General features: G+C 34.6%; 4 protein-coding genes and 1 pseudogene across 5 annotated transcripts; 2 read left to right on the forward strand and 3 right to left on the reverse strand.

Moving 5' to 3' along the window:
* The first annotated feature begins 2,072 nt into the window (after window positions 1–2,072).
* On the forward strand, window positions 2,073–4,839 carry LOC145603712 (UPF0603 protein At1g54780, chloroplastic-like). Its single transcript, XM_081659671.1, has 3 exons — window positions 2,073–2,619; window positions 4,007–4,199; window positions 4,488–4,839. The coding sequence occupies exons 1-3, from the start codon at window positions 2,194–2,196 to the stop codon at window positions 4,733–4,735; spliced, it is 867 nt and encodes a 288-aa protein (XP_081515797.1). The 5' UTR covers window positions 2,073–2,193; the 3' UTR covers window positions 4,736–4,839.
* A 177-nt stretch (window positions 4,840–5,016) lies between these two features.
* LOC145603711 (GDSL esterase/lipase At1g54790-like) lies at window positions 5,017–6,814 on the reverse strand. Its single transcript, XM_081659670.1, has 5 exons — window positions 6,445–6,814; window positions 6,132–6,329; window positions 5,847–6,019; window positions 5,457–5,727; window positions 5,017–5,377 (listed from the first exon to the last, which is right to left on the reverse strand). Exons 1-5 carry the CDS (start codon window positions 6,677–6,679, stop codon window positions 5,109–5,111), a joined length of 1,146 nt encoding a protein of 381 aa, XP_081515796.1. The 5' UTR covers window positions 6,680–6,814; the 3' UTR covers window positions 5,017–5,108.
* A 1,283-nt stretch (window positions 6,815–8,097) lies between these two features.
* Window positions 8,098–14,369, reverse strand: LOC145605782 (kinesin-like protein KIN-1). The gene is made up of 16 exons (XM_081661846.1): window positions 14,256–14,369; window positions 14,060–14,162; window positions 13,511–13,554; window positions 12,842–12,871; window positions 12,635–12,757; window positions 12,498–12,523; window positions 12,277–12,358; window positions 11,833–11,874; window positions 11,723–11,756; window positions 11,545–11,620; window positions 11,257–11,476; window positions 11,081–11,172; window positions 10,413–10,527; window positions 10,110–10,286; window positions 8,585–8,716; window positions 8,098–8,441 (listed from the first exon to the last, which is right to left on the reverse strand). Exons 1-15 carry the CDS (start codon window positions 14,367–14,369, stop codon window positions 8,612–8,614), a joined length of 1,383 nt encoding a protein of 460 aa, XP_081517972.1. The 3' UTR covers window positions 8,098–8,441; window positions 8,585–8,611.
* A 3,388-nt stretch (window positions 14,370–17,757) lies between these two features.
* Window positions 17,758–40,238, forward strand: LOC145603592 (branched-chain-amino-acid aminotransferase-like protein 1; annotated as a pseudogene). Its single transcript, XR_014104880.1, has 32 exons — window positions 17,758–17,941; window positions 18,067–18,136; window positions 19,232–19,360; window positions 19,462–19,525; window positions 19,639–19,714; window positions 20,146–20,230; window positions 21,520–21,576; window positions 22,391–22,511; window positions 22,764–22,765; window positions 23,444–23,514; window positions 25,086–25,225; window positions 25,292–25,507; window positions 27,073–27,140; window positions 27,671–27,769; window positions 27,892–27,963; window positions 28,920–29,012; window positions 29,190–29,327; window positions 29,995–30,053; window positions 30,628–30,730; window positions 31,196–31,384; window positions 31,517–31,617; window positions 32,366–32,420; window positions 32,525–32,611; window positions 32,994–33,045; window positions 33,657–33,742; window positions 34,613–34,666; window positions 34,887–34,970; window positions 35,614–35,685; window positions 36,980–37,060; window positions 38,474–38,509; window positions 38,595–38,738; window positions 39,910–40,238. The product of XR_014104880.1 is annotated as a branched-chain-amino-acid aminotransferase-like protein 1 (transcript).
* Window positions 40,239–40,998: 760 nt separating this feature from the next.
* Window positions 40,999–43,698, reverse strand: LOC145605733 (glycosyltransferase BC10-like). The gene is made up of 2 exons (XM_081661802.1): window positions 43,078–43,698; window positions 40,999–41,802 (listed from the first exon to the last, which is right to left on the reverse strand). The coding sequence occupies exons 1-2, from the start codon at window positions 43,642–43,644 to the stop codon at window positions 41,158–41,160; spliced, it is 1,212 nt and encodes a 403-aa protein (XP_081517928.1). The 5' UTR covers window positions 43,645–43,698; the 3' UTR covers window positions 40,999–41,157.
* Between the last annotated feature and the right edge of the window lie 28,391 nt (window positions 43,699–72,089).

Genomic DNA, 72,089 nt, shown 5'->3' on the forward strand with positions numbered 1-72,089 from the left:
TTTTCGAAATACTAGGGCATAATTCGGTCTCTTTATGGCTATTTGAGCATAATTAAATCGCATTTAATCGATTCCAAAAGTTTAATCACATTAAAATAATAATCGAACCATAATTAAATTAATTTCTCCCTCTTAATTGATTATAAAATTAACGTGGACATCAAATAATCGTATTATTATGATCTAGCGCGTTAATGCAAGAGGCTAACTGATACCACTGTAGGGTTCTATAGGTACTACGCAGCGGATATAACATATATGAATCATATTCAATAAAGTACCTAATCCCAAGAATCGCATGCATAACACACAAGACACATAATCATACCTTTGAAGTGTGAATTCCACGAAACTATTCGACAGGCAAATCAGGGAGAGAATAGAGCCCCAAGTGTTGCTCCTCTACTTAGTCCACGAGATTCGAACGAGCCGTCCACCAATACTAGATTGGTCGAGTGATTGAGGAAAACCGCGATCACCACCTTTTCGGACAACCGACCACCGCACGAACCACCACCACCACGAGACACCACCGTGCGCCGGGAGGAGGAGAGAGGGAGTATGAGAGGGGGTTGGTTTCGTGTTTGCTAATTAGGGTTTGATCTAATGATCAGTTAATTCCATTACTTGCAAACCTAGGCACCTAGTCTATTTATAATCTCATCATAATTAGACTAGGGCACGAAGCCCAATAGCCTCTCAAAGCCCCTACATGGCCGGCCACCTAGAGTGATGAGGCCCATGATGGGCCTCGTCCTCTAATGCTCGATCTAGCCCCTTTGTGTGACCTTATAGGATCCGTCCAATCGGGCTTTGGCCTATTTTACTAGTCCAAAGATCGTAAGTACCTCTAGCTATGGCAAAACGACGACCCAAATGTCCGGACTTAATTATCTCCATAATTTGATCCAATTATATATCTAGTAATTGCACACGACGAAGACATAACTCCTTCAGTAAGTGCTTCCCATCAAAAAAAAAAAAAAAAAAAAAACAAAAAAAACAAAACAAAAAACAAAAGACAAAAGAGAGAGAGAAGTGCTTAACCATGTAAGGAAGGGAGGTTAAATTTGGGTAAACATGTCGGATTTAGGTAAGATTTTGGTGGCCCTCAAAAAAAAAAAAAAAAAAAAAAAGGTAAGATTTTGATGTAGTAAAATTAAGGGAAGTAACATAAATGCGATAAATGAACGGATCAATTTTTCCTCCCTTCTTATTATGGAGTATGAGGGTATTGAGTAAGCGTTATCCGTTTAAAATTAGAGAGATTTTGGAGGAGTTCGCCCCAGTCAATCAGGCTGATTGATGAATCGTTGTAAATCAGCCCTTTTTGTGGGCCAATTTTGCAATTTAAAACACTTTTTATTTATGACTGGCGAACCACCATCATCTCCGTCTACTCCCTGTCATCTGGCCAATCAACCACGAACCACCATAATCATCTCCGAAAGGTCCTCTTCGCGTCCCTCTTCTTCCTCCTTCCTCAACTACCACTCCAACGTCGTTTCATGGCGATAACAAAACGACACCCTAGTAGCAAAAGGGTGTAAATTAGGGTCATATCAAACCCTAAGGGAGTAAGGGGTAGCATCTTCTTCGTGGAAGCAACTTTAACTACCTTAGGTGGTGATGGTGCAGTGAGCTCTAATGGAGGAGGAAAAAAGGAAAAAGCCTATGATTGGCTTTTCAGGAAATTTCCAAACGAAATACAAACTTGCCCCCAAATAAATACATGAAATGTCTTATATGCCCCTTGATTTTCTCATTTTGGAGGGAAGGTGACTCTATCTTTTTTCATCCTATGTTCAATTCACTTTAGGGGTGGCAATTAATGGATTTAACTGTCACAAGGGCAAAGTTTAGAAACCTCTAATGTCATTAATGTTACTTCATACTATATTAATTAATTTCGTAACTAATTCAAAATACTCCATAAAAAAAATTACTCTATAAACTATTGCACACAAATATACACAAGTGCCCCTCTCACATCCTCATGGGTCCATAGACGTTTATCTTGTGGCTACTTCGAATCAAACAGTTCAAAATCAAGAAAAATGCAAACCACTCATAATTCTTGAAGCCATCATTCTCCAAACCAACACAGGAAAAAAAATCTCTGCTTTTATCCAATTATCCTTCATCACTTCTTCCATGAACTTTCTCTCTCTAAAACTATAACCCCTCTTTCAAATGGAAACCATTCTCTCTCCTCCCACATTTTCTCCATTTCTCAACCCAAAACCTTCATCTTCAAAACCCAGATCACTTTCATTACCCTTAACAAAACCCATAATTTGTTCCCTCAAAAAACCCAATTCTTTACCTCAAAAATCATCATCTTTTACAGTACCCAATCACTGGTTTTCACCCATTCAACATGGATTAGCAGCTCTTGCTCTGTCTTTAGCCCTTAATTTCACCCCCATTTTGCCAATTTCTGGTGTTAATGCTTCTGAATTTGATGTTTTGAATGAAGGTCCACCAAAAGAATCATATGTTGTTGATGATGCAGGTGTTCTTAGCCGTGTTACCAAGTCTGATCTCAAGAGATTGTTGTCTGATTTAGAGTCTAGGAAGAATTTCCGTGTCAATTTCATCACTGTTCGCAAATTAACTGTAAGTTTCACTTGATCACATGTTTTATCAGTCTTTGAATTTGATTCCTTGCTTAGGATGTCATAAGGGGTGCTAATCGAGCGAGTTGAGACCGAGCTTGGGTCAGCTCATTACACTTGCATTCGAATTCAGAACCGAATCATTGGCTTTTTTCGAGTTTAAATTTTACAGCTCAACTTGCCATATAGCTCAACTTGTGCTTGGGAATTTGGGAATCATCACAAATTTGATGATGTTAGTGTTTAAAATGAAGTCCAAATGAAGGTTGTTAAAGTTAGTGCTTTTGAGGGTCATGAATTTATAGTGTTGAATATTATGTGCATCATTCTGGTACAGTTATGGCTTACTTGTTAAAAAGATTAAATGAATGGTAGAATTTGTGTGTAATATACGTGGAGCTCATGCACAATGATCATGGTATTGCATCCTACTACCAAGCTTGTGTCACATGGGATAGTGTAATTATAGCATGTTAGTTGTTACAGACTCGAGGTGAGTATGGGTGGTGATAGAATTCTATGATGAGTATGACCTTGTGATGCATTGCTTTGGATAGCTGAGGTGAAATGATGTAAAGGATTACATAGAAACCCATTACCATAAGCTAGGTATAAACCTAATGAAGTTTCAACAAAGATGAGAGCAAAATTACAGATTTGTGTTTAGCCCCCTAGAATGAGAGAAACAAGTTGCAATCCATGAATCAAGAGAGGGCATTGAACTATCTTGCTCACATTCTAGTTTCTAGCTCTAATTGACTCTAACGGTGTGTTTTAATTGAAGGAAATGGAGGGAAAAGAAGAGAAGGGAAATGGAGAGATGGGGTATTTCTCGTTTGGATAACAAATGAGGAAGGAAGGGAATTGGAGGGGAGAGAAATGGAGGGATTAAATTGTAGAAAATTGATCCCTCCAACAATGGAGAGATTTGGAAGGAAAACTCACCATTCTTTCCTCCCTTCCCTTTCCCTCCCCTTCTCTTCTCCTCCCTCCCCTTCTTTTCCTTCCCCTATCTTTATCCAAACGCACTGTAAGGCTCTAACTCCTGTAGATATCCAATGATCTAAAACTTGGCTAGAGTTTTCGATCATTAATTCCCTTAGTTCTTAGTGAGATATTGCAGGTAAATATGTTGCTGATCCCTCTTGGCCTGGACAGATAAGACTAGGTAATTGTCTTATGCAAAGTACAATGTAGACATTAAGGTCTTTTAGTTGGGAGATGTCAGTGTGTGAATTCAGATACGAAATTCATAATAATTTTCATTTATCCTGCGGTCCTGCCAGTAAAGAGTCTAGAGACCATTAATCTTTGATTTGAATTTGTAAAACATCTGTGGTGTACGAGAGCCAACATTAATTAGTGAGTTTGCTACTGTTGGCTTCCAGAGCAAAGCTGATGCTTTTGAATACGCTGACCAAATTTTGGAGAAATGGTACCCAACTGTTGAAGATGGTGACAACAAAGGAATTGTTGTGCTTGTCACTAGCCAAAAGGAAGGGGCAGTTACTGGCGGACCTTCATTTGTCAAGGCTGTTGGAGAGAATATCCTTGATGCAACCGTGTCAGAGAATCTTCCTGGTAAAGAACCTTCATTTTTTCTGTCTCGTGTCCTTTCTTTTGGTTCTAGGGGGTTAAATGGAGTTCATTCATCATTTTGATGCTACTCACGCTTTATTTAAATTATCTTTACAAAAGATCAATTTAATTCTGCACAGTTCATGAGAAAATCCTAGTAATAAGAAAGTTTAAATGTGTTTTTGGATGCAAAGTTAAAAGGTTTATAATGTTTAAACTAAGTTTTGTATATCTTGAGTTTTACTATAATTGTTAAGGTGAAGTATTGATGATGGAAAAATGTACTTACAGTATTAGCAACTGAAGAGAAATACAATGAAGCCATTTACAGCAGTGCCAAGCGGCTAGTGGCTGCTATTGATGGTCTTCCAGACCCTGGTGGCCCATCATTTAAGGACAACAAAAGAGAGTCAAACTTTAAGTCCAAGGAGGAGACAGATGAAAAACGAGGGCAATTCAGCCTTGTGGTTGGAGGTCTGTTGGTCATTGCGTTTGTTGTCCCTATGGCACAATACTACGCATATGTTTCCAAAAAATAGTGGTGTTTAAATTATGTCCAAGGTAACCTCAAATATTTTTTAAAATTTTTGTAATGTTTTTGTACAAACACATAATTGAATAAACAAAATTGTTTGACCATGTAGACTATTGATTGATGAGGCCCTTCTAATAAGGGCTATGAGAAAAAAAAAAAAAATTAATATGATGAGAATGCGATATTAATTTTTGTTCTTTATGTAATGCCTAAACAGCAATTAAATCCTGCTCTCCTCAATAAGGATATCACTTGTAAAATGAATCATTGTAATTTTAAGAGAAATACTTTAGAAACATATATTCAGGAAGAATGAATGGGATTTTACATACTATACTATTTTTGGGCCTAATGTAATGTATACATTATTGTGTGTTTTAGAACTTGAGCTTTAATAGAAAGGGCATTTTGTCAGAGAAAGGTGGATCAGAATATTTTCCAGTGAGTATTTGTGATGCTACATACTGGTTTGCTGCTTCTGTGTAGTGAATTCCATCCCAGTTTATATACTCTGTGCTGTCACTGCATCCTTTAGCAGTAACATTGTTGCCATTTATGACTTTCGTTTGCCCACATGGTACCCTACTGTCGTAATTTAGTGGTGCACCGCCATATCCACAGCAAGCCATGATCGGTTGTTCAAATCCTGCAAATACGGATTTTATTGGAATTTCATGACAAAATGGAATATACAACTGAAATTTAGGGAGAGATTTGAAACTCACCATATCTAGAATAGTTTGAAAGAAGATTAGTCTTTATTGAGTATATATCAACATAGGTGACATTTGTATCTGGATATTGACCCTGCACCTTTTTGCTCAGAGCATGTAGTTGCAGATTGAAGAGTTGAGCTGCTTGGTTGTGTGCACTCACACACCCTAACGCGTCTAGCTTTGATCGATCTGTCCCAAATTTGGCTATGTTCTGAGGCAGGCACCCAAGGGGACCAGTATTGTGAATCCAAAAGAACCTTGCCCCCTCATCATACAATTTCTGGAAAGAAAAACAGAAATTTGAACAACATTAGTTGCTTTAAATGTTTATGGCAGACATTACACACAACTAATGCCAAATTCTAGATTCCAAGTCACTTCTACTCTTCTAGGGCTTACCATCATGCCAGCTTCAAATTCTTGCAAAATGTACGGGATTGAGGCTAGAATTTGATCAAATGACTTTGAATAAAATGCTCCCGCCAAATCGTTCTGGCCTATATCAAACATGTAAAGAGCCTTCTCAAAGGAATCTTGTGCTGGGATATACTTGTCATATTTCCTACCTGTAGCTGTGAGGAACAGGGAAACAAGATCAGAAATTCTCCCATAAACTTTTTTTTTTTCCCTTCATAAGAATTCCAAAACTAGTGTTGTTATCCTGTGGAAGGCTAAAATACATACTTTTGGATATATCTTGAACTCGATCTTTGAATCGGAGGAATTGAGCCACCTGAACTCCAAATGAGAAGGGACTAACTGATGTTGCAGTAGCTGGAAGAATAGTTGATCCTGCGGTAGCAAAATTGCAACCTCTTCTGAAAATAGGTGCACCAATGGATTCTAAATAAGCATTCAGAAAGGGTAGGTCCATATCATCCACTACAATACATCATACAAAACATTAAGGTTAAAAACACAATGGAGAAAACAGAGAAAAACAGAGGATATGTAGAATGAACCAAAAAAAAAAAAAAAAAAAAAAAAAAGATCTTACTGAGAAAATCTATTATCAAACGACCATCACTGTATCTCCCTGATGGTTTCTTGAAGTAAGTCTGTCCATAGGGATCGGAGATCCCCTCGAGGCCTGAAGCCACAAGATCACCTGTATCAGAATTTGAATCACCAAAGTTGAAAACTGCAGGGTAGTTGAAATCAATGGATTCGACATAAGATATTAATATGGATGTTAAGAGGAAAAATTGGATAAATGAGTTCTTGATTGCCATGGCTGGTGCAAGATGAGCTATGTGATTCCATTAGCATTGCCTCAGAACAAACTTTATAAGCTGTTAGTTAGAAGACAATAAAGAGTGAGAAACTAAAGGGAAAAGATAAGAGTTGGTTGGTGACAATCTTGGGCAAACAAAAGCTTGCTTTGAATCATAGTAATCCAACAGAATTGGCCTGCCTATTTTTCCTGATGCCCAAATATGCCCTTGGTGTGATCATTTGGTATAATGGTAAAAAGTCATTATGCTGAAATTTAGCTCATTAGTGCACTAATACCATTTTTTTAAATCCAACTTTAAAGTCACACGGTCTTTTAATATATTTTCTAATAAAGTGGCAATACTACTATTATAAAATCTGTTAGCTTTTAATACATTGAGAGATAATCTTCATATCAACGAAGAAATTATATTTGGGGTGGTTATTCATCATCTAATTATTAATTTCCGCCCTAAATAAGCACTAATGTCGCCTTATTCTCCATACAAATCGTCACCTTATGGTCCGTAAACTTATCTATGTCGAATACGTGAAATAATTTACCTCTCATAAAACACAACCTCTTATCTATTTTTTGAAGCTTCATTGAGATGTGACAAAAAGTTCCTTCAACCAATACCAAGCACAAGTTTAATAGAGCGGTTCTCATGTACAAACAAATTAATATCTAATGTCCTTAAGCTGAGCCAAAAATATACAAGTATAGGTCATAATAGGAGATCCTAGAGTCTTAGACTAACTCAATAATACTCCATTTGTTCCTGCACAATAATTTTATATGATTTTACACGTTAATTTCGTAGAGCATATGTATAAGATACGAGAAGTACATATTACTCGTATAATTAAAGAGTGGAACAAGTAAAGTATGATAAATAACATTATGATGTAAAAAGTGGGGCATGTGCTAAGAAATTATAAGGGGAAGATAACTAAATAAATTGGTAAGACTTTACAATATAGGAAACTAAGGAAAGTGATGCAATTATCAAAAAACAGATATTGCATGCAATTATTTTAAAAGGAAAGGAGTAAATCATAAACTACGCTATTTGCTTGGATATTATAAAATAGATAATCCAACTTTCACAATTTACCATTAAATAATTTCTACAACAAAGACAGGGAAAGAAGCACCACCACTTGAACTCCTAGTACAAATTCAATTTTGTTTCTCTATATTACGAATTAACTCAATACTTGTTAGTTTGGATTAGTCTTTTGTTATATAAATCTAATGAATGATTTAGGACTTAACTTGGAGGGGCAATTTAGTTATCATGTGGAGTCAAATGGTAATGAAGGTGGGGCAATAACTATCCATTCCAATATTCTACGAAGCAAACTGTTTTCTTTTTATATATCTTCTACGAATAGCAATATCCAAGCTATCATTTGTGTGGCTGAGACAAACAATATGAATAACATACCTCAAGATATAGTATTCTTTCACTTTACACAAATGTAAACTCCGAAAGCTTAGAATATTGAGTTGAAGACATTTACATGTATATATATGATGTGACTGTGAGTCTGTGAGTGAAATCTTGAGTTCCATAGCATTCCCGTTTTTTGCAATTACAGACTTCGGTCCTGTTAGCTAATAGGGCTTTAATGTATATATACGAGGAACCACATATATGGTGTAGTGCCGGCTGCCCCCCACAATCATTGGAGTATTTATTTATAAAGACAGAAGTATAGAATCGTTGCTGTCTGATGAGGTTGCTGAGCATGTTTAAAGAGGATATTTGACACCTGGATCAGGATATAAAGCAGTTGAATATAATAAAATTGATGAAAAGTATTCAGAAGATATCTAGAGGATTATAGACTTGAAAGTTATAACTAAATGAATTTGCTTCCCTGTTGTACTGATTTAATGAAAAATCTTCACATACCTGTCTGAGTGACAAAACATGGGCATATCACCAAAGAGTGCAGGAGCCGAGGGCATATGATATTCTATCCAAAAAGCTTCTATTTTCTGCAGCTGCTAGCTTGTCCTTGAGAATTTTGTTCTGCTTCAGTAGCTGCTAGGCACATAGCTCATCAAAGGACACACAAAACACAGCTACTGTTCACACTATATTTCAGAAAATAAATAGCATAATGCTGATAAGATGAAAAAATAGCTGGCTTAATAGAGCTAGTTTTTCTTTTTATCAAACTTTTTCATTGCTTATGAGAGCTAGTTAAAAATATAAACAATAGAGGCAGCTATGAAACATGCAGTATGTGTGCATCTGCAGTGTTCAGTGCCATGAATGTCATCTTAACTCCTAAGGATTTCACTACATCCTCCCCCCAGCTTAATATGAAGGATTTACAAGAATTTCGTAAAGGAGATGGATTTATAAAAAATAAGAGATTACAATTTCGTCATAGCTGCTCATGCCCCCTCGTCTTATATATAACGTGTTCGACTTTCTGGTGAACAGGTTATCTGTAATAAAATTCTGCAATTTTATAAGTGCTACCAGGGTGTAAATATTCAGAGAGGTGTCATAAATACTCATCTTTCTCAAGAATGATACTACTTAAGTGTGCTTTCTCCAGTTTCTTATAATAATGATATCAACTCTTCTTTTTTACCTCACATTTAAGTCACCAGGCTTAGATGGCCAAAAATTTGGCTTTCTTAGCAAGAAAGAATGGGTCATCTATAGTGACAATGATATTTGAAAACAAGAATTCCTACCATAGTATCATTCATTAGACTGGGCATTTGTTGCGACCTTATTTCAAAAGTTCAGGTCTCCTGCCATATTTTGTCCATCTGAATGTTTCAAATCTCCATTCTATAATGACTAGTATAGAGGGAGTGCCTAAGGGCTTTTCAAAGACGGTAGATTATTAAATCATTGCAGCAACAAGATTTACTTTCACCTAATCATTTAGTATGCAGCTTTTGAATATAAAGTTGACAAATGCTGCCAACTGCTCCAAGCCTCCAAGAATAGAGCTACTTTTGATTGACTGAGTATAAATTGCTCTACGGGAAGGGTGGGAACTGGGTCTACCCTCTAAACCCGTGCAAAGTAGAAGAATTCAAAATCTAAGTCAAAATATGTAATTTGCTTGTAAGTTGCAACCGTGTCTGAAATCTAAAGAGGGGGGTAATGGAAGTATTTGTAAGCAAAGTGCCTGAAGGGGAACTTGGGAGAAATAAATATCAACTTATCAAGGTTGTGGTCAAGGTTGTGGTAAGAATGTACACAGACTGTACTCTTTGGAAAGTATGGAGATGCACTTCTGCTGCTACTTTTTCTTCTACTCGCAGTCTAGTTCAGCATACTTAAGGGGTTCCAAGCATAAGCACTAAGCAAGCAGTCTGTGTAATGCAGTTACCCCTCTAAATCATTACAGGAAAAAAAAAAAAGAAGAAAAGCAAAGAGATTGCATAACTTTATAGATTGTTTGTACCTCCTCCATTGTGGAAACAAGCTCTACTGTTATCCCCAAGGATGACATAAGAGTTGACCCAACAGTTTCACATTCTGATATCAAGTCTTCCATTGAACTCGGGTGGTACATAATTCCCTCTAAGACTAGCAGCTCTCTTAGCATCTCCAATTCCTCAGTGCCCATTCTGTCTTTCAGCTATAACAGGAAGAAGCAAATATTCCTGAGCAAACATGATTTTAATTTTCCCCCTGAGGGTAGAGCAAAGCAGTTGAGCATATACAAACAAATTAAAAAAACAATTTATTAATTGAGTAAGCATACCTTGTCCAAAATTCTCTCGCATGGCACATCTTTGTTTAGAACAGTATATTCTTGTGTCTTGCTAAGTTTATCTTCGCATGGGATAACACAAGGTGCCGCTTTAATATGTTGCGCCCTGAGCCATTAAAAGGACAGTAGATTTATTATGAAAAGTTGCTCTACATGAGCAAATTCAGCACTTCAAAGAGAATGCACACTTCAGATATATAAGTATTGAAGGTGAACATTGATTCACTTCTGACCTTCTGTCCGAACATCCAAGAAAGTGAAGAGAGAACAACTAAAACTGATTGAGGCAATGACAACTAAAATTGACCCCGGGAAAAGGAGGACATGTGACCAATGATTTTTCATGCCAATTACCTAAATGAATATAAGTCATACCCAAGAAAGGGTCTCACTCATCATTTTCATAGGGCATCGATAGCACAAACAAAGCTTTCAAGCATAATACAGTATTTAAGATTTGATGTACTTTAAATAAATTTAAGAGAGATCTCATCACCCATTTACACTTTATCAGTTTTATCCTTTGTAAGTAAAAAAATATCTCTCAGTTAGACAGACTTGAGATATACAACCCCTTACCTCACCCCACCCCCACCCCAACCCACACACACACACACGTGCATAATGAGTTGCATTTTTCTGAGTTGAAATTAGGCAACCTTGCACCAAAACGAAGTGTGGACAGAGTCTCTGATGCGTTTGAAAGACTTGGGGAACAACAGCACAGCAACGCCATTCGGCAACTGCCACCCTGCAATATGAGATTTAGAATTTCAAGAAACAGAAAATTACACAAATCCAGCACAAGGACAGAAGGGAAAAAAAAAAATCCAACCAGTGCATCTTGTAGTATTCGAGTAAGCTTAGAATCACGATAAGGGATGTGGGTCAACTTGCTCAGTGGGCTACATGTTAATGCATTTACAACATTTCCCAGGGCAGAAAGGGACTTGTTAATTGTCTTTGCCTCTTCCAGAAGTCTACCTTCTGCTCCAGTTTTTCCCACTTTTTCAGAGCCAGCCAAATCCACGAGAATAAGTTTCCCCGTTTTAGTCCTGTAAACAAATTTCAGATCTGCAATTTATACTAATTTCAAAGATAGACAATAGGAATAAGAAAGTACCTCTTATCAGCAGAAATCTCTTGCTGAACCGTGAATATATAGACACAATGACTTCTGCTACTTGCAACATTCATCTCTAATACCAAGATTGAAAAACAAAAGCATCAAGATTTTCTATCTTTGTATGTACTGATATATAGGGTGTCGTGATTGACAGTTACAGAGGAAAGATGCTCACGGGTCTCTCCAACTGCTCTATTCATAATTCCATTCTGCATTTTAAGAGCCCGCTGTCAGAAGCTAAAGTGTGAATAGAATTAGAAACATTTGTGGCCATTCTCAACTTACAGATAGAATTTGTATTGCTTCTGAAGCTTCCAGCACAGGAATCTGTAAATGTTGAAGCCAATTGTAGACTGATGTGAGTATGCCATAAATGATCAATAAGCAGGAGAGAAAAGCCATAATTATGCATTCCAAGTTCAGCACAATTCTCATTGGGAAGTGCACATTTTATGATATCAGCAACGTATGTTAACATATATGGCACATGTTATAGTATCAGCAAAATCTTCCAGCACATAGGATGATACTTAACAGTTCACAAGTACAAATTTTGTAAACTACTATTGCAGTCACTTCATATTTGTAACACATGTTGAACTTCACATAATTGGCAAAGGACTCCAAAACAACACAACAAGCCAATGTATCCAGTTGATAAAGTTCCTGTTATTATTTTTGGCAAAAAATCGCAGGGTAAAGTCAAATATAAGTAAAAAGTAAACTCACCTCTGTGGCTCCAGACAGTAGAATGCCTTGAGATTTGTTCTCCTTAATCTGTATGTTATCCTTTGACAAATCAAACAGGTCCCTGTAAAGAAGGACCACGCTTATTGATCATATATCTTGGTTAAGAGTCAAAAAAAGTAAAGCATAATAATCTGGATATTCCACTAGAAATGTTATCGCTTTTACTTCACTATGGAATCTGACTGTCAATTGATACCAACCTCACTTTTTCCATGTAAATCTCAACCTGCAGCAGTTTGAGAATGCGTAAGCCCCATCAGAAGAGCTGGGGGGGGGGGGGGAGTGGGGGACTATAATCAGATGAAACCAACTACAGGAACAAAGTAAGACTTGTTACCATTGACAATTTGACTGAATATGCAGTTGCTCCTTGTGAAGAATTGATCATCTCAAAGAGTCCTTCTATAACTCTTGGGATCAGACCTTTCCTTTCAGCGTCACACTTGATGATTCCAGGTCCCTGGCATGAAGATTCTTTGGTAAGCATCTGAATATTTTATAACCATAAACTAGTGTACCACTTTGAAAAGAAAAATGTTTTCACCTCCATGCTATATGTCTTGCCAGCTCCAGTCTGTGATCACATAAGAAAAAGTAGTTTAAGTTGGTTAGAACTAGAAAATCAATGATAAGCTTCCATGAAGAAGATTCTAGGAAGTAATAAAACAAAGATTGCTCTTGCATCTAAACTCTAGTTCTTCATGTTGGGTAAATTCCAATATAAGATTGCTTTAGAGTTTATTTAAAAGAGAATTTCAAAGACCTTATTAATTATAACAACAGCATGTGCATTATCCTAGTCAAGTATTCCAGACTTTAGGACAATTTCCACCACTATCAAAGCTATTAGAGCATCTCCAATGGCTGAAAGTACTGTGGCATAAAATTCCTAAGTGGCAAGCATAGCGACAAGACCTTGTAAAAAAAAAACCTTGACAAAACTGTAATTACAGAAAAGTATTTCATATATTTCACCAGAGTTTTGGAACGAACACAAACTCTATTTATTCAAACATACATAGGAGAAAAGAAAGCAAAAATATCACACGGTTATTATTCCTAGTAATCTAACTACAGCATATATAAACACAAGTTCACCGGGGGAACAAACGCTAGTTTTTTCAAACATTTGTCAGCTAAATTCCAATGTTGTTCAGAAAGGTGTAGCAATGGGATATAAGCAGCAAAAGTAACCAAGCAAAACGAAAGGTACCTGGCCATAAGAGAGGATTGTACCGTTAAGTCCATTAACAGTATCTGCGATGTTTTCATAGCATTTGAAATAAACATGAAACCCGATTAGCACACAGTTTTTACATATGTTTTTCCTTCTTCTGTACTCAAGCAATTAAAGAAACAAACGAAATACGATTTGCAATTTCCAATAAGAACAGCAATCAGTAAACATCTGCAGGTAGAGTGAATTTTACTCTATTTCTTTCGCGGTAAATTCAATGAAGTGTATGAACTACTACAAAAGACTAATTACACTAGAGAAATTTCAGAATAAGGTTAAACTTCACATCATCAAAATAAGTCAAAACTATAGTAAATCAACCTCTTATTTCTGATATTGAAACACAGTTCAACACTATCTTTCTCCTAACCAAAAAATTGTTTGTTCATTTCCCGGTTTCCGGTTTTCGATCAAAGAGATAAGTTTCTAACCCTATGTAATGATCCTCCTTAATTTTCCTTTTAATTAACAAACAAAAACCTAAACTTCATTCATATTTCAAATAATTCAAATAATATTAATCACCTTGAACAATCGGCATAGCTAAAACTTCATAGACACTAGCTTGAGCAGAATCTTCATAGAACACTTTGTCGAAACCGAATTTTAAATCTCCGTCTTTCTCATCCTTCAATTTAAAGTAAAATTTATTCATAAATCGGCGAAAAATAATAATATTCGAAGATTTTTAAAAATTTTCCGAAATGTATGAGAAAATAACCTTGAAATTGAAGGATTCATCATCAATACGATGAATACTAACGCCATTGCCGTGATCTCTGATCTCGCCAGAACTCAAAGGCCTGAATCGAGCGCAAACTATGACCTTCGACATCTTCAATTAAACCTAGGAATCAAAAATTGAAGATAAAATCAAACCTAAAATCGAATAATAGCAATTCAGCCTGAAATTTGACGATCGTCGATTTTTTGTAGTGTATAATACGGACAAATCAAATGATGAAACAGAAAATTAAGTATAATGAGAAAATTTTACACTGAGTAGAATTGTACTGGATGATAAACTAGCAGAATTTGTGAAGGTTTTGATGAGACTTGAAAGATAGGGAGAGAGCAGAGAGGAGAGTATACTGGAAGAAGGGAGATAGTTTGAATTGAAATGTTGAAGGAAATTAGATTGAAAGATTTTGTAGTGTTGGCGGGAAATTTGAGATGGCGGATAATTAGTTTAGTTGTGAGTAATATACCATTGAAGGTACTAACGTTTGCCAAAAGTTGCAAAGAGAGTACTAACGTTTCAAAAGTACGTTAACAATCTGGTTGCAATTGCTTACAACCGGTTACTTCCTATTTTCCTTAAAAAAAAAAAAAGCTTAATTGTCCACTCAGCTGTACTTTGGGAAGTGAGAAATTCATGGACAATGGCGTGATTTTTGGAAAGGTTAATGCCTTTTTATTCACTTTTTCACCCCATTGGCTTCCTCATCACTTCCATTTCATTCTAAAAAAAAAAAAAAAAAAAAAAAACTCATACTTCCTCTTCAAGAAAATCGCCATTAATGTGGGAGTGTGCTTGTTAATCTTCCTGCAAGAAAGCGAAGTTGGCTGAGCTTCAATCTACTCAAGGTATATTCCCTTTTTTTTTGGCTTCACCTTCTTAATTTCGCCATTAATGGTGTTGTATGCTTGTTCTGTTTTTTTTTTTTTTGGGCGAATTTTGTTTGAAAGTGATTTTTCTTGTTTTAGTTATCATGATCTTGTATTTTGTTTGCGTAATTATGTTGTTGTGGGTGATTAATCAAAATTGAATTGTGATGTTGTTGGGTAGAATTTCTTGAGAATTATTTCTAGGGTTTTGGCTTACTGAAACAGAGTAGGTTTTTCCATGGAAAATACCTTGTCTAACTCCATTAATTTACCTAGGTATGGACGCTCTTTCTGATGCTCACCCAATTTTCAGCAACCCCGATTTGCTTGTGGTCCATGTCTTCTCCAAGCTGGTCTGGGGTAGTCGGGATAATGTGAAGAAGGTCTGCAAGAAATGGCGTCTGTGGTGGAAGACTCGCCACCTTGCCCGACTCCAACCCTTTTTTGGTCCCAGGGCCTCTGTCAACGAGTGGATCCTCAACGACCTCATCTGCAATGATGGGCGTGACTTTCATGTGTGGATCAACAATGACATGACAGTCTATTTTGATGGCTTCCCTCTGCTCTTTAAGGAGGATGTGTAGGTTGTTGTAGTTAGGTTGGGTGGGGGGTATGTGTAGCTAGATGGTTATTGGGGTTAGGAGCTGCTAGATTTAAGCTTGTTCTTATTTTTTTTTTTTTAAGTTTTAAGATGTGAATTGTAGGAGTGCATCGTCATGGTTAAGTAGCTTTTTGTTGTTAAAGTGACAAATCATTTATAATCTTTTAGGATTTGTCACTACCATGACAATGCTTAGGTTGAAAAGGATGGCTTGGCTTGTATAGCCATTTTGTAATGGAACAAATGTATATGTATGAATGAAGCCACTTCTTTTGTTGTGTTGTTATTATTATGCACTTATTTTATCATGAATCAAATGCTATGATATGCTTATTATGAGAGTGCTTATTGTGGCAGAAAATATGGATGAATTAAGGCCGTGTTTAGTTGTACATCATGGTGGAATGTGGGTTCAAGGAGAAGACATGTACTCTTTTAAAATAACTAACTTTGTATTTCCTGTAATGTTTGTAATTGCTTCTTCTGATTTTTTTTTTTCAATAGATGCAAGGTGGAGAAGATGGCTATGGAGATGAGTATATATGGAAGTCAGTTTTTTTTTGGAGTTGTACCAGCTATAATTTAATTGATAGATTTCTTGAACAATTGCAAACTTCAATCCCCTCTTTATTAATGTCAGAATTTTAATTTTCCTTTTTTTTTTTTGTTTGGTTAACCTGTTGTAGAAGGTCAATTATGTGGCGAGTACTCTATCTGCAACTTTTGAAACGTTAGTACCTTCCCTGCAACTTTTGGCAAACGTTAGTACCTTCAATTTGTATTTACTCGTTTAGTTGTCATCAAACAATTTAGGGTGACATGAGAAGGTTCTTAAAAAGCCGACTAAAATTTAATGCACATCTTTAATGTGCATAATATGCATAAACTTTTTGACCATTGTTAAAAAAAAAAAAAAAAAATTAAAAGAAAAATTAAAAATATGCATAAATTTTTGGTTTTTCTAGGAACTTGAAAATAAGTATCTTGTGCACATTTAGTTCAAAATAAATGCACAATTCATCCTTATCACCCTTCTCATTATAAAAAACTTCTTAGTGGATCTCAACCCGTCATGAAAACATTGTGGATCATCAACTAGTTTAGTAAATCCTGATACTTAAATCTGCGGTGCTTTTTCTGTGTGACTTGCCACATCGTGTGGTCATGGTTACTTATTTAGGGGTTACCCAGTTGATCAAGGGTTACCTATTTTAGGGTTATGCAGTTGGTTAGCGCATTTTCTGTGTGAGAGTAACCCCTAACCGATCGAGTAACCCCTAATCAAGTAACCTCTAACCGATCGAGTAACCCCTAATCAAGTAACCTCTCACCGATCAAGAAACCCCTAACCGACCTGATAACCTTAGAATAAGTAACCCTAAATAAATAACCCCGATCACACGGTGTGCTAGCCACATAAAAAATTTTGTGTACATCTAGATGTGTACACCAGTAATTCACATATTCAATAATATTTATATGTACATTTGGACGACTTATCATCTTAGGCAATAGAGCAGGGAGGATGTTGGGTAATGAGGGTAGGTAAGTGGCGGGTACAACCTAAAATCCACCCCCGCCTCATCATCCATGACGGGTATGGTTTTTATCTCCACCCTCACCCCCATCCTCATACCTATCCCACCCCTCGTTAAACCAGGACCCATTTTCGCCCAATTGGGACTACACTGACATTGCTACTTAAACATGACTTCAACACTAGACATGTCATTTCGCGTCAACGGGTCGAGTTCGGGTCAAATTTCAGGTTGTTTGGGTCATTTGGTTCAAGTGCTTTGGATTGCTTGGGTCATTGCAAATTATGAATGGGTTAAATTGGGTCTATTTCGAGTCAGGGCGGGTTTGTTTTGGATTCTCTCTCAATAAATTGGATTTGGAATCGGGTTGGGTCGGGTCAGGTTAGGACTTGACATGTCAACTCAACAGTCAACACCCGAGTTCACAAGTGTATTACGTCTCTACCCAAAGTCTCAAACCCCTTCCATTGCTCAAAAGTCAAAACCTAGCCAGTCCCCCAGTGGCCATTGCTGCGTTTCTGTGTCCCGTTCTCCAACTAAGTTAAACATGTCGAACCATTACTGGGAATTTGACATGGGAAATTTGGACATTAACAAGCTGTATTTGGTCTCAGCTTTTCTTGCTATGGAACCATCCGATTCTTTAATTTCTTTAGCAAGGTAAAATTTAATTTTATATTTTTTGAAGGAAAAAAATCCATTTCACCATACTTCTTAGTTGTGTTGCAAATTACTCGTTACTAATATTTTATTCTAATAATTTCCCCATTTTTATGCATTTACAGGAAATGTGGGGGTGGCTTGATTTCAGAGGATGTGCAACAATTCATTTGGGATTTTTTTATCAACAAATTTGTAAGGTTTTTTTTTTATTTATTTTTTATTTTTTTATCATTTTTTTTTAATATATATTATATATTTTTAATTTTTTTTAGAAATTTAGAATCTTTGATAGTGTCATTTAACTCATTTACCTGTAATTTATGCATGACCCCAAGTGGATTCCTTCTATTGTGGAGGGAGGGAAGTTATGAATGATGATTTTGCTTTTGGAAAATGTGCTAATTAGTTTATTTGGTATTTTCTAGTTGTTGATCAGTAATATGATTTACTGTATTTTGCATATATTGTATTTGTTCAGATTTAGGTGTTGTGTTTTACTTTGTACATTCAATTTATGTTGTTAACGTGACAGTTAATTCCGGTCAAAAGAAGTATGTATCTTTACTTATTTTTGACATCATTAAGGGTTTTGTTTAGCTAGGTAATTTTAAGGGAAGCATTGCTTGTTGATTGTATGGGTTTGTGCGAGAATGTCCACCAAATTCGCTTCTGTACTGCATTAATTTGTTGGTTTGTTGCTGATGAGTGTTTGCTCCATGGGAGATGTCATTCGTGCTGTACTACAGTTGGCTTAAAAGAAGAGGATATAGATGACTGTCATGACTCATACAGACGTTAAGTAGCTGATTATAAACAGTGGTAATGGAAAATAGATTCCTCATACAGACATTAAGTAGCTGATTATAAATAGTGGTAATGGAAAATAGATTTAAGTTTAATTTGAAAAACAAATCAACATCCTTCTCCATAGTAGTGCAATCTCAACCCAAAGTTGCGTTATTCTTCATGAATATTCATTACCACCAATACCCCTCCTCAAGCGGTGATGGATGGTAATGATAATTTGTGAAAAAATAGTGAACATTTTGGGTGAACTTCATTACCAGGGGATGGACTTTGATTTTTCTTACTAACGTGCCCAAATTTATTCTCATCACCAACATAATGGGCCAATAGCTCTCCTATATATGCAGGGTTTATCCATTAAAAATGTGTATTGATTAACTAGTGGACCTGAGTAAACTTAGAACAATATTGTTGTACAATGGTTGGAGGTTTCCCTTTGGTAAATAACTATATGTCTATATGTTCTTTGTATTGTTGCAGGATGAGAACTTTCATGTACCTTACTTGAAACTATTTCTGAAGAAGCTCATTAAAGAAATTGAATTAAGTGGCAGCAATGTGTTGGATGAATTTTATGAACGTTATGCTCACTACATGGTTTCTTTGAAGGTCAGTTTTGGTTAGGCAATATTGCTTTTGCATGGAAGCCCTTAAGTCTGTGTTCTCATTTATCATATACTCATATGCGTTTTGTACTTCTGATTTTGTAGGAAGACACATCAGGGAATGAAAAAGCATGGATTGTGAAATGCATATCATTTATGTTTCATGACAGTAAGCAATTTTAAACCATTACATCCATTGATATTGGTGTCAAACATGAGGGTTTTTAGTGGAGCTACTGTCTGGCTAACACTTTCACTTCCTTTTTCTGAAATGTTTTTCAGTTCCTAGTTACCCCGGTGAACTGCAGATGGTTGTGCCATTACAATGTTCTCTCAACATGCTTCAAGGGGACACCGGGTAAGTTTTCTGTCATATTATGTTCATTTAATTGAATGATCCGATTAAAAACTAGAAAATTATGAAAATATTACGTAATTATTTTTTTTTTCTTTTTGTGCTGTAATGTTGGTTTTCCTTTTAATGCAACAATACTACAATAGGTATATTGCTCTTTTATCAAGCATTGTTCCAGACGCAGACTTTAATGGAAATCTGAATATTGTATTTATCTTATCATGGTTTTAAAAAGTTGGAAAAGAAAATTTCTCGAGGAATTGTCATTTGCTAAGCTTTGTTGTCTTTAGCATATGGTTTTGTTAGCTTCAGTTTTTTGGTGGTTCTATTTACTTTGGTCTTGCTCAGAAATTTCCCTTTTGCACTGAAAGTCTAGTCACATTTTCAATTTACTTGCTTTGAACAATCAAGCTAATTATGTAAATAATGTGTAGGTGTGCTCTTTGGCCTTCTAGTCTTTTTCTGTCAGAGTTTATTCTGTCATTCCCTGAGGTTTTTAAGAGGAAATCATGTTTTGAGGTGAAGTATTTACCATAATATATTTTCTTTTGGAGAAGTTTATATGTAAAACTGTATAGAATAATATGGCTGTTCTTGTGAATAACTTGGTGATTAGCTAAGAAATGAAGCTGCTATAATCTATAAGTAGCATTAGTCCCACATCCTTGACATGCTTTTGTCAAATGACCATAATTTGGCTTGTGGAAATATATCATATAAGTAAATAATCATGCATTAACTCTGCAATGCAATTTGATAATTCAAGATTGTGATTGTGTTAAATCTGATACCAAAGGGTGATAAGAATTAGGGATAATTGCTCCCATTAATTTGAACTTTGCCTCGTCCGCCGAAAATAATCCCAACTTTCGTTTATCATCTATTGCACCGAACTTTGGGGGGTATTAATTTTCGTTGCACCCAACTTACCTGCAACCGGTTAATCCGGTCAACATTTGTGTGTAACATTTTTTTTTGGACACGTGTCACTACATGAATGGTCAAATTAAAAAATTTTTTTAAAAAAAAAAAAAATTTAAAAAAAAATAAAACAAAATTTAAAAAAAAAACAAAATTTTAAAAAAACAAATTTTTTTTTTAAAAAAAAACCCAGCCACCCCTTAACGGCAGCCACCGTTAATGGCAGTGGGGGAGGATATAGGAAGGGAGGCCGGATTTGGGTCGGAAACGAAGGGGAAGGGGGCGGAAACGACGGGGAGGGGGAAACGGGGAATTTGAAGGGGAAGGGGATTCGGATCGGAAAACGGCGGGGGAGAGGGGAGTGACGGAGGAAATAGGGGTGGGGGAGGGGTTTTCGGGGGTGGGGAAAGGGAAAGGGGGAGTTTTGAGGGAAGGGGGAGGGTTGTGCGGCGGTTTCCGGGAGTGAGGGAGGGGTTTTCGGGGGTGGGGGAATGGTTTTCGGGGGTGGGGGAAGGGAAAGGGTGGGTTCGAGGTGGGGGGAAGGCTGGGCGGCGGTTTCCGGCAGCAGGGGAGGGGTTTTTCGAGGGTGGGGGTGATTTTTCGGCGTGGTGGGGGTGGGGGTGTGGTGGGTGGTTTGTGGGTTTTTTTATTTTTAAAAAAAAAAAATAAATAAAATTAAGCCAATCATACGCTGACACGTGTCTAGGTAACTTGCTACATCAGGTTAGATGACCTGTTGGGTGCAACGAAAATTAATACCCCCAAAGTTCGGTGCAATAGATAATAAACGAAAGTTGGGATTATTTTTGACGGACGAGGCAAAGTTCAGATTAATGGGAGCAATTTTCCTAAGAATTATGTTCTTTTGTTTGTTGCATGTGAAACAGGTTGGTTCAGGTGTAGGTCTGCTTGGTGTCTGCCTTAAGCATGTTAAAGCATCTCAGGTTAGTTATATTATTTTACTTCATAATAAGAGGAAAAACTTAAATTGTTCTATGTATCTAATAGATTGTGATAATTGTTTTACTATCATAGTTTTTATGTTCACGAGGGACGTTCTTTCAGCATAATTTTACCTTTTCATATCTTGTACAGGGAGAAGTGACACTCGAGTTGATGAAACCTTCTTCTAATTGGTAGATTTATTACAATTGAATCATTCTGTGGGTTTAGCCTGGCTTGGTTTTGGGTTAATACTCTGCCTAGCGGCTAGAACAGAATAGTTATTCGACGTTTGTTGCTATGTTAGGAATGTTCCTGAATTCCCATATTTAAGTTGTTAACGCCTGGAGGGTATATCTATATGCCTATAAGAACTAGTGGCCAAGCCACCTAAATTATGAAACATCTAAATCCCTTAGTATAAATCACAAATTATTTGACACCTCATTTTTTTTCTCCTTGTTTTAAATTGCACCACATATGTCTGTTGTCTTTCTCTCTCGTCTATCTATTATCCCCCATTTTCTCAATGTGTTCAGTGTTTCCTCTGTTTCATCTGCCTGACCTATGATTTAAATTGCACCCCATTTTTTAATCTTTGTCATTTCATGTATGTTTCTTATGATGCGGAACTTTCTAGTTATGTATCCTGTTCTTTGTCTTTCTGTTTTTGAGGATGACTTGTTGCTGGTGTTGGTTTTTTGACCCTGCTTCTCCCTAGATGTTGATTCTTTCCATCATATAGCTTTTTTCAGCAGAGACTGCAGTTTCATATTTTCTGAGTATTTGATTCTTGATTTTGTGTTTTTAATGCAGGTTATCTTGTCTGACGGTGATGCATCAAGTTTAGCAAATTTGAAGATTAACTTGGAAATGAATAAGATTGAAAATCTAGAAGCTTCTTTAGACAAAAGTACAGGTAGCTCATATATGGTAAGTTATGATGATCTATTTAAGGCAGCAACACCTGATGTTGATAAGCTCTCTCTTTAAGCCTTAATGCTCTAGATGTTTGAATTGGCTTCTTTACCTTTACTATTTATATCTTCAAATCCACCTTCAGAGCTAATTAGGTTCATATTGCTTGTGAGGTTGCTTCTTTAATCTTTTAATTGTGATCTATTTGTGCAATTGTGCTGCATCATTGTGCTGTGGCACGTATGACCTCAAGTGAATGTGGATGAATTAGGAGTTTTTTTTTTTTGACAAAGATGAATTAGGAGTTTCTATATATAGCATTTACTTCTGCTATGCATTGCCCATCCCAACACCATGTAAAATAAATACTAATCCCTCTACCTATACTTTTCATCCTTTCCTATTCGTGGTGCTTCAAAATGGATGTCCAAAATATGTTCCCATACTCATCACATGTACCAATTGCCAGAAGAATCTAGTTTAGTCTGTGGAAAGTTTGGTCACGGGATAGAAGATGGTCTCTTTACTCTTTCCCTTGATCTTTTTAGATTATAGATGTAGTAATGACCTCAAGTGACCTTTGTTTGATGTGGAAAAAACTTAATTTTTAGAAGGTATTGTGTGAAATTCTTTATAAACTTTCATCCAATAAATATACTTTAAAAAGTGTAATTGCTGGTTTTTCATCCAACGTAAGGACAGAGAAGATAGGGAGGGATAGAGTTGGAAAGAGACTGAAGTCACTGAACCATCTAGTTTGATGTGTAAGCTCACTGCTTTGACATTTACTGGATCATGTATGTTATAATAGTTGATATTATTATGTGACAATAAAATTATTTAGGTATATTCTATTTGCTAGCACGTCCGGAATGGCTAGTGTGGGAGCGGTATCGTTATTATGTAACAGTTTAATATACCTAGGAATATTTTTCCTATCATTTGGTGCAGGTGCAATGCATACATTTGCCATGGGAATCTGCAAAAGAGAGTGAGCTTCAGCAAATCAAGTCTGATATTGTGTAAGAATTACTTTTGTTAGTCTTATGCTCGTATAACTATATAGCTCTTCTTTTCGAGGAAGGTTCTCCTACGTTATTGCCATGCGTTTTTATAGTCTATGCTGTCTAAACTTTGTTGTTGTAAACCTTAGGAACATGTAAATCTCAAGATTTCTAGCTTCTAGAGTATTCAGGGGGTTTTGGTTCAATTAATATAGTTATAAAGTATGGGCTTGGAATGAGGAAAACCAATATCCAATATCCAATATCCAATATCCAATGTTTGTTTAAGAAAATTTCAATTTCCAAACCCATACCTCAATCCCACAAGGTATGGGAATAGAAACCCAAAGGGCGAGGTGAGCATGGCTTGTTATAAAAGAAAAATGTTCATTTCCGAACAAAACCAAAGACATGGTATTTAGCATTAAGTGCCAACCCCATATCACCCTGATGACCTGATTTCATTCCTAATTCCAACACTATACCACTTTGCGAACCAAACGTCCCCACAAGGTTCATATTTCATGTGGCATCTCAGAATGGGGCTTTTAGAGAAGGCCAAGTGATGAATATGAGATGGCTAGGATGATAGTGGAAATCAATCAATCATGTAGGGTTGGCAATCAGGTTAGCTTTGGCCAGGTTTGTGTTAGACTGTTAGGTTAAGCTAAATGTAAAAAGATAAGTGAACTAATGTTAATATAGCGACACTACAGCATCTTCATTTGGACGTTCATCTTTCCTTCCAGAGATCGTGATGAGATGCTAAATAAACCTCTTAGGTCATCTTTGTAACAGCATTCACTTTTTTTTTTTTTTTTTTCGAGAATGTGCCTTTCCCAGCCAGGTCCCCATGGATCCCCGTATATAATGGATTCAGATTTCAGACTTTCTTCCTACTCCCATGGAGCTCTGTGAATGCCACCGGTGGCAAGTTATGACTACAACAGTACAACCTTTTGAGCTTGACCAATTGGAATGCCACCTTTTTATGAAGCATATGAGCTGATAACTTGCAGGCTTTTAGATGTTCAATACCCATGTTTCCTGAAGTGACACTTCGTTTCACTTCTTTCATACTCATCTTTGAGGATCTGTTGGTTGTGACTCGTCAATGGACATCTCTCCTTTTAAGATGATTTTATACTACGAAGTATATAAGTCTGAGACCAGACACAAGAGAGCAATTGGGCTTCTAAGCTGTAGAAATGTTGCAAATTTTGCTTTCATAAAATATAGGCCATATAGCCAACTGTGAACCCGCCTTGCATAGTCAACTTGAGCATGGACATAGTTTGAGTACACTTTAATGATTGCATGTAGTATCGTAAGGGTATCCTATTTAGCATCGACAAAAAATGCTGTTAATTTCTGGAGAGATTGAAGTTCTATTCTTCTCAAGTTTAAAGAATTATACAATAATGCACATTTCAGTTATAATCAGAAAAAAAAAAAATCAACAATTACTTTTAATCAGCATAAATAATTTCAGTTTAGTAATCTCAGGCAAAGCAGGGCCTTAATTAGTAAATTTTAAGCACTGTTACTCGCATCCCTGAGCTAATATATTTTGTTTGGTTGCCCTGCAGTTTGGGAGCTGATGTAATCTATGATCCATCATGCCTCCCACATCTTGTTCGAGTGCTATCCATTTTTCTAAATCGAAGAAAAACCAGTGACAGCAAATTATATGGCAATGCTCGAGTAGATAATAGAGAAGATTGCCTCAGTGAGGATTCTACAGAATCCAACACAGCGAAATTACAGGAAGTGACTTTAAAAACCTTGATCAAAGAAATGGATATTGGTCCAGTGGCCATTATTGCCTCGGTGATACGAAACATTGATACTTTCAATTGTTTTCTGAACTTATGCTGTCAAAATAATCTTCTTGTTAGGGATATAACCAAATCTATTAGGCCATATAATTTGCTACCGTACATGGAATCATATAAGAGATCAGATGTACACTTGCTGGTGCTATCCTATATAAGCTAGTAAAGTAATGAAAGTGTGCTCATAGCAATGCATTTTTGCAACAACTCTATTCATCTCTATTTAGAAAGCAAAATTCTTCTGTTTTTTTGTTGATAGTTCCCTTTTGAGTTTGTAATGATACCCTTATTTTATTATATTTGATACTCGTCGTATCTATTAACTATTAAGTATTGGTATGGTAAATCTATTCACCCTTCATTTCAACAGCTATGCAAGGTAGAAACAGTTTTGCTATCTAGGAAGAGTAGCAACTCAACCAGGATTGTCCTCTCTTTGTGCAAAAAAATCGTGATGCCTCCACATATGAGTTAGTGGATTGTGAAGGCCTCTGTTGAGGTGGTAGTGAAATTGTGGACATGGTCGTTACAACAGGTTTAAGAAAGTTCGCATAGCCATGAGTAATCCATTGATGGATCTTTGATTCGCAATGGAAGGTCAAGATGGATGGATAGTCAATGGTGCTTGAGGCGGGATTAGAATAGTAGAGGAGGGTGGTGGTGCTGCGCTTGCTAGGTAGATGTCCATCGGCCATACCGGTTGCTTGCTTGTAAGAGTATAGCAAGGCATGCTGTGGGCGGGATTAATAAGGTCAAAATGAGAACTAAAAGGGCATTAGGATGTAATTGGAAAGTCCAAGCTTGTCTACGTATAAACAAAAACGTTTATTAAGTGAAAATGTTGTACATAATAATCAATAACTTTTTATCAAGCATGGACCCCAAATGCCATATTAATTGGATTATTTTGTTTGTTAAAACAACTCGTGAAAGCAAAATAGATATTTATAAATATCAAATCTACCAAGTAATAATTTTCTGTTAAATATTTATCGATAGAAAATCTTTTAATTAGTGAAAGGAGAAGTACAGAAGGAGTAAAAGGAGATGGGTGAAATTGTAGTGTAGTAGTATTGCATCGTAAAATTTGCTTGCATGACATCTTATATATATATAGCCAAGAGTTTTCACTAGGAGTACATCATACTCATATATTGCCATATAAGTTCACAAGTCTTTAGACTTATATGAATATTGTAAAATCAAATCACCTTATCTTCTAACATTTTCATATTGGTAATTTGACATTCACCTTATCTTCTAACATTTTCATATTTTTTTTCTCCCAAAATATGGAATAGATATATGTAAAATGCATGACTAGACTTTACTTTACTATTTCAATACTATTACGTATTTTAGATTAAAGCCCTATTCAGTTATACTTTAGTCAATTACACTAAAATCAGACTTGAAAAATTCGGATCAAACTACTTAAAATAATTCAAACCAAAACATCTTGAATTTGATTATTGTTCCACTTATCTTGAATGTAATTACTGTTACAATTAAAACATACATTGGCTTAAAATATATATATATTTTTTTTGTCAATTACACATAAGTCAACGGTAATAAGTTCAGATATAGCTTCAAACAAAATGACAAAATAGGTGAATTTGATTATTGCCTCAAAATAATTGTCATGAACTGAACCGAGTCCAGCAATTCCAAACATTGAAAGGAAACAATCAGAAATCATCGTCATTACCTAAGACGAAGCATTCATCAATGGCGGAAGTTGAGGTGATTCATTCATGGTCTGCTCCTCGATCTCTCAGCACCAGTCTCATGTACTCCTTCGCTCAAGTAATCAATCATTTTCTCCCCTTTTAATTTCTTCACATTATCACCATTTTCTATGTTCTGCGCAATTGCATTTCATGAATTATTATAAATTGATTAATTTTGCATGATTTAACTAAAGCTGTTCAATTCTTTTGATCTGTTAATGTTATTAGCAATGATCATAATTGTTACCAGAAAAATGTTGAAATGATTACAGTATAAGCGATTTTCCCTAGGTTTTGTTTGTGATTTAGCTAATTGTTTCAATTTCATGTCATTATTTGGGACAAATGAATAATTTGGAGAAGAGGAAAGTAGTTGCGGTGTTACGGAGGGTAATTGTTAATGAGTTACTCCTTTGCCAATTGGTTTTGGGATGGAACCTTACACGGCCTTATATTGTTACTCCGTATAAGGGGTTTAACACTCCTTTCTCAATCGTGTGCGTGGCCAAGATTATTTATGTGCTCTATGTCAAGTTGTGAACTAGTGCTTATTGATTATAATGTCTAGTGCTCTTTATTTATCATCATTATTATTTTTTTTAATAGCGGGATGATATTGATGGGCTTGATGAACCCCTTTATGCGAACTTTCTTCAAGTTACTGGTGTAAAGCGGCCTTACCGGGAGGAGGTTTTGTCAAACATGGTATGTATTATGTAATGGTAAAAGAAGTATAACTACTAATTTCACACCTAAAACCAAATAATATTGTTATATCTTCTTCTTTACTTCTATTTTAATTTATTGTATTTTTTTTATTGCTATAGGAATCTGATGGGGAAAAGGTTGTGAATGAGATCATCTATGCTCCTGGAAATAAAAAATATCGCTTTTGTAAGGTAAATATCTCATTTCTAGTTGCATTTGTTTACTTTAAGAATATCACATAAAAATATATTGTGAATGTAGTGAGTAGTGACCTTTATATAGTTGCTAAACATGTTTAGAGAAATAATTGTTGTACGTGCATGCTTGACACGCCACTCTCACATCAAGTAGGTGTGATGAAAGATACTGGGTTATTATTCTTAAATGATTGAGAGGGAGGGTGGGGGTCCTAACTTTTAGTTGTTTAAGAAAGAACTATTAATAAATTTAGTTGACCTTTGCCAAAATTAGGAAGGAGCAAACTAAATTGAGACAAACAATAAAAGGAAAGTGGGTATGCTGAATTGGGACTGAGGAAGTACAATAATTAAGTTGTGTCAAGGAGCTATTGCATGACCGAAGAGTGAAACACATTGGTATCATGTGAATCCAAATATTGGGGCCTTATAATTGAGCACATATAAGCTTCGAGTGAGGTTACATTCCCAACCATTTCACAAAGTGTTTTTTTTTTTTGATAATGTGTTCAAGGATATCACTTTTTTCTGTGTAATTGACATCCATTCTACATTTCTACCCACATTCTTAGCTAAAACTTGCTTTAGCTATTGTTATTTTATCACTTCCATTTCTTGTTGATAGAATTTGCTCTTTTGCTCATCTAAATTTGTTTGACAAAGAAATGATGCTTTTTTAAAAATGAATGTAGGAAATCCATTAATCCCTACTAACTATTACAACTGTACACGGATATGATGAAACTTCATTGATCTTTTTATCATCCTGTAATATTTAGACCTTTGGTATATTCTATACTCCATACTAGAGCAAAGGTGGCTGCCTTGATCATCTGGAAGACTACTTAATTCACCAGATGATAGTTTGTAGCACTATATTTCTTTGAACGCTTGCTGAAGCTTTAAGGCCTTATTGTTTGTGTATGAAAATAGCCTAATTTTGGTTTCAGCACATGTCTAAACAACGGCTACCTGGCTTGCCAGATGATTTGATGAAGAAAGGAAAGCACTTCATATTGATACGAAATCCGATGGATGTTCTGGTGAGTTCTCATTGTTCTTTATGTTTAATTTTCTCTGAAGTAGTGAGTATGCAAAACTCATAATCACGTGAAGTGCCTGAATAGCTGCTTGTAGGAAATTTGTTTTTGCGTCTCTACTCTCTACAAATAATTGTTTTATTATGAAATGTGCTAACTATCTGTATGTTTGATTCTTAGTCATCCTTTGACAAGGTTGTGCCCCCAACTTTTCTTGAGGTTGGTTTAGCTGCTCTTGTCACCATATACAGTGAGCTCTGTGATCTAGGAAATCCGCCTGCTGTCATTGATGCTGGAGATCTTCAACGAGATCCAGAGGTTAATGTTCTAACTTTTCAGTAGTATTTTAATAATGAGATTATTGGTTTGCATGTAGAATATACAGATGAATGATAAATGACTGAACATAAAACCATATCTGCTAGTTTGATCTTACACTATGCTCCTATATTGTTCTGATATTTACTTTTTTAATTTTTATTAAAGGTTTGTCCATGATGGATTTAAAAATCTTTTACATCATATGTTGCTACAAAATCTTTTCTTGATGCACATGATATTTTGTTTGACCTTGTATCGTTGTACTTCTTTAATTTCCATTGCTGTACACTTGTACAGATGAAGGAAGTAAAATGCTGAATGGTTGTAATAGTGGCTGATGTTTTGGCTGATTGCTAATATAAGTTTTTTTGTGAAAGAAAGATTGCGTAAATATTCCATAATAAACTCTAGCATCATCTTTAGTGTCCCAGTATATAACTGAATTGACAGTGCGTGGGAGTTTAGGCTCAACTGTATTCAGTATTTGTTGAAGGTTTATTTGCAATGTTATGTGTATTTTACTTTCTTTTTTGGTTATCTGGTAAGATAAGGCTCAATTTTGGTTCTCAAGTTGTTATGAGAATTTCTTGTTAAATTGTTGGAAGTTTGCTTCCTGTTTCTTCGTCATTATTATAAATTGGTGTCTTTGTGATTGTTTCTGTAGGAAGCTTTACGTGGTCTTTGCCAGGACCTGAATATTCCTTTTCAGCCTGCAATGCTCAAGTGAGAAACATGCATGAACTCTACTAGTCCTCTGTTCATATAGCTGTAGTGTTTTATGAAGGAGAATATTTTAGACATTTCATCTCATCAGACCCATGGATTTCAGATCGTTAGTTACTTACTTAAATTATTTGGCTATATATTATTTGATTCTCAAAAAATTACTGAAAATTTTCCATAAACAAGTGCTGTATAAGAGCACTCCCTTCAATTAGAATAATGTCTTTGGCCTTGCTTGGGAATTAGTTGATAGTGGATCATATTAGTCTTGTATATGCAGATGTTCCCTCTGTTTTATGCAAGTTGCTCAATACCATTAGTCTAGTTTTGTTATGAATTAAAGTTTAATGGATCTAGTTGCATTTAACTCTTACCAGATTGGCCTCTCAAGTTCAATTTTTATGCTTAAGGCTTGTAAATCCACCTCCAATCCCATCCTCCCCTTTGGCTTACTGCATATGATTTTCATATAAATAAAATGCACATGCATATTAATTTCTTTTTCTTTTGGGCTAATTTTGTGGTTTTGAGTTTATAGGTAGTCAAAATTTAAATAACTTTCTTTTTTCATCAGATGGAATGCTGGTCCAAAGAACATAGACGGTGTCTGGGCTCCATGGTGGTATGAAAGTGTGCATAAATCAACTGGTTTCAAAACAGAACACAGATATCCCAAGGTTTTGTTGACCTATTCTTTACTTATTGAAGGTTATAGAACTTGTGTGATTGTGTCGGTGTTTTCTTTTAAGGAATTGTAACATCAAAGTTCTGAAAGTTTAATGAAGGCAATCATTTGAGGGGTTGAAACGAGTGTCAAAAACTTGCTTCAATTTTTAACACAGATGATGAGTTATTTAACAATACAGATGGATCATTAGTTTCAACATGATAGCAGTTTCTAAAATTCCATTAACAATTTTGTAGTGCACTTCGAAAGAAAAACCCATAGGATTTTAGCATTAAATTTCCTCTTTCATTGAGTGGGACTCATGGGAGATAGGATAACTAAAAAGTTTGAGAATGAATTTTAGTTTCACTTCTTACATGGCTGGAGACGGAGGCTGATGTTAATTGTTATTGTTGTTAACCTTTTTTGGTGTTTCCTTTTCTTTTTGTAATTTATTTCTGCTTTCATGTATCAGACATTCCCTTCTCCTCTTTATGACTTGCTGGAACAATGTCTACCCTTCTACAACTTTCTCAAGCGTCGTCTTAAGCGGTCACATCCCCTTCTTAGCTCACCCTTGCCCCCTCCAAGTCTTCCTGTTCAAGCGAATGAAAAGTTACTTGCATGGGTTGGTGATGAGATTCTACCTCGTAATAGTGCGAAGGTAAATCGTGTTCTGCTTTGTAACACTTGGGGCTTTCGGGGATAGCTGCTTAGATATTAAATATATACATTTTGTTTGCGTGTTAACAATATAAGTGTAAACTGCCTGTTCTTGTATTATTGCCTCTTCAAGGTTTCAGTTCTAGACTCAGTGGTACAAGGAGGTGATTCTGTTTGGGAAGGACTCCGCATATACAAAGGAAAAATTTTCAAGCTTGAGGAGCATTTGAATAGGTCAGTACAGACAATTTACTTTTGAACTGATTTGGTAGTTACTATATTTTTCCAAATGATACATGGTGTCAATAGAGTTCTTTGAATGTATTAACATGCTTATATAAAGGGTGGAAGTCACTATATAAAACTGTGCTCAGATTAAGCCATGGTTGCCTGATTAGTATGTTGGTTTTTCTCTGTTTGGGGATCAGATTAATGAACATGGCTGTAGCTTGAAAACAGGTTTGGTGCTTGATCTAATTTGTTTCAGGAATCATATGTTGATTTCACAGAAGTAGACCATTAATTGCCTTCTTCCTTCTAGTTAGTTTTTTATATCAAGGAAGAGGACTGACGTTGGACTTGATCTTTTTGTTCAGTATGATAATTTTTTATTCATTGAATTGTATCTTTCTGGAGACTGTGTTGCTTCCTTGTTAGTTTTTTGACTTTATTATATCCATCAACCCTGTATCATGCCTTTAAAAAATATAATTCAATGAATCCCAGATGAGCAAAGTTGATCCCCCTTATTTCATTCCTGATTTTGTTCTTAAGCTTTTTGTAGGTAGAAATTTACTGTATTATTGTAACGTTGATACCTTCTATGTTTAATTTAGCAAATCCTAATTTTCATATGTTACATTGGTTATGTAGATATATGTTAGATTGATGGTAAATAGGCTGCTGTTATTGCTACTTTTTTCTTTTGTTTCCACCACTTCATGTAATATTTATACTTGTTTGACACACAAATTTTCTTCAGACTGTTTGACTCAGCAAAAGCCCTGGCTTTCAGCAATGTTCCAACACGTGAAGAGGTGAGGTGGCGGTGGCGGAATTATTTAAACATTCTCCAAGAGCCTTTTGTTTCTGTAGTTTTTTGCTTTCAATATCTGGCAATTTCACAGAATTTTTATAACAGGTCAAGGAAGCTATCTTCACCACCCTTATTAGGAATGGCATGTTTGATAATTCTCATATACGGCTAAGTTTAACTCGCGGCAAGAAGGTAATTTCTTTTTCTACTTCTTTAACCTTTTGTTGTGTAGATGTTTAAGTTGAGATAGTTTGTACACAACGTAGCTGTCAATTTTAGGATCATAGCTGCTAATCTTGTATGGAATGCTTTCTAGGATTGTAATCTTAGCAACTGTAGATGGGATACACTTTCAACCAACTTAGCACCTCTCTGTGGTGTAATTACGATTGCAATTGAGACATGGTGGTGTAATGTTTGAAAAGATTTTCCTTATACTTTTACTGCTTCCAAAGTTTAGGCTTGGCGGAATCAGATTTATATTGTCCAAAACTCTTAATTGACGTTAGATGCTCTGGTTCTTCTTTTGATGCACCTCTTTACTGAAGAAATACTGTTCTGTGGATTTGTGCAGGTGACTTCTGGAATGAGTCCTGCTTTCAATCTTTATGGCTGCACCTTAATAGGTAGCTCTACTAGCTTGGTACTCTATTTTTGAAATTTGACTAGCTTTGACAAGTGTATGGAGAAGTCCATAGAGCAACCTAAAATTTTTGCCTCAACAATTAATAACATGAACCTGACTACTCCCTGTGCGTATCACCATGCTGAGCCTTGCATACTGAAATTAATATTTGCCTCATCCAACGTCAGAAGTGCTGTTGATAAGTGATGTCATGGCAGGAATCTTATAAAATTGTGATCCAAGTGTCAGTCTCTGGGCAGTTGTTCTGAGGTGTGCAATAGGTTTGATTGCCCTCTCTATCGCATAATAATTGTCACTCTTTTGAAAACTGTGTGAGCCAAAGTTTTAACATTTCAGGCAAGTAAGGAACTTTATGGCATAGAGAGAGTAGTACTCAGACCTCATGTTTGCTCACTACACTCATAGTAAGAGTAATTGGTCGCATTTTTTTGTATCAATAATGTTATGTTCATGAAACATTTATTTTATTTCTTGGTTCTTCTAAAGAATAAAGATTGTCTTTTAGACTGAGAGCCTTCAATGTGTAGCTTCCATTATCCAAAATTAAGGACTAATCATTTACTCTCTTTTTATCTTATTTTATTTTCGTAGTTCTTGCGGAATGGAAGCCACCTGTCTATGATAACACCAAGGGTGTAGTTTTAGTTACTGCTACAACCCGCCGCAATTCTCCAAATGTAAGACTTTAAAGTAGTTACTGCTTGAGTGTGTTTTGATATGAGCTTTGCTTATCCAGTTTACATGCATATTTTCGGCTTTGTGGTGGTAGGGTCTATGTTTCAAGTTATATGTTGCATTTACAACATGAGTATTATAGGCCTTTGTCATCCAGTGTGTAGAAGCAATATAAACTTGAACTGGATGATGATGGCAGCTCTGCTGATCAGTTTTGGCCCCAGCATTATTGACTGCTGAAGTGCTGAATAGTGAATACTCCTGCCAGTATACTGGTCCTCTAACACGTTCAATAAATAATTCTTTTCAGTTTTCATAATGAGCTCTTTTGGACAGGCATTTTTATTGTTTTGGTACTGGCTGTTAAGATTATTAGGTCCTCCTTTTCTGGTTCTATCATCATCATGGCTGTCTCTTTACTATGCAAACATGATATAAAAAAATTACAAGGTTATGCATGAAACTTCATGTTGTTGATTACTTTGTATTATTTTCAGGGCATTTAGGCCTTGTGATAAGTACATGTTCATGTATCTTCATCGATTGATTATGCAAGAGGTTTAAGATTTTTTTTTTTGAAACAGAGAGGTTTCAGGGCATTTAGGCCTTGTGATAAGTACATGTTCATGTATCTTCATCGATTGATTATGCAAGAGGTTTAAGATTTTTTTTTTTGAAACAGAGAGGTTTAAGATTTTAATTACTTGTTATTATATCTTTTTAAAGCTTTGCAAATCAACTAAATTATAAAATTAGATTATTCAATTTATAATGTATGTAAATGACAAACTTGGCTCATATATGCAAGTGTTTCAAGCTGATAGCAATGTATATACAATCTATGTGACCTTTCTATTTTATGGGACTTGCAGAATTTGGATTCAAAGATCCACCACAACAACCTGCTGAACAACATACTTGCAAAGGTAGTATCTTCTGTTTGCATGAATTGTGATAATTGTAGTTCTTCACCATTGATATCATCAAGATCCCGTATAATTCTCATAGAGCTTTTCTGCTGTTTTATAAATTTTGAGATTTATTTTTTCGTTGCTTGAGTTAGGGCTTACAAAATTGTTGATGGTTCTGAATCATTTTTCTTTCTTTCTAGATGTATAAGTTTAAGTAGCCCATTTTTTGATGCAGGTAGAAGGGAACAATGCAAATGCTGATGATGCCATAATGCTTGACAAAGATGGATATGTTTCTGAAACAAATGCAACGAATATTGTGAGATTGTTTTTTTTATCTATTTACTTTTTTTTTTTTTTTTTTTTTAAACTTCCATTCACCTTTAAAAAAAAAATAAAAAAAAATAAAATAAAAATTTATAGATAATTCTAAGTGGCGGCTCTTTGTGATGTCCCACACCTCTCTCACCCGAAAATGAAAGGAAGAAGGTTGTCCATTCACATGTGCGAGCAGACAAACAGTTCACAAAATTTCTCATATGTAATAACTTGTAATGTGGATCATATGGCTGTTCTATGCAAATTTTGGATGTGCGAATACTAAAAAAATTTCCGTCACCAAGATTAAATATGCATGTCCACCTGGATTAATAATAATAATTATTATTATTATTATGCTTTCTGGAGCACTCCTGGTTGCATATACGAAAAATTTTCCTGGGGAGCGCAGGAGTTTTAGTAATTCCAAAAGTTTTCACAACTCGTGATGGGTGTTCTCACCTATGCGTGCAGGCCTGCTGGGACTTACCAATCCCTCCTTCCTGGATGTGGCCCTTGCCTATGAAATAAAATGTCTACTTTTCTGGCTAAAGATGTACTTTTAAATGTTTATTTATGTTGAATTGTTAATACTTGATATACAGTCTGCTGTTCTATAAGCTTGTTTAAATTTCATCTTGCAGTTCATGGTGAAAAAAGGCAAAGTCTTAACACCCCATGCAGACTACTGTCTTCCTGGAATAACTCGAGCTACTGTAAGTCGTGTAATCCAATTTTCCATGTCAATCTCTGCACTTGCTTCCTAGTTTCATAGGCTTTATCTTTTCGTCAGTATTTTCTCTATAAATTGTAAAAATATTAATATATAGGATATAGTATTATCTCCATTCCTTTTTGGCAGTTACTGGTACGATGGATACACATATTTTCAGGAGAGGGCACCTGTAAGAAATAGATGGTTAGAGAGTATCTAATGGGTAGTTCATGTAAGGAAAAGTAGGAAACGAGAGTGTTATAACTTTTTACTGATAAAATGATTTGGGGCTTCTTCACTATTAGTAGATCAAGTTCAATTTCGAAAGAATACCTTGGGTGGATGGGTTGATAGACTTAAGTCTCAGGAGGTAATTTTTTTCCGGCTATAACCCAGTCATGTGTTTAATCATCATCCCTTTTATGTCTTTTTGGGGTTGTACTGAAGTTCGTTCTTGGGGTCCTCATGTTTATGTGAGGCATCTCGGTGGTATTTGGGGTGTCCTAATAATGGATCAGATTGATAAAATTGGTCCAAAACCCAAATTTGACTGATTTGCACCAATTTTCACAAGCATCTAAATAAAATATAACTATGGTCTTATGAATTTCAACTTTCAAGTCTTTACCGAAAGTTTTAGACAGTGTAGAAAAGCATGTCTAAAGTAGAAAAGTGTTATTGGGGGTCTGTGTTTCTGTAGGTTTTCAAAGTTAAAGGGGCATAAAGTAGGAGATGAAGTTTGCTTCCAATAATGTTGCAGCCAAGCCTAACACACTCTCACAATGCAACACATATATGATAGTCCTTATAACTACTCTTATAGGTGCTATTAGTTTACTACTTCCGCCATTTTTTGGTATTTGCATCACTTTGACCTGAGAGACTTTAATATCTTTAATTGCCTATTAGTAAAATTTTAAATTTGTAAAAAAACTTAAGTTATGAATATAGACATTGTAACTAATCCAACGATATATTACCTAGTAACATTTATTCATCTTATAACAGTAAAAAAAATTAAGTCAAAGAGTGTATGTGAGTAGTGCAAAAGTCAAAGTGTTGCAATTAAAATACGGAAGGAGTCCTACTGCTTACCTCCATGTTCTACTGTGCATATTAATTGGAAATTTGATGAATGTTCTTCATCCATATATACTGAGTGCACTGTGCATTCTAACTTTCTGAGGAGTGAGTGAGAGAACAACCCCCACCCCCCCACCCCCCGCAAACTACATTGCTATTATGTTTTACTTCACCTTTGTAAAATGTTAATATTCGACTTTTTATATGTATAGGTCATGGACCTTGTGGTGAAGGAAGGTTTTGTCTTAGAGGAGCGACGACTTAGTCTCTCAGAATTTCATACTGCAGATGAGGTCTTAATTTCTAGCTTACTGATCTTATGCTTCTTTTTTATTTATTTATTTTTAAAATTACTCTATATTTATTTTAATGATATTTTAATTTTCCGAATCATTTTAGAAATCAATTCCTCGTTGTCTCCCTTTCAAGATATGCACTTTATATAGCATCATTAAAATAAATAACATAGGATCTTACCATATTGATAGTATGCATTAAATAACATAGGATCATTATATAACCAAACACCCACTGCTTTCTTAGGTCATATGTTTTGATATTTAGTTTAAAGTGCTCTGACAGGATACTTAATACAATATGAATTTTCAACATTTCAAACGTTAAATAATCATAAAAAGGATATGACCAAAAAAAAAAAAAAATTATAAGTACAATCCATAGTTCTGATTAATTCCAAGCACCATTATTCAATTACAATCTATGAAGTACTTGATTAATGCAAATATAATCAGAAGGTTATCATTTGCAAAAGCTTTACCTTAATTGCTACCACTTAGCCCGTCAGTCATGTTATTAAAAACCAAAAACAAAAGCTAAGTAAAAATTTCACACCAAATATAATCTTGACAAAGTATTGTTAAGTCAAATTATTGCTCAATTGTAGACTAATAAAACCATGATCAGTCACATTATTATTACAAACAGAAAAAAAAAAAAAAAAAAGTAAAAAAACTATTAAACATACATGTGGGCGCAACTAAGTATTGAACCAAAAAGTATTTGAACCAAAAACAGTAAACTCATACTAAGGGTGAGGATTGTAGGGGCGGAAATTCTTTTTTTTTTTTTTTTTTTTTTTGGTTCAAATACTTTTTATTTTTATTTTATTTTAATATTTAACGTATGAAAAATTGAAAATTCATAGTATTAAGTATTATATTTGAGCACTTTAAATTAACTATCAAGAAATATGACCTAAGAAAGCAATGGGAGTATGGTAATTTAATGATGCTATGTCATAAAGTTGGATTTGGTTTATAGCCTCCGCATGAGACGGTTGTTGAAAATCTTTGTAGCAAACGGTGTTTTTTTGTCGCATAATCATGCCTTAAAATTTATATGTTGTGATAGAATCTCCAGTCATCTTTCTACTCATCCCGATTTGTGTTACCCTAGGGCATATCGGCCATATGGCAAATGTTTTAAATTTCATGGCTGTTAATGCATAAACCGTTTGTTATTTAGTAATCATCCAGAGCAGCGGATCTGGCGTTCAGTATAATCTTTATGCACTTAAATCCCGATGTATGCTTATTATGAAGCAAAATTTTTCTAATGTGGTGTCGATTAGGCCAAGAAGCTTATGAAGGCATTTTCTTATGTGTGGTTCTGAAAATGATATTATTTTGCTTGTTCTTCCTGATTCAGCCTTCTATGTCTGATTCAGTGGCTAATTTTTGTTGCAGGTGTGGACTACTGGAACTATGGGTGAACTTAGCCCTGTAAGTTTTGTCATGTGTGCACCATGAATTTATAAAGTTATTCGAGCCATGTTGTGTAAATTCTTTATGGGATATTTATTGTCAGGTTGTGAAGATTGATGGGCGTTTGATTGGAGAGGGGCAGGTAGGACCTGTGACACGAAGGTTGCAGAATGTATATCAAAAACTGACAGAAGAGACCGGGGTGCCTATACCCACCTATCAAAAATAATGATTACTTCTGCAAAAGGTATGCTAATATGCCGTCCTTGGTAAGATATTTTTACCTAGAACTTCTGATTGTGATTACTTTCGAAATTTTAAAGGAAAAATGAATAAGATTAATCTCAAGATTCTTAACTATTGGAGTTCTTATTTTAATCTCAACTATATTTTAACTCTGAATAATCCCATATATAATGACTTGTCACCTAAAGAGCAGGTAATTTTTTTCTAGCCATCTACTCTTTTTTCTTACTGCCTTTCTTTCTCTCTCCTTTTGTTTTCTTTTTTTCTTTGGCTGCTCTGAATCTCTAAACTTTCACTTTGTTATATTCACCATTCACCAAATCACCACAATTTTAAAAACATAGAATAAAAATTACCATTCACCATCTTCAACCCCAAAAAGAGCTAGTTCAATGTAATCAATTGTTTGGTTTTTGAATGATAAATTAGATGGGATAAATTTTGGTCATTTGGCTTGGCTGCAATCGAAATTTTGTTGCTAAGCTCTAATTCTTGTTTGGAGCATTAGGTTTGTGGGGTTTGTGGGATGGTTAATTCGGTTGAGTTGCTAACTTGCTACAAAGGTTTTGACTTTGTGGGACTGTTTTGATTGAGTTGGTGATTGTCACCAAGGTTTTGATTTTCCCACTTGAAGAATGTGTCTCCTTTTTAGTTTATATCCATCCACCAAATAAACCCATATACAGAGGATGGTGCATGCTAAGGCCATGACTCATGTTATGAAGTTCAGACTATGGTTAGGAGGGGTGTACTTCCGGCGGCAATGGAGGGGTGGTTATGTGGGTATTGATGATGGTGGCTTTGGTGTTGCAGCCTCAAAGAAGAAGGAAGAGTTCTAATTTTTCTATTTTTTTATATGAAAAGGAAAGTGTTAACAAAATGAATTAAAAAAAAAAAAGCAAGCCAATAAAAACTTGACATGTATCGTTTTAAACTTGTTTAACACTATTTTGAGAAGGGTACTCATGTAATTGGGATTATTTAGAGATAAAACGTAATTGAGATTAAAATTAGAACATCAATAGTTGGGGATTGGGATTATCCTTGTTAATTTTCCCAAATTTATTTATGAATTTTGCAATATCAAAGGCCAAGTTTGATCTGCTGGGCTCTCAAATCTCAACTAATGCCAGATTGAAATGATGCTAAGGAGCTTGACTCACAAACTGCAGGAATTGATAGCTTGATGATGAATATGAATTTCTTCAGAGCAAAGGTCAGATTCCCATTTAAAGGGCGAACGAAGTATGAAGCTGCACAAATATAAACAAGATCATCAAGGAAGGATCTATCCTGTTTGTCCATGTTTATAAACTCGATCAGTTAAGTTGTATTATAACAGATGCTAGTCGAATAAGAGCTATCCTGTTTGCCCATGTTTATAAACTGAGTTATTGTATTATAACAGATGCTAATCAAATTAGAGCTGCATCGATTCGAAGGAGTATCCTTGTTATGAAGTTTTATAACGCTATTAAATTAAATCAAGTAGCTTGTTCTCTTTGTGGCATCAACACTGTAACTGGAACCATGCAACAGTCCTGAATCCTGATAGCTTCATTCTTAATAAATTGCTTCAGCACTTAGTTCCCCAACCTATTAACCAAGTATTATGATTTTTTTCTTGATAGCGGGTTAGCCTCTCATTAGTTACCCCTGTGTTAACGCTCGTGTTGCAGCCGTTGTCAGCCGCCTACTACCTGTGGCTGCCTGGTTAATCGGTGAGCATATATCTATACAGCTCCAATTGCCAAATTAGCATTTGGGACAGATTTTTCTAATTTGTTTCTGTTCTGGAGGCTTAAGAACATTGTGGCTTGTTTCCAAAGCCCACACTTCTCTGTTGGCCAACTTTCTAAGCCAGGTATGAAGGTTTCAAAGCATCCGAGAGGCCCTTGCGCTTCTCAACCATGGATTGGTACTTGGTAGCAACCATTTATATCACATTCTTTTCATCATCCTACATTTAGAAATAAGGCATGATACATTATGTCTCCTATCATTTTCAAAAATGTGAAATTGAAATTTCATTTCTACACCTCTACCAATGACCTAAACCCTTTCCTTCTCATACTTGTGAACACACATCTACATTTTGCGTGTTTTTTATTTCTTTGGAACACCCATTTATCACAACAAGCATGACAACTATTTAGAGGCATAAGGAGTACACCATATATTCCGATATTCAAAAATTCTCAGCAAGTATGACAATTGTTTAGAGACAAAAGGAGTACACCATGTATTCCGATATACCAAAATTCTCAACAAAACAACAAATTTTCTTTTATTAGGCTTCATTTTTAAAGAATGTATCGAGCATTACATAACCGTATACAATCATGGCTCAATAAAAAAAATCTCAACTCTCCTCATCTTCAACACAATATCTTCATTATTATTACATCAATATACTACTTCTATGAACCGAATTTCATAACTTTAGGAGCAAACATCAACAATCTGTTCAAGGTGCTTGGCATGAACTTCCTAGCAAATAAGAAGCAAACATTGGTCTTCTTCCCATTATATTCGCAAGTGTACTTAGTCCTTAATTTCTCCAATAATTCAAGTGTAACACTAGGCCTCTGAAATTGACCAGGGTGCGGTCCATTTATAGACCAATCAACCCAAGTAACTGTCCTATTTGTATTTTCCTTCCCAAATTTGATGTGCACATAAGTAGGTATGTAGTGTTCGTCCCCATAACATGAGTTCTTGCAGTACTTTGCAAAGACAGGGTAGTATTTTCGGTCTGATATCACCTCAAGGGCTAGCTCGCGACTCATCTCAAACCATTGAGACCCTTTTCGCCATTGGGACAGTCTAATGTGAGGGTACATGTGGATGCTATAACGGCCTTGGCCTGTACCGCCTTTTTTGTCATAAACCTCAATGTAGCTCTTTTGGGAATTTATAAGGTAGGTGTATACTGTGGAGAAGTTGTACAATGGGATGCATGATTCCGAGAGGAGAACGAACCGTTGGTTCGAGTGGTCAAGGAGGGCATTGGCTAGTAGACGACGTTCAGCTTCAACCATGTTGAATTTTCCCCATTGCACCTCCTGATACAATTGATCAAAGCACAAATTATATATAATGAAGGTAGTTTAGTAACTTAGCTATAGTCATACACTCACACAAATGTACATAAATTTATGTCGACCAAGGGTCATGATTAATAAAATGGACACAAGAGCGTGCGAGTCAACTTTCTTAATACTTTATCATTTAAACCTTAAACCTTTAGCATTTTACTCGGATAACATGAAATTATTTCAAGAATGTGCATCAATTCACTTTGCTAATGGAGCCCACATTCTAACTTTCAATGACTGAATTCTGTTAAAAAGTGTGTTAGAATATTATATTTGAAATGAAGAAAGGAATGAACAAGCAAGGGAGGATTCTATGGACGACCAAAATTCCAAAGACAAACAGATGAAATTGCTTTTTTAGTTGTGCAAAAGAGTAGAACCTAAGCAAAGTACAAGAAAAAGTTTTTACCCCTTGATGAAAAATATATCTTTACATGCTAGAATATGCCAAAATTACCATAAACAAAAAGCTCCAAATTTATAACATACTTTCTCATCATTCTTTGGAGCATATATTCTAAACTTTGTCATGCAATAACCTATTTCAATTCCTTGTTGTACTTAGAATTCGCTTCATAAAGTCGATTATTGATAACTCTACACTATGATGTTAGTGTACTTGAGTCACAAGTCACGATGTCACAAGTGGGAGTGCCAATATTATTTTTGAGTTTTTGACGTGTTGAAAATTTGAAATTACTTTCATTTTAAACTAGTTAATTAAACCGATAGGTCCATAGGAGTCCATTGATGATAATGAGAATTTCCCATACTAATTATACTAACTTTCCAATAAAACGTGGAAAATCAGAAATTAATGCACGGATTTAAAAGCTTTCCTTAATAAATGCCCCTAATTTTCGACCATTTATTATGCAGCGTAAACAATAATGCTAGTGTACGAGTACAAACTTATGACTTTAATTTTCCAAATCAACATTAATTAAATCATTATTGCATGATCAATGTAATTAAATATATGTGTAACACCTTAGCTAATAAAATGCTGGGAAAATTTAAACGCTTAAACTCCAATTATATTTACAATTCATCATCACATTCATGCATTTGTATTCAATGCTCGACAGTTCACAATATTCTGACAATACACAAACTTAAGATATCCGATTTTGACTTTTATTGACTTGAATATGTGAATAAAGCAAAAGTAAATAATGTTACAACTAAAAAGAAACGAAAGAAAACAAAGAAAACAGTTAAAGAACAAGATCGAACTCGTACCTTGCTAGGAATTCTTCGGCCAAAAAACACAGAATCCTTTGAATAACTCTGATTATACAAAGGATTAGCATGCACGTAAATGGAGTACAAACCTTCATACCCGAGAAAGAACTTATCCCAAAGAGGAGCCAATGGCAACGCGCCACGTACTAAAAACAAGAACGCGATTTTTGGTTGTGGAATTATTCTTTGCATTAATTTCTTGTCATTTATTTTGGGCACCATTGAAGCCTTCCATAGCAATTCCTCATCCTCCATGTAATGGTGTGGCAATGCGAGTGGCGGTGATGGTGGTGGGGGTGGCCTGTCTTGCTCTAATTGTAGGGCCGGGGGCGGTGGTGGTGGCCGTGGTAGTAAAGAATCCTTTGTGGTGTTAAAGACTTTAACGGTGACAAAAAGATTACCAATATCGACCGGAAATATGTTACTAGGAGAAAAAGACGTACCAATAATTATGCCACAACCAAAAATAAGAATGTATGGAATTATGTTAATAAAATTGTGTAATAATTTGTTTGGTAGTGGTAGAAAAAGAGGTTTTTGTTGTTCTTGGTTTGGATTTTTCATGATTAATCTTGGTTTTGAAGAAAAAGAAAGAGAGAAATTATGACTATAAGATCAATGAAGACTAAAAAGAGTTCAACAAATAAAATAAAATAGTGGAATATAAAGGAAGAGGAGAAATATTATATAATAAGATAGTTATATTTTATCAAAGAAACTTGAGTTGGAGAGATTCTTGGGAAGAATTATTGATACATACATAATACAGTAAGACCTAGCTATTATAGGTTGATGATCTCTCAAAAATCTTGTATAATAAATCTTGTATTTATAATCTTGAATTTAATTATTACGTTTGTGAATTAGAAAAGGTTTATTTATAGCGCACTTATTTACAAGTAATGAAGTTTATAAAGTTGACTTATATTATGAGGAAGTGTAACGGAAATTTTGATTTCGTTATTATTCCTTAGGGCACACGCTCATACGGTCGATAGGGAGGACTAAAATAGAGTCCGATTTATATAGTTTCGGCTACACAAATAGAAGGCAAATTTTATCATTATATTCACGACCCTGCATCACTCCCTACGAGTCCTTAAATATGGGTTTTTTTTCCGTCAAAAAAATATATGGGTTTTATTTATTTATTTATTTTTATTTTAAATTTATTATGTTTGTGTTTGTCCTATCAATTTTTTAGTTGTTTTAATCTAATATATATATATATATATATATATATATATATATATATATATATATATATATATAAAGGGGAGTTTTTTTACGAGTTTTTAGAGAGCCACGTAGGATTTAATTTTTTTAAGAACGCCACGTAGGATTATAAATTTTGTTGTAGCCAATCAAATGAGAGATTATTAAATTTCTTTATAATTAAATGATTCAAATGCCAAGTAAGCAAAATTGGTGAATGAAATTTTTATGTTTAAACTAATTAAATATTATATATTATCTTTTGATATTAGGAATTTTATCCAAATATATAGCAAATTTTAGCACATTAATACAAAAAAAATAAAAAAAAATCAAACAAACCGTGCATCGCACGGGCTTCATCTAGTTTTATTATATACTAGATATAAGCCCGTGCGATGCACGGTTCTAGTAAATCTTTTTATTAATTTAAGATTTTTTATATGAAAATCATTTATTAGATATTTGAATAAAATTCCTAGTATCATAAGATAATTTTTTTTTTTTAATTTTAACACTACAGTTATCTTTCGTAGGTTTATTTATTTTAGGTGGCGCTTGAATTTAAAATCCCAAACCTTATTCTTTAATTTTGCTTAGGTGACAATTTAATTTTTTAATAAAAAATAAATGACAAATTATTTTATTTATTGGTTAAAATAAGGCCTTTGCAAATGCGTTTTTTTATATACTCGTTCTGTTTCAAAATGTTTTTTTAACTATTAAAAAAATTAGGGGGAATCTTCTAAATTTCTCTCTATATATAAGGAAAAACGTAGTGATATGAGATTTAGTTTTATTCGTTTCGATGAGTACATTATTAATATCTATTTTTTATAATATTTGCTAGGGAGGGATTAAAGATATTTACGATCAAAGATTTACATCCATATATGTAAAAAAGATAATTATTAGTTTATTAAATAATTTAAATTTTAATTGTTCACTATTCGTTATTTTTACCTAGGTGGCAAAATTCTTAAATCTTATTTGTCACTTTTTCTTAGGTGGAGAGTGAATTTTTAAATTATTCTAAAATAAATTATTAAACTAAAATTTCATTAGTTAAAATAATACCTTTTCTTATGCGGCTCGCCGAATGCTCCCGAAAAATGCCTACTTTATTTATATATGAAAGCCCGTGTGATGCACGGTTTTTTCATATATAAATCTCAAGAAAATATATTTTCGTATAGATTCTATGTTTTTTTAAAAAAAATTATTTGATTTATTTTACTATCTAATAGTAAAAAAACACATAATATTTTAATTAAAGTGTTATTGCCTATTACAAAAGTTTTTTTTTTTAAATGTAATTTATAATTCGATTTTTTTTTTTTATTTTTGTTTTGTATTTTATTGTGGTTGTTAATTATATGAAAACTGAATTTAAAAATATGAATAAATTTTAAATATGATATATTTCAAAAATAAATTTGTAAATGTGATATTTTATCTGTTACATATTAGGATAAAATCTTTAATATGAAACGATATTTTTTTTTATTTTTAAATAATTTAAATCCTAAATCATTATTCGTTGTTTTTTAAAAGATAAATATATTAAAAAATAATAAAATCATGTATACTATTTATTTCTATATAGATAGAATCACCAACTTCGTTCACACACATATCTCTTCCATCTAATCAAAATGGATAAATAAAACATGTTAGCAAAAATAAAATTTATATAAAATAATCTTTATAGTCTTATAAAAGAAATCAATATATATATTTACTGGAAGTGAAAAATTGTTGTGAAATTGATCTAAAAATTAAAATTGTACAAAATCAAATCTAGATCTATGCATTGAAATTTCATCATCATCCTCAATTGCCCGAATAATAATATTTTAAAAAATTAAATCATTATTTTGTTGTCACTTACAATGCGTGCGATATTGCTTCTTATTTGTAACGATTGAAAAGTATCTAATGGAGTAAACTTTTCTTTCAATTTATTTTGGATGAAAAGTTACAAAGTTGGCTTTAATTGAGGCATGAACGCAATCATCCTGTAATTAAAAATAAAAATTAAGTTAATTTGATGGCTTGATTATGCTACCTAAATCACAAAAAAATTGCTTTAATCATAAAATTAATTAATAAAAACTAAAAAGGTTTATAATGTAAATGATTTATAAAGATATCACCTCTTCGTACTTTGATTTTCCAATCATTTTTGAATGAATTTAATTCTCTGATTTAATTAGATATACATGTAAAAACAAAATTCAATAAACAAAACATAAACATATAATCATTAAGTTTTCCAAATAAACACAATGTAAACAATAATCACAAATATATACATTTAACACATGAATTTAAAAATTAAACTAAGAATTAAGCAACCATTGATGACCTAAAACGGACACAAAATTCGCTTGATTTGGTTTTGTATTGATATGAGATTTTATGTGTGTTGTAGAATGTGTCAATTTATAGTGGTAGGCATCACAAATTTTAATTTAATTACAATTAAAAAATAATTTTTATTTCTTATCATAAACACTATAAAGATTATCTTAGATATATAAATCCTATATCTAAAGATGATTTTTTTAAAAGATAAATTTTAGTTTTTTAAATAAATTAAATCCTCATAAATCATTATTCGTTGTTTTTACCTACGTGGCAAATTTCTTAAATCTCATTCGTCGTTTTTATTAAGGTGGCAAGTGAATTTTTTAATTCTAAAATAAAATAAAATTTTAAATTTTAATTGGTCAAAAATATACCTTTGCTTATGTGGCGCGCCGAATACTCTCCAATAATGCCTACTTTATTTATATATATTAGATTTGTGCATCAATATCTTAGATAGTTAGATTAAAAATTATAAAAAGATAAATTGAAATGAATCTAATAAAATCTCACATAATTATATAGATTTTTTTTATTATATTAATGTATAATAAGGTTCTTATATATGCAAATGAAATATTTCAAATTGGACAAATATAAAAGAAATAGAGGAATTTTCTCAAAAAAAAAAAAAAATGAAATAGAGGGATTAACTAAAGTCCGTTAACATTGACGGATCCTATCAAGGGGGCTTACCCGAGCTGTGGCCCATTCCATGCATGGATCAAATTATGTACATAGTATTAATTAATGTATTACACCTTATATTATAATTTGGAATTAATTTAAAAATGTACGATAAAATCACACATAAATCAGTGTATCTAACTCTATATTTCATTTATTTTTGCTGTAAACTTCTTATATGTAGCCCTAAGTGCTATTTATATAAATTTCATATAATTTTAAATTATTCCAATTTCTAACTTATTATAGCTTCAACGTATATTAAATATTTAAATAAAAATAGCTATAATTCTAATCATAAGTGTAACCCATTTTCCTTGTTAATAAATAACAAAACTCCCTATTGTTTAATCCTTATTAAAAAATTTAAATTGTTTTTTTTTTTTGGTTTGAGGGAAACGCATCGAGTGAATATTATTAATCAAGGGACAAAGCGTCTGAGAGTATATAAGGAGAAATTTTCGGAAGACAATGGTTAATGCAATGAAAACTCTACATGTCACTTCATTCTCAAAATTAACATCCCAAAATTAAATTTCCAACACTCTTAATATAAAAATTCCCTCAATTCAACAAAATTCCTCTATTAATTTTCCTAAAATTCATTGATGAACCAACAATTTGAACAACCTTAGGAGCTTAATATTCTTCTAACAATACGTACTCATTGAAAATTTTAGAATGACATTTACTAGTTCGAAGTTGGGAGCAATTTAAGGTACACTTGGTGTACAAAAGGAATCTTGTACACAAGTTTCCTATTGGTTGAATTGGAATATTCCTTTTATGTGGGCTAACTTCATTTTCATTTGAAATTCAAACTTGTTTTTTAAATTTTTAACTTTTTGAATTTCAAATTTTTCTATCCTTTTACCTACCCAAATTAATGTAGTATATAATCCCAAAAAAATAATTTTTTTTTCTCTCTCCTATAGTTTCCCCTCTAATGTATCTGGATAAATAACTGTTGAAGAACAATATACAAAAATGAGTTTCTGAATTTCAGCGTGAAACTAATTTGGTTAAAATGGCGTGAAACTAATTTCAGCGTGAAACAGTATTGTAGACACCAAATTGTGTCTCCCCAAAACCAAACCCAGTGATGAATGCCTTGCACGTTGTGTTATTATCGAATTAGGTGAAAGTGATTCGAAAGTCAAGTGATGCGGTTTAGTTTTAATTAAATTCTTTTCTCTCTGTTTTTGAAAATGACTTTATTTATTTGAAAACGTCCATTTCAGTTTATTTTGGTCCATAATAAGGGTCCAATAATGGTGTAGATGGATGGGGCTCGAAGAGACCTTTCCAACGATATATTATAAGCCCGATTCCGATGAATAATGAGGAAGTTATGGCCAAAATACTAAACTGGGCCCAGTTATTTATTTTAATACGGCCCAATGATCTAGAGGAGGGCCCAATATTAATTATTATTCCTAAAATTATTAGGATTAATTATAGTTTTCTAGAAGTTTCTAGAAAGTTCCTTTTAATTCTAATATTGTTAGATTTAATAATTAATTATCTTTAAAAGATTTTTATTTGGAATAAAATATTGTTTTGATTATCTTAAAAATACGTATTTTATCTTCTGTACGGATTCCGTAGATCAAGTTGATTAAAGATCGGATTCCGCGTGAAGAAAAACGCGCTAATACAGGCTGTCGCCAAACGACAAGTCTGTCGCCGCGCGACAGACCCTGTCGCCTCGCGACAGACATTGTCGCGTCGCGACAGAGTTAATTCCTGGCGACAGCGTGGAGTTTTATTCCTTATCAAATTCTATGTTTTTCTGGATTATTTTCATTATAAATAGGGTCCGAACTTCTGTTTTAATTCATCAACAATCAACTTTCATGATCTCTCATCAACTCTCATCTATTCTCCCAATCAATTCTCATCAACTCTCATCAAGAATTACTTAATTCTTAATTTCTCCCTCTCTTTTTCTAAACTAGCTTTTTACACACAATATTCCGCATTCACAAGACTTAGAGTCTCTTATCCAAGTTCGAAGTTGCCTTCGCCCTAGACGTGCAAGGTTGATAATTTCTGAGGGTTTGGTCCAAAACTAGTCTAAACTTTATTTAATTTGATTTTAATTTGATTCTTTAATTATTGTTTATTATTTTCATTGAAGTTTACTAACTTGTGTATTTTGTTATTAGAAAGAGGTACGAGGCTTCAAAGTATGTAATCTTATTACTCTCTTTCAATGTAGAAAGCATGTTTATTAATGTTTAATTTCTAGTATCATGTTAGGATGCTTATAATGCTTTCTAGTATCATGTTAGGATGTTATTTTATGCTTTCTAGTATCATGTTTAGGATGCCTTTATGCTTTCTAATATCATGTTAGTACCATGTTAGGTTTAAAGCTTTGATCTTTATTGCTTAGTGACATGCTAGGGATTGGTTATTAATCTTGTTAGTATCATGCCTAGGATCTTGCTATTATTATTAAGCTTTATTATGCCTTATCATGCTATTATCATCATTATTTATTATTGATTTATTATTATGTTGCTTGATGTATTTTTATCGTTATTGCTTGATCACACCTTTTATGATTGTTAAAGGGAATTTGTACTTGAAATCACGCTTAATAAGATAATTAATAATTTGGTTTAGGCTAATGTGATTTTAACTCAAGTGATCGCCAATAATAGTCTTATTTGTGAATTAATATTCAACCAACATAGATTAAACAGGTTGGTTCAATATAATGTTTGTATGTTATTCGAAAAGCGCACATGAATACGAGCAGAACAAAGTAGAGGCCTATTTTATAGGGCGGGTCCTTTCTTTTGTAGATTGGATTCGTACCCTCATCCCCGGACCCTGTTTGGTTCAAGACCTTATGGAGTAGTTGATGGTCCTTTTGGATTGTCTTTTGGGTTTACAAGTTCCTAAAACTTGTTGGCGACTCTTTTTGCTCTTTTTCTTTCCCTTTGGAACGCCACCGTACTTTAGTGTATGATCACAGTGGGGTTCAAGTTTGGGGTTATCGTAATGCTTGAAATATTCCCTACAAGTATACAAATCTACTGGTGGTGCGATATGTAGTCGGTTAAATTGCGAACGCCGTGGGTGAATGTGTTGCCGGTGAAGAACCTATCGGCATCGGTGAATTTTTTGTAATGTTCATGTAGATTCCGGCCCGTCGCGGTGTGGCTTACAATTATTAAAATGAATTGTAGTGATTATATATTTGAAGAATAAACTAATTTGAATGAAATTTTGGTGGAGGTGTGAAAAACAAAAACAAATTTAGAATTATTAGCTGTATAATTGGTTAAAGATTATGTTTTACAATTCACCTAAAACAAACGATCCGGAATTTGATTCGATTCCAATAGAACGATTTGTTGGGATGCTCATACAAACATTGTAATATATAGTTTTTTTTCCCACAAAATGAACGTGCTGATACCCCTTAGTCCAATGGTTAACTTTGAAAGCTACATGTGCATACATCAAACCACTGTTCGAACACTGTGACGGCATAAATTGTATTTTTTTTTTCTGGTTTTAATTTTTAACTTTACAGAATCATATCTAATTTTAAAATATCAGAATAACATAAAAGTTAGTGAAGGAAACAATGTTATACGTTTATCTTTTATTTAGTTTTTAATTATTTTATGTTAGTGAAGGAAACAATGCTATACGTTTAGATATAAATTATTTATATTTAATAACTATTTTATTAGTATTTAAAAAAAACTATTTTATTAAAAAAAAAAGTATGTTAATAAGTTAAAATTTTTACTAATTTGATAAACATAAAAAGAGAACTTATTCAACTAATAATACATATTAATATGTAATCCAGTGAATGTGCTGATACCCCCCTAGTCCTATGGTGTAGAAATTATCAAAATGTTGTATTATTCAAATCCATTTAATGTTCGAACCTTGCGACCATGATAAAATCATCTTTTTTTTTCTGTCCCCTAAAAACATTTTTTATTTTAAAGAATCATTCTTCTTTTAATGAAATCTTGTTTGATAAACGTGTCACTATGAGATCTCCGTACAACATGTTTAAAATTCTTGTACACACTATAATTTGAAATGAATTAATAAAATTAATGGTATGTATTGTGGAATATGTGGACCAGACTTCCAACCGCCATCACCTCCCAATCCACTTTGCCCTTTTTTCCCCTATTACACATTTTTTTTTCTCTTTCTTAGATCCATTTTTAGTACATGCATTTTAAAGATCAGAATGGCATGTTCAAATTCCATGAGGTGTACAATTTGGCATGGTGGGAAGCTTGTATATTATCCTAAGTTGAAGTACAAAGATGGAGAACACCTTGTTGTTAACAAAACATAATTTTTTTTTATTTCTGTGAAGGGAACAAAGATATACTTTTAGATGTATAACTAATCTTTAATAACTATTTTTTTTCTAAAAAAAATATTTTCCAATGGTCTAATAAACAAACCCCTTGAGTTATGATGGATAGTCATCTTGTGTTCGAATCTTGTGGAGGTATAAAAGAAACACATTTTGCTTTTTATTTTTTATAAATTTTCATTTTAAGTATCATTTTTGTATTTAAAAAATCATAACTAATTGTTATTAATATAATATTAAGGAAATCGTATTTGTATATATAAAGTCAAAACATACACCATATTTCAAAGTGAAAAAAAAAATCAAAAAACTCTTTTTATTTTAAATGTTTTGCACGTAAATTATTTGTACACTAGGCGAAAAAAGGGGTTGGCCACCGGTTCAAAACCCCCCTTTGCCACCGGTTTTGAACCGGTGGCCAGTGGAGGGGTGGCAAAACCTAGGACAAAAGGCCACCGGTTCAAAACCGGTGGCAAAATTAAGTATTGCCACCGGTTAACCGGTGGCAATAGTCGTTCCCGCAATATTTTTTTTTGTTTTAACAACTATTGCCACCGGTTAACCGGTGGCAATGAACAAATATATATATATATATATTTTTTTTTTGTTTTTTTTACTTGAAATATAACTGAACAATCAAATCAAAAAAAAAAAATGACAGCATCTAAATATAAATCGAACAATATCATTCAATTTAATCGAAAAATTACAACATTTAATTTAAAAAAAAAATTCCAATATAATCCAACAATTATTACATCAAATAAATTAGTAAAAAATTACAATATAAATCATAAAAAATTACAACATCAAAATCACAAAAACCCCATACAACATCTAAATCAAAATCTTGATTCTTCACTTTCACATCCAAATCAATATACCTGCATCAATTAAAACAAAAATATAAATTGGATAATAATAAAAAAAAAAGAACACTAATCTCGGAATTAAAAAAAAAACAGAACACTAATCAGTTTAAATTAAGCTGATGAAAAAAAAACAAACACTAATCTTGGAATTAAAAAAAAAAAATAAATAAAGAACACTAATCAGTTTTTTAAAACCCAGAAAAAAATCCAAAAAAAAAACGATAAATATCCTAAAAAACACAGAAATCATAAATTATTAAAATTAAAAAAAAAATTGCGAAAAAAAAACCCAAAAATCATGCATGTACCTATAAACTGTCGAAAATCAATCACAATTAAACGCAAATCAATCAAACCCGGCAAATCAATTAAACCCAAAACTTTCGAAAATCAATTAAACCCAGAAATTTCAAAAATCAATTAAATCCAGAAATTTCGAAAATCAATTAAACCCAGAAATTTCGAAATCAATTTCGAACAATATTACAACAATCAAATCCATAAAAATCAAGGCATTTACCTGTAGATCCATAAACATGCACAAATCAAGGCGAAAAGTGGTGTTGATGATGTAGATCTGTCGGTGTTGTTGATGTTGGTGTTGCTGGTGTGGTGGTGGCGTGGTGGTGATTTCGTGGGTTGATGGTGGCGAAGGAGGAGAACGGACGAGAGGGAACAGAGAGGACGAGAGGGAACACAGAGAGGACGAGAGGGAACAGAGAGGACGAGAGGGAACAGAGAAGGAGGAGAGGGAAGAGATGAGAGAGAAAGAGAAGGAGGAGAGGATGAAGGAGAAGAGGAGTTGAGGTCGAAAGAGAAGGAGGAGATCAGAGGTGGATGTTTGGTTGAGGAGAGAGGATGGAGAGAGGAGAGAGGATGGAGGAAACGGCTGGGAGAACAAAATGGTAGGGTTTGGGTATATAAAGGGCCGATTTTTTTTTTTTTTAATATACTTAGTTATTGCCACCGGTTCAAAACCGGTGGCCTTTCACATTTTTGCCACGGGTTTGGTTGAACCGGTGGCAATAACTCTTTGCCTCATCCTGCCACTAATTTTTGCCACGGGTTTTCAAAAACCGGTGGCCAATGAGCGTTGTATTTTTCAATTTTTCTACTAGTGGTATAATGTGTCCAATCAATTATTTATGGGCATAAGCCAGGAAATTTAGTCTAACAGATAGACTATAAAAATTAATTTGTTTTCATCCAATGTATGTGTTGATACCCCTTAGTCTAGTAATAAACAAACCCCTTGAATGACTATGAATAGTCGTCCTGTGTTCGAATCTTATGGAGGTATAATGAAAAACGTTTTGATCTTTTATTTTTTATAAATTTTCATTTTAAGTATCATTTTGGTATTTAAAAACTCAAAAATAATTAATATTAATTTTAAAGGAATCATATTTGTATTTGTAAAATCAAAACTTAAACCGTATTTCAAAGTCATGAAACTTATTGGAACTTTGTAACACCTTATCAAACTTATTATACCTTATTGAACTTATCAGACCTTACTAAACTAATTTGAACTTATTGTTCCTTATTGGACCTTATTAGTACAAGTATCCATCATTCGGATTAAAATTCGAAATTTAATCAAATCAAAACTGAATTATTAATTCGGAGCGGATTCGAACTTTAAATCGAATTGGATTGGATTGAATTTTTTTGAAAATTCGGACGTTCGAATTGGATTGGATTGACCTTGTTTGAATCCAAAAAAACCGAAATAAATTAAATATGAAATCATTAGTTTATGAATAAGTATTGTTAATATAATCATGCTAAACTATTATTATAATTATTACCATTTATCATGTAACCTACTTACGTTTTCAATACTTTTATTAATCGTGTACAACTATACTTTTAAGAATTAATTTTTTATTATTTTATTTTAATTTTTATTTTCGCAATAGGCCCAAAATATTTGAAACGTATTTTAATTTGCACTCTCATATCGAATCCAAATAATCGAATTTTAAATCGGTTTGAATTAGAGTGGATTTGGTGAGGAATTCAGACCGGGTTGGATTTTATAATTGAAAATTAAAATTATTTCGGATCGGATTGGATTTGGGATAAATTCAAACCAAAAACCGAATGGACACCCCTACTAATTAGACCTTATTATTAGACTTGATTAGAACTTATTGAAATTTATTAGACCTTATTTAACTTAATGTAACTTATTAAACCTTATTTAACTTATTATTGGATCATGGACCTTATTATAACTGATCAGAACTTATTAGACCTAAAACTTATTTTTATCAGGTGACGAGAACAAGCCCTTAGTGAATGACGGTGTGCAATTGAAATAGTTTTAAATTTGACCGCCTATCAAAATATCTCACTTTGATTAATATATTTAAGATTGAAAAATGAATTCAGGATCCTAACACATTTATTAATATCAAATCATATTTCAATTTCTCGTATATATTCTAGGCTATAATTTGAAAATGAATTCTTATTTTAGTAGCATCATTTTTCAATTCTTTTTAGCCCTTCACTAATGTTATATTTTTACCCCTTCTTGACTTATATGCGGAGTATTTAAATGATGAATTCATGTTAATATCTCTTACCATTTTAACTTTTGTTTCTTCCTTTACAATAAAGTGTGCGTACAATAGACTTTGTATTTTATTATCTAAATATTTTTAACAATAGAGCCCTAATTAATTTCATTAGTATAATTTTCAATTTTAATTCAGCTATTCCTAGTTTACTTTTAGTCCACCGTGACTTATTTTAATATTACTTATAATAAGAATTATTAAATATTTATACTAGTCAAGTATATTAGTTTTTAAGATAACAATATAATAAATTTTGCATTGTTAGTCTTATAAACTATAATGGTCATGAGATCAAATATTCAATACATTCATTTTATTTATATTTTTATTGTATGTAGTCGATATTGAACGAAACAAGATGCAGAGTCAAGTGGTGCCATAGACTTGTTTTTATATTATATTTCTTGGTATCAAGTTACTAATAAAAGTATTCACTGAATATATGTTTAGTATCAGTAGACGAATGAATTTATCAAATTTTATTATATTGAAGGAGATGAAGAGAACTTTAAGTATGCGCTAATGGTGAAAAGGGAAATTACTTTTTCTCTCCTAATTACTATTTCCAAAGCTAAATGTCAGTGCCACATGAAATTTTACCACCATTAAGAGTTCATTGAATGGGAGTTTAGCGAAAATATTCCCTCATTTTTTCAGTAAAATTTTAAATGTTAAGTAATCATTTTTGGTTTTATAGAATCATAACTAACAAAAGAAATGAACGAATCATTTATGTTGTACAAAAATCGAAATTAACAAACATATTTGTTCGAACTCTATGACAGTACATTGGTTTGATAACTTTCCAATTTTATGTAATCATATTTGTTTTTAATATATCAAAATAACAAAGTCATATTTTTTTAAAATTTCTTTTAAGGGAATAAATTTATACTTTTATGTGTAACTCTCTATATATAATAAAAAAGGACCTATAAATAATCTTTAATTTTTATTTTTTATTAAATCAAATCTACACATTGCTCTTAAATAAGTATTTTATTTGTCTAAAAAAAGTATTTTTTAAGTAACAATTTTTCAAATTTAAGAAATTTTAAAAGATAACCACTTCATTTAATACCCAACTTACAATAAATGTAACCTATGTTGATGGATATGATGCGAAACATACAAAAACGATTATATTAATTCCCAAATAACTTATATAAATAGTTCATTTTAGTGGATGTTTTTTAATATGATAAATTTAATATATACATGTTTGATTTCAAACTCAACTTAATAAATTGAAACTTACTTAGTAATGGATAACATATATAAATTTAATATTTATAAGTGCGCGTGTTGATACCCCATGACTTGGTTGGTCAATGCTTTCCTATTGTAAACAAGTGATTCATGTTCGATTCTTCACTATACCAGAACTTTAGATCAAATCAAAACTGAATAATTATTAATTCAGATCGGATCCAAACTTTAAATCGAATCGGATCGGATCGGATCGGTTTGAATTTTTTTGAAAATTCGGACGTTCGAATGGGATGGTATTGACCTTGTTTGAATCCAAAAAACCGAAATAAATTAAATGTGAAACCGTTAGTTTATAAATAAGTATTGTTAATATAATCATGCTAAACTATTATTATAATTATTACTATTTATCATGCAACCTATTTACGTTTTCAATACTTCTATTAATCGTGTACAACTATACTTTTAATAAATAATTTTTTATATTATTGTATTTTAATTTTTATTATCGCATTAGGCCCAAAATATATGCAATGTATTTTAATTTGCACTCTCGTAACGAATCCAAATAATCGAATTTTAAATCTGTTTGAATCGGATTGGATTTGGTGAGGAAATCAGATCAGGTTGGATTTGATAATTGAAAATCGAAATTTATTTCGGATCGGATTGGATTTAGGCTAAATTCAAACCAAAAACCGAATGTACACTCCTACTTATTATTAGACCTTATTATTAGACTTGATTAGAACTTATTGAAATTTATTAGACCTTATTTAACTTAATGTAACTTATTAGACCTTATTTAACTTATTGGACATTATTATAACTTATCTGAACTAATCTGAACTTATTAGACCTAAAAATTATTTTTATAAGGCGAAGAGAACAAACCCTTAACGAATGACGGTGTGCAATTGAAATAGTTTTAAATTTGACCGCCTATTAAAATATCTCACTTTGATTAATATATTTAAGTTTTTTTTTTGGTTGTAACACATTATTAAACCAAACAACAACATACAATAATCATCATAATATATTAATAAGCGTATTATTACCATTTAAGGAATCATATTGTCTTTAATAGAATCATCCAATATATTTGACATAAATATAAATAGTACAAATAAATAAATAATACGATAATATATGTGCTGATACCCCTTGGTGTAGTTGTGAATGCTTTCCTATTATGTATAAGTGATCCGTGTTCGAATTCAAACTACTCCATTTTTTTTTTGGGTTTTATTTTTAGTTTTCATTTACATAATATCCATAAATACTAATGTTTCCAATTTTAAATTAGACTTTTAAATACCAATGATACTAATTATCAATAAAACAATTCGAATCATGATTAATTTAAATTCAATATACCAATTATTATTTATTTTGTTTGCATTTTATATTTCATTCACCTATTACCCATAAATAGTAACGTCCTAATATAAATTAGTACTTTTAAATACTAATGTTATGAATCGTCAATAAAACAGTTCGAGGTCTGGTTTCTTTAAATCTGAAATTATGAAACTCCTACTACATACCCAAAACCTTTCCGCATTTCTGAGCATCAAATTCCATAAAACAACATCTTTCCGAATTTAAACAGCATCAAAATGATATTAACAGGATCAGTTTAAATATTGGCTTATTGATTCATATCTAATTCATACAAAAACAAACATTTTCTCAAAGACATACATATGGCAAAACCTTGTAAATTCTTCACCGCTTGCAAATTAAAATACATACCCACAGCCGGAGTACGACTGACTTGTTCTTCTCCGTTTGACCAATTATGAGAATCATGTTCATTTATATTGTTATTAACCTCAACCTTAAATCTCTTCATTACTAATGTTAGTAACCTCAGCTTCTTCATTAATAATCGAATGGCATGCATTGTTGCTTCTTCTTCTGTTACATCGTTTGATTCGATCTACATCTCCGATTAAGCTAATCACATCGTTTATCACTTCATTAAGATTAATGTTCAAACGAGGGGACATGTTTTTGCATTCCATTTCACTGCCACAATGTCAAACACACTACTGTTATTTATTTCAGATTCAACAAAATAAAAAAAGATACTATAAAATTATATTTTATTTTAATATTGACAAAATGATCCTACGTATAAAAAACAGATGCTATAAAATTATTGACAGCAAATAAACCTCGATTCAATTTAACAATTGCTTCCATTACAATGGAACCCAGAAAACTCCTTCAATTAAATAACATCTCACAAGAAACAAAACCAAAGACAACATACAAATCAATCTATTAATCTTAACGATTTACCCTTTCAATTCAATCTTTATAAAAACCTAATTTTTACCCAAAAATCATCTACTTCAAAATCAAACAATGAAAACCCTAAATTATCAAAATCATCAAATTAGGAATTTTAAACGAAATAATTCAGCAACTAACAAGATTACTTGCGAATATTTGTAACTGATTGACGAAATTAATATCCACACTTGAATAATTTCTTCACAATTCTTCCCTTATTCAAATTGGATGTGTTCTTCGCCAAGGAATTTTGGGGGAAAAGATGAAATTTTGGGGGAGAAGATGGGAAATTTTGATGCTTAATTGGGAAATTAATGGTGTATTATCCATTAATTGTTGCCGCCCACTGAAAATTTTGCCGCTCACCTTCCTCACAATGGCGCCTAGGCTGAAAATTTTGGCGCTCATCTTTCCCTCTTCTTTTTTTCCCTTTCCCTCTTCTTTTTTTAGTTTCCATTATTACATTGATGAGTTGGCGTTTTTTTATTGGTGGTGTACAAAAGGAATCTTGTACACTTAGTGTACCCCTAGCCTTTTACTTCGAAGTTTGAAATTTTAGGATGACATTTGTCAATTCGAGGAGTATATGAAATGAGTTCAAACCAAATTGGTATGAGTTAAAGCCAAATTGGTTAGATTTGGTACAACTTACTAGCCTATACTTGTCTTTTAAGGAAAATGGAGGAGTTTATGATGATCAATTGAGCTCCCTTTATTGAGGAGTTTAACTTAGCCGTTAACTATTCAACACTTTTTATTGGGCTTTGGGCTTCTCTGATGCAACGTAACTATGACTCAACGTTATTTGAGCTTTTAACTACTCTGTTGGTAGGCTTAGCTGTTTTCAAGGATAATTGGGCACAAGTCCTGGAACCTGGATCCGCAAGTTACTTTATACTTCCTCCATTTTTAAATACTTGTAACAAATTTTTTTTTTTTTTTGAAGATATTTAAGAAAAAATTGGGTCTAACATGATTTAATGCACTTAAAATGGGATTGAAAGAATTGTTATGAGTTCAATTTAGTGGGTCATGAGTTTTAAATAAAATTAATAATATACTTTTTATTGAAAAAAAAAACTTTTCATTTATTATGTGTTGTCAGTTGTTAGTATTGTAACATTTTCATTCTAAAAGTGGAGGAAATATTTTTTTTTTTTTTTAAAAAAAAGAACTACTGTATATATTTTATTTCTTTTTTTTTTGAAGGAAAAATCAATATTTATCTATACTCCCTTTATGTTTCACTTTTTCCACTATTATCAATTATGCATGCACACAAATTTAAACATATCTATATTTAGATTCCTAAGATTAAAATTTTATATAGATTGATTTTCTGAAATTAAAAATTCAATGTCATTATTTTTTTTTTTTTTAAAAAAAAAACAATTTTGTTAGCATAACCTAACATAGAAAAACACGTATAAAGTGATTAGGAAGTAGAATACACAATTCAAGGGTGAATTGTGTCATGCTTTTATCACAAAATTAGAAGTGTGGTCGGCACGATATGACATTGACACAAATTTTTATGCCATGCTTTTTTACCCCAAACTAATAATAATTTGTCATTAACACACCCTTTGTGAAATTAAGACAATAACGAAACCTTATGAAAAAAATCCGCCCACAATAGGATAACACACTTGTACGTAAAGTTCTTAATAATGTTAGCGGAATAGCTTATGAGTACCAAGTCTCCATCGCGAGTACCCCTATAGAGAGTGAATGTGGTTAGAAATCCATAATCGAATCCGACCAGGTGACTACAAAGACTGACTATTGGATATCACCATATCAACGTTTTCCTCAAAGGCTAGGCCTTGATGCTCCCGTGGTCTTGAACAATGGTTACCCTTTTTCCAAAAAGTAAATCACCTTTACCCTATCATTGTCGAGTCTAAATACAGGCAAATTCATGCATTTCTTCTCTTATCATGTCGTCTTTCAATTACTAGGACATTCCTTTTGAAGTATAATTATTCTCTGATAATGTTTTTCTAGTTTTGTTTATGATAAAGCAAAGCTAATAATCACAAGCAAAATTCCATCATACTTCTATAATAATTTCTATCATTATTCGATGTTACTTTCATTACTTCAAATCACTAACTGTTTTTTATCTATCATTTTTCCTCTTGTTTGATCAAATAAAGTTCACTAACTTCAATTTATGTCCCTTCAATCTAACTTTTAACTACTTTTCACCTTATAATAAACTTATTAAAGCTAAGCTATTAGTCACCAAAAAAGACAGCATGTGCCCAAAAATGTCTCTATTCTATTATTCTTTCTATATACTTGTATTTACTACTTACATTTGTTTATGAAAGATCTTATGTAATTATTTTTTGGCAAATTCATTTTACCCTCTAACCCACTTACCTATAATATTTACACATTTTCACTAATTCTCTATTACATAATGAATTTTTTTTCATACACTCACTAATTTTTTACAATGTATATCTTACTTTAACGACATTTCTTACGTACATTCACTCAGCACATCAACACTTTACATACTCTCCTATTTTCTTAACATCTGTGTGCGAGTAGTAAATGTTTTTGTTTAATTTGAAAGGGAAAATACACAATTACAATTAGGTCTATCTACTTTCTCTCAAGGCCGGCTAAGACCTAATTGTCAATAAAAAGTTCTATTTGATGACTGTCACTTTTGGATCCCAATGAGGCAACATAATCTGCAACCCTATTATCTTCTTTAACTAATAGATTTGTCTTGATAGAAAGTTTTTTTTTAGGTAGATAAGATTGTTCTATTGGACTAAAACCTCTCACAAGTTAAACCGACAGTACCGAGTTTGCAAGCTAGATACTTTGAGAGTAAGGGGGGAAGGGGTAAGGAAGATTTCTATTTTTAAAGTGCTTCCAGTGGAGATTGAACCCAAAACATGAAGATTGATGGTAAGATAAAATAAAATTACTGGGAGTATTATAATATTAAACTTATATTTTTGGGGCCTATGATGGATGTAACATTATAAATCTAGATCAACCCCCCTTTAGATCATATTATAAAAGAACAAAATATGCATATGAATTATAATAACTTTTTACCAATCAAGTCATTGTCAATATGTATGAAAGGAATCATTCAACCTCAAACAAAGAAACAAGCAGAAAAAAACAGAGTAAAAATAAAAAAGGAGTAGTCCTAGCGACTTTCTTCTTCTAAATAAAAAAGATGGAAGTCACTCCTATTTAGAGAAGGAACATAGATTTCCTCGCCTATGCAAATTTAGACCTACCTGTTCCAATAATGCATTTATAAAATGTTCATGTAAAAATAAAACTTTATGTATTAATGAGAATCAATCTTAATTTCATAAACTATGACACGAATCTTCTCGTAAAACACATGATCATCTAGCATGTAGTATTACATACATGTATAATACAGTAAGACTTTGTTGCTTTGCAATATAAATTATAGCATGGATTAAAGAACAATGATAAATGTTGTTTTGTTTTGTTGTGTTATGTTGTTTCTTAGAGTTTTACCCTTGTTCTCATAGTAACTGTGATCGCGCTTATCAAGTTGGTAAAATCAAGTTGTCCTAGAGTGCTCCAAATGAATTTGCTTTATTTGTAATTTTGGTGTGCCAAAATTAATTTCCTAGGAAATCGATTTTGACACACCCATAATTGATTTTAGCATAGAAAAATGTACTCTTACAAAAAAGTGTGCCAAAATCAATTGTGGTGTACCAAAATCATTTCCCTCTCTTTGATTAGTACTAATACGATGACATACTCGCATTTTTAGGTGATAAAATAATCTTAAAAGCAATTCCACCTCTGCATTCATTTTGAAACAATGGTACGGGTTTAGGGTTTAAAGAGTATGTAGCAAGTATTATTGAAACATTTATTTTATAAGAAAGTATACGTGTCACATGACACGTGCAGCTTCTCTCTAATGTTGGACCCATGTCAAATTGGACTATCTTTTCTTATGGTGCCAAGATGACTTTCTTATTGGCCTAATCCATGTCTAATTCTTAACAGTATACTCTGTACACTTTTCTCACACATTGCAATAGCCATTGAAAAACTCAATTTTGAGTATGAAATCTTCTAAACTTAATCATATTTACAAAGAAGAAATATTACAAAATAAAAAGTAAGTTGTTATATGGAAACATCTTTTTTGTCACAACAAATTATATTTGCAATACGTTAGGCCAAAGACAATATAACGAAACCACGCAAACATTGGTCCATGCCATTCAATTCCTCATCACTTTCACTTGGTGATGCGACATGGAATATAAGAACCTTTACTATTTTACATGGGACCAATAATAATTGTATTCAAACTATAAATGATGTTTTAATTTGAAATCAATTTTTCTTTTTTTGGTTATGGTCAATTCAATTTCATCTAGGAACAACTATAGGTACCAAATTATTCAAAAAAGACGTTTTTACCTTTGCCATGCATGTTACTTTTTTCATTTTTACAATAATGTTTACTTTTTGATTTGTGAAATCAGATCATATATTATAATTATATGCATGGTTTTCCTGACATTAATAGTACGTTACGTATAAGAACGCCACAAAAGAAATTAGATATTCCTATGTAAGAAGCTTTCGCTTAAAGCTGCTCATGTACTTTGGATAAATTTTGATGACTCATGTATGTACTTTGGAGGTTTCTTTTCTATAAAAAATGATCTCTTTGTTTGATTTACATCTTACTATGATAAAAAAAAAATATTAAAAAAAAAATCACTTTTAAGTATGAACAAATTAAAATTTGCTATGTTATCTTTTAGTACGAGTATAGAATTAGTATGCTACATAGAATCATAGAATAGCACTACTATGATAACAAATTATTTTAAATGTAAAATATGATATTATATCTATTTTTGAAAGTTCTTTATCGTTCCTATAGTATAAAAATCAAGATGAATACACTAACAATATATATACAGAATAAAAATAACAGATAAATATAAAATCTGTGAAGAACTAATGTTAATTAGTACTTCGTATTATTGTTAGCCATCATGTTACATCATCATCTCTTTAAAACCCTAAACCTCCTTAAAATTTAATCCTTATCCGACTTATAATGAAAAAATATCAACCCACAATTTTTTGAATACTTTATAGAATCTTCATCATCAATTAAGGAAAGCGATATCTTACATGAAATGAATGATTGATGATAATTAGAACATAGAAAGACGATGTCTTATAATATTTTGCCTCATGACCCATCTAATTAAAGCTATTGTTTTGTGATGGAAGTGTGACATATACAAATCAAAATCTCCAATAATGTAATTGTAGACGTAAAGGGATACACCAACTGTTATAACAAACAACTCGTACCAACAAAGTTACTCACTTTCTTTCTATCAACAACCACAAATTTCTCTAACAAAGATTCAATCCATTATTTTTTCTGACTTGCATTTATTTATGTAGGGCATCTATGATGTATAATATATGAATGATAAAGATGTATTTTTTGGGGACCATGGAATATATGAAATAGTTTAGAGGAAGTTCCTTAAGTTTTTTTTTTCAAACTTATTAAAAAATATAAGTATGTTGTTGCCAAATAAAGTTAGAAACAAGACTTGCCTTTGTTGCCAATTGCCATTAGTTCTTGTTTCGGGTGAAAACAATGGGACCCTGCTGAAGGTCCGAAGATGTGGTGAAGACTGGGCTCGGTCCAAGTGATGTTGGGCCGAGGGTTTCCTGCACAGCAAACACACGTAAACTAGCCTCGGGGGTGTTGCCGAGGAAGGCCCCTCCGATGCTAAAGTCAGTACAATGTGTAGAGAGAGAAAGCTATGCAAGAGAATTAATTGCGTGAGGCTTTTGTGAATAAACGTACAAATGCCATATTGATTGCTTTTATACCTTTGCATATATGGGAGAAGTGGGCCTTGGCCCAATTAACTTGCTTTGTGGACTGATCTTGACTTTAGCACATATGGAGAGTTGAACCTTGACCTTTGGCTTTTAATTGGATCATTTAATGACTAGGCCCAATTGGACTAAATTGGACCCAAACAACTTGCCCCCCAGACCCGATTTGGAAGTATGACGGGTCGGGTTTAATTAATCAGAAAAAAGGAGGGAAGTAAATGATTTAATTAATCCAAAAAATTTGAATTTAAACCGCAATTAATGAAATAACGGCGGCTGGATGAATAATTGTGGAAGTTGGACGGATAATGGGTGGTTAATCATGGGAACGTGTGTTTAACGGTTACTTAGTAAGGTATTTAAGGGAAATTAAAGGCGCGGACTCCCAGAATTCCCGTTTCTGGAAATATAAACAAGAGAACCGTTTTCTCTCTCCTCACTTCTTCACAAACACGAACTCCGACTTGCGCAAAACCCTTGATTCCGCATCGAAACTTCCTTGAATCCCCGAGAATTAAGCTTAGAAACTGAAATTCGTCACTACCAACTTGTAGATCGGCAAATTCCGCTTCAGATTAAGGTAATTTCCTTTGATTTTAGTTTATTTTTCTTCGAATTCGAACTCTTTCCCTTTTTTCGACATTTTCTTCGAAACTCGACAATGGTGAGAGGAGTCAGAGGTAGAGCCCGTGCTCCAAGAAGGGCAAGGAAAATTCCCGATCCTAGGAACAGGACTGGGACATGGAACGGACAAAGAGTGGGGCCTGACCCTGCTGAAGGGATCAGGGCGACTCCAATTTCTTCGGCGCCTCCTGAAGGAACGGAGGGGCCGAGCACTTCTGGACAGGACGAAGGTGTCCCTACTGTGCTTTGGGATGTCCTTCCTGGATTTACTGAGTGGGAGGATGCTGAGGTAGCCTCAGCTATGATAAAGAACTTCCCCTAGCATCTTGGTATACATCAGCTATGATAAAGAACTGCCCCTACTCAAACCGATATACATCAGCATGCCCTACTCAATCTGCTCGGCAAACCGATATACATCAGCATGCCGAGCAGATTGAGTTGCACTACGGCATTATGGAGGCCGATGGGTATTGGTGCCGAATGCCCCTAGCATCTGATAGAATCCATCGTCCACCCCCGGGGTATGTGGGGGTGTACACTAGACAGCTTCAGTATGGGCTGAGGTTCCCTTTGGATGAGTTCATCCGAGACATGCTCATCCATTACAAGATCTCCTTATGCCAGCTAACACCAGTCAGCATCCGAAGGGTGATGACTTACTTGTGGGTCTGTAAGTTTTTCAGATATACCCCAAATCTGCACTGCTTCAAGAAAGTCCATCGGCTGGTGCCGAATACTCAAAGTGGGCATGGACATCATGGTCCTGGGTGGTATCGGATTGAGTCCCGACCCCAGTACCTGACAATGTGGCCGAATGATTCTTCAGATAAAGACTGGAGAGGCCAATGGATCTGGGTTAGGGCACCCACATATCCAGACCACCCTTATGTCTTCAGCGCCCCCCGATACCTCTCCAACCCTGACCCAGAGATGCTCAACTTGGGTCCTTTTGAAAACGATGGCCAAGGAGACTTCAATCTCCATCAGGCCAGCATTTTTGGGAAGATGGATAACCCAGGGGGATCGGCCGATTGAAAACAATTCCAGCAACCTGGCTCCCAGACAACCATTATGTTTTCAAGGAGCATATGCTTGCTGCTGTCGACCTCAGCCGAAAGTTTAAAGATGGTAAGCTATTTCGGCTGGGGCCGAAGCCTTTTCTTTTTATTTTTTGCTTTTGCATTTATAACTTATCCAGCATTTTGATGTTGCTGAAATGACTTTTGCTCATTTTCTGCGTTCAGAGTTGAATGAGGTCACTGCCAGAATAGACTACGAGCGTCTCAGCGTTGACCAAGGGAGGACCATACTAACTCGGGCCCCCTCCATCACTAAGCCGAAGGATAGAGACGTTCATCTGGACTCGGCTCATTTCCAAATTGAAGCTTCTGCCCTCTATCAGCGGCAGAAACCTTGGTGGAAGAAGAGAGATCCCTGGTGCCAACTGTTGGACGAGGAACTCGAAGCTGCTCGTACAGCCGAAGAGGTTGCACGGGCCATCGAAGCTTGTGAAGGAGGAGAAGGCTCCTTCAAAGCAGCTGAAGAAGCAGCAGCAGCAGCTAGGGCTGCTGAGGAAGAAGACGAGGCTTTGCTGAAGACCTCGGTGAGTTCTCAAACTTAGCTTTTCAACTTCTTTTTTCTTCCCTTTTTTTTTACTCACATTCTTCCTGCCCCCCTGTCTTTTGTAGTTTGAAGAGAGCAAGAGACAAAGAGAAGGGAAAGCCCCTGCTCGTCCCGAAGATCAGATACAAGAAGAGTCTGAAGAATTAGACATGGACGAGCAACCTCTTCTCAAAAGAAGACGAATGATGGCCATCATTGGCCCTCACGATTTCCAGACGAGGCCGAGGCCCGTCGGCATTGAAATAAGAGAACCCGAGGAAGGCGGTGGATCGCCGAGGGTTCCTCAGCCACCACCTCAATCACCACCGAAGACCCCTTCACCACCTCTTGAGATGGAGGTGGATCAGAAAACTCCCGATTCGAAGGGAGGGGTCCAAGAAGAGGTTCAAGAGAGTGCTGCTGAGCACAATGCTGAAGATGCTGTGAAGCCCGATGCTGAGGGTTTCACAGCTGATATTGCAAGAGAGGTTGAGGCTTTCGTCCTCACCCCTAAAGAAGTAGATGTCATAATAATTGACTCTTCTGAGAAGGAGGAAGAAGCTCAGGAAGAAGCCGAGCCATCTAAGGCTCAAGAAGCTCCATCATCATCCTTTCCTTCTTTCCAGACGCTGCAGTCTGGAGAATTGGGCTTCTCGGCCCCCCGCATTCCACTTCCAGATCACATCTGGGATCTCATATGGGGCCAGAACCGAGAAGGTGCTGCAGCCTACTTCGGCAATTTTGCTGGCCTATCCGAAGTAGACAGGGCGAGGATCTGGTCGCTGAAGGCCACTGCTGGGATGGGCAAATCCAGTAGATCAGTTCCTGACCCAGCAAGATCTAATCAACTGCTGATGATGCAGGTAAATCTCTTTCCTTGCCTTTATCTTTTTTCAGTTCAGCTCTTCAGTTCAGTTTTTTTTTTACTGACTTGTGCCTGTGTTTCCAGTTTGTGCACAATCAGACTCTTATTGTAGAGCTGATAGATTCCCTACAAGATAGGGTTGATGCCGCTGAGTACGACAAGAAAGTGGCAGAGGAGGAGCTGAAGCTTGCTAAGCTGAAGCAAACAGCAGCTGAAGAAAAGCAGTAGAAGGGTGAAGAATACGAGAAGAAAGCTGCTGAGGCTGTTCAAACCTTCTGCGCTGCCATGGAAAAGGAAGTTTTTCCCCCACTGATAGAAGGGGAGAAATTCCTTTAGGAGCATATGGGAGTGGACATCTCCAAATTCAAAGCTGCCATTGAGAGCAGAATCAGAGAGGGAGCTGCTGCACAAGTCGAAGTGCAACAAAAGTTGGAAGCTCTTGAAGCCAGTAGAATGGCTGCTGAAGAGATGCTCCAAGCTCGAAATGTCCAACTCTCGAAAGCTGCTACTGCTGCTGGAGCTCTGAGAGTTAAGATCCAAGAGGTTGAGGATCAGCCGAGGGCCAAGAAAGATGAATTGACCCAGACTCAGACTGAAGCTTCCCAGGTTCAGCAAGAGCTGAACGAGCAGAAGGATTCCTCCTCCAAGCTCGCTGATGAGCTGAAGAAATCCAAGGAAGACTTGGAGGAGACAAAGAAGAAGTTGGCTGATGCTGAGGCTCTACTCAAGGTCCGTATCTACACCCAAGAAGAGTACGACATGGGTTTCAGAAACGGGTTCAGAGTATGCCGAAGAGTCTGCCTACACGCTGAGCCGAAGCTGGACTGGTCCAAATGTGCTGAATGGATCCAGGATCCCGAAGACCCTCACATGAAGTATCCAACTCCAAACGAAGCTAAAATCCTTGAGGCTGAAGAAGTCGAAGAAGAAGCTAAAAGAAAGGAGATGGAGGCTGAACAAAGGGAAAGGGAGGCTCAGCAGAGTGCAAAGCCTGCCTCTTCAGCTGCTGGGACTGAGGCTACCATGGGACCCAGTAATGCTGATCATTCTGATCCTCGGGCTGAAGCATAGGAACTCGGGCAGTCGTCTTCAGAATCTTGCGGTTCATCGTGCGCTCAACTTTAAACTTGCCGCTTCTGAATTTTTTGCCTTGTTTTTTGCTTCAGCTTGCCTTGATGTACAAACTGCTTTATTTGTTTTTGAATGTACCTCGGCTGCTGTAAATTTCCGCTTGTGGGCGGCTGCCGATGCTTTATTATGTCCTTTGAACTCTTGAACTTGTAGCTCGTTTTCCGAGCATTAATCTCATTTATCTGATGCGTTTTCTTCAATTACTTTGCCTTATTTTGAATGCTTTAGTGTTTCTGAACTTGAAGAATTTTTGCAAAAATTTGCTAAGTACAAAGCTCTCAGCTTGAAGAATTCTGCTGAAGATAAACTTGCACTGACAGTGCCTCTTGCCCCGCCCCCCCAGTAATCTGAAGACTCAAGTCTTTGGATTACTGAGTTGGGTTTCTTTGACTTTCAGACGAAGTTGAATAAAAATTTTTTAACAGTTGCTGTTATCCTTGATTTTCTGTCTATCTTTAAAAATGGATAACTGAAACACAAGGCCAACTGAAGGCAATGTTTCAGATAATGGCTTTCTGGGATACAAGGCTTAGTTAAGGCAATATCCCAGACTTGTCCATGGACTCATGTCTTTGGAGAACAAGTCTTACTGAAGTTTGACTTCAGCTGAAAGACCAGAGTTCTTTAAAAAGACGAGTTTGTCAGCAATCTGAAACCCAGTTACACAAAGGCGAAGGTTTCAGACGAGGCTGAATAAAAACCCTTAAAGAGTAGATAGAATAAAGAAAACTTAAAAGAATAAAAAGTTGCAAATAATTATAGAAATGGTGAAGGGGTCTTTCATTAATAATTCAAAATGTACTTACAAAGATTGTTCTGCCCCGAAGGGTTTACACATGATACTTCTTAAGTACATCAGCATTCCAGTGATTTTTCAGCTCAGTTCCATCTAACTGACAAAGTCGATATGTCCCTGGCTGAAGCTCATCATAAATTTCGTAGGGTCCCTCCCATGCAGCTGAGAGTTTCCCATGGATTCGACTTTTCTGAACTGCAGCAGCATTCCGGAGGACAAGGTCTCCAATTTTGAGAGGCCTTGCGTGGACCCTTCGGTTGTAAAATTTGCTAATTCTCTGCTTATAAGCAGCCATTCTGTCTCGGGCTGAGTCTCTTACTTCATCGAGGAAATTGAGGGATTCCTTCATAAGTTGCTCATTCTCAGCCGAGAAGTGGTGCATTCGCAAACTTTCGGAGCCGATTTCCACTGGAAGGACGACTTCGGCACCATACACCAGCTCAAAAGGTGAATAGCCCGTTGCCTCTTTTTCAGTTGTCCGAAGTGACCAGAAGGTTCCCGGAAGTTCCTCTATCCACTTGGACTTTCGATCTTCAACCCTTTTCTTCAAAGCATTGAGGATTTGTTTATTTGCAGCTTCGGCTTGGCCATTACTTTGTTATGACACACTGCTGAGTATGCCAATTTGATGCCGAACTGATCTGTGTACCGCCTCAGCGGCAAATTATCGAATTGCCTCCCATGATCGAAGACAAAAACCTTCGGAATACCGAAGCGGGTAATAATGTTCTGCCAGATAAATTTCCTGACAGTTTGCTCTGTGATATTCGAAGCTGCTTCAGCCTCAATCCATTTGCTGAAATAGTCGATGCCGACTATTAACCATCTTTTTTGGTAAGGTGCATATGGAAAGGGTCCCAAAATATTCAGCCCCCATTGGGCAAATGGAAGTGGATTAAGGATCGGCTGAAGGTCTCTAGCTGGCTGATGGATGACTGGTGCAAATTTTTGACATTTTTCACATTTTCGGACCAGCTCCTTAGCATCTGAGATCATGGTGGGCCAGTAATACCCGGCCCTCAATGCCTTGTGAGCTAGGGTCCTTCCCCCAATGTGGTTCCCACAGATGCCGAGGTGAATCTCTCGAAGGATGTAATCTGCATCTGTTGGACCCACACACTTCAACAATGGGGCTGAGAAGGACTTTTTCAAGACGATGAACCTTGAGCTGGTTCTCTTTAGTTTGGAGGCCAAAATTCTATCTTCGGGAATTTCTCCCCGAAGCTTGAAAGCTAGGATGGGGTCCATCCAGTTGGATTCTGGGTCAGCGCAGCACACTTCAGGTGCTTCGTCGACACTTCTTTCTCGGCGCACCTCCACATATACAGATCTGTTCAGCTCAGTGAGAGTTGAACTGGCAAGTTTGGAGAGTGCGTCGGCTTGAGCATTCTGACCCCTCGGGATCAGCTGAATTTCAAAAGTTCTCAGCTTTGCAATGACTGATTTGATCTTGGCAAGCTAGACTATCATGGAGGGCTCTTTGGCCTCGTAGCTGCCACCGATCTGATATGCAACTAGCTGAGAGTCTGTTTTCAGACATACATGCTCGGCTTCCAGAGAGATGCACAATTCTAGGCCAGCGATTTCTGCCTCATATTCAGCTTCGTTGTTCGAAGCCTTGAAAGAAAATTTGAGTGCATACTCAAAGGATTTGCCTTCGGGAGAGGTTATCACTACCCCTGCCCCCGAACCATTTACGGTGGAGGATCCATCCGTAAATACGGTCCAGATTTTCTTTTCATCGTCTAGCGTCTCCTGGTACAAGCATTTGGCCAGGAAGTCCGCTAGAGCTTGAGCCTTGATGGCTGCTCTCGGCTGGTAGCTGATGCTGAATTCGGTGAGCTCGAAAGCCCACTTGACTAGCCTACCAGATTTTTCAACTTTGCCGAGAACTTTTTCCAGCGGCTGATCAGTTTAGACCACTATCTGATGGCAATCAAAATAGGGCCTCAGCTTCCGAGCAGCTACCACTACTGCAAAGGCAACTTTCTCGAGTAGAGGGTAGCGAGTCTCGGCATCCGTCAGAGTGTGACTGACGAAGTAGATCGGTTGCTGAATTTTATTTTCTTCCCTCAGCAGCACTGCACTGATGGTGGCTGGGCTAACAGCCACGTACAAATACAAAGTTTCTCCCTCTACTGGGCTAGCCAGTGTTGGGAGCTGAGCCAGATGCTCCCGAAGCTGCTTGAAGGCTTCTTTTTTCTCTTCTTCCCAAACGAGCTCTTTTGTTTTTGGGAGTTTCAGGGCTTTGAAGATAGGTAACCCCTTGTCCGAAGCTCTGGAAATGAACCTCGAGAGGGCTGCCATTCTTCCGGTGAGCCGCTGAACGTCCCTCTTTGTTTTCGGCTCAGGAAGATCGAGCGCTGCTTTGACTTTGGAGGGATTGGCGTCAATCCCCCTCTTGCTGACCATGAACCCAAGGAATTTCCCTGACTTCACGCCGAAGGCACAC

Source organism: Chenopodium album, chromosome 22 (genome assembly GCF_948465745.1).
Source record: "Chenopodium album chromosome 22, dcCheAlbu1.1, whole genome shotgun sequence".
Classification (NCBI taxonomy): Eukaryota; Viridiplantae; Streptophyta; class Magnoliopsida; order Caryophyllales; family Amaranthaceae; genus Chenopodium; species Chenopodium album.

Bases quoted from the DNA above. Each gene is read 5' to 3' on its own strand.
- LOC145603712 (XM_081659671.1), top strand. From the start codon at position 2,194: ATGGAAACCATTCTCTCTCCTCCCACATTTTCTCCATTTCTCAACCCA. The intron at 2,620-4,006 runs GTAAGTTTCACT...GTTGGCTTCCAG, and splicing joins TCACTGTTCGCAAATTAACT to AGCAAAGCTGATGCTTTTGA. The intron at 4,200-4,487 runs GTAAAGAACCTT...ATGTACTTACAG, and splicing joins CGTGTCAGAGAATCTTCCTG to TATTAGCAACTGAAGAGAAA.
- LOC145605733 (XM_081661802.1), bottom strand. From the start codon at position 43,644: ATGAAAAATCCAAACCAAGAACAACAAAAACCTCTTTTTCTACCACTA. The intron at 41,803-43,077 runs GTACGAGTTCGA...CAATTGTATCAG, and splicing joins GCCGAAGAATTCCTAGCAAG to GAGGTGCAATGGGGAAAATT.
- LOC145603711 (XM_081659670.1), bottom strand. From the start codon at position 6,679: ATGGCAATCAAGAACTCATTTATCCAATTTTTCCTCTTAACATCCATA. The intron at 6,330-6,444 runs GTAAGATCTTTT...GATGTATTGTAG, and splicing joins TTTGATAATAGATTTTCTCA to TGGATGATATGGACCTACCC. The intron at 5,728-5,846 runs GTAAGCCCTAGA...TTTTCTTTCCAG, and splicing joins AATTTGAAGCTGGCATGATG to AAATTGTATGATGAGGGGGC.
- LOC145605782 (XM_081661846.1), bottom strand. From the start codon at position 14,369: ATGTCGAAGGTCATAGTTTGCGCTCGATTCAGGCCTTTGAGTTCTGGC. The intron at 12,872-13,510 runs GTACCTTTCGTT...ATGTGATCACAG, and splicing joins CAATCCTCTCTTATGGCCAG to ACTGGAGCTGGCAAGACATA. The intron at 12,524-12,634 runs GTAACAAGTCTT...AAACTGCTGCAG, and splicing joins ATTCAGTCAAATTGTCAATG to GTTGAGATTTACATGGAAAA.